This window comes from Peromyscus californicus, unplaced genomic scaffold, assembly GCF_007827085.1.
Source record: "Peromyscus californicus insignis strain IS unplaced genomic scaffold, ASM782708v3 Scaffold_20__1_contigs__length_68692818, whole genome shotgun sequence".
Classification (NCBI taxonomy): Eukaryota; Metazoa; Chordata; class Mammalia; order Rodentia; family Cricetidae; genus Peromyscus; species Peromyscus californicus.
In genome coordinates this window covers 62,567,317-62,638,390 of record NW_026294503.1, presented here as the reverse complement: position 1 = coordinate 62,638,390, position 71,074 = coordinate 62,567,317, and the positions used below count along the sequence as shown (strand labels likewise).

General features: G+C 50.3%; 1 protein-coding gene across 1 annotated transcript; it reads left to right on the top strand.

Annotated features, from left to right (window-relative positions):
* The first annotated feature begins 14,325 nt into the window (after positions 1–14,325).
* On the top strand, positions 14,326–69,707 carry Vdr (vitamin D receptor). The gene is made up of 10 exons (XM_052747502.1): positions 14,326–14,394; positions 34,099–34,175; positions 36,928–37,075; positions 46,426–46,556; positions 53,579–53,763; positions 54,004–54,112; positions 57,518–57,689; positions 64,906–65,057; positions 65,254–65,370; positions 66,538–69,707. Exons 3-10 carry the CDS (start codon positions 36,930–36,932, stop codon positions 66,795–66,797), a joined length of 1,272 nt encoding a protein of 423 aa, XP_052603462.1. The 5' UTR covers positions 14,326–14,394; positions 34,099–34,175; positions 36,928–36,929; the 3' UTR covers positions 66,798–69,707.
* The last annotated feature ends 1,367 nt before the right edge of the window (positions 69,708–71,074 follow it).

Sequence of the window (71,074 nt, the reverse complement as noted above, 5' to 3'; positions counted from 1 at the left end):
TTACGTCAAGTGATCCAAGGCACTTTGGGGTTTTGATTGTTGTTATTCATAGGTGGTTGGTTGGTTGGTTTGGTTTTTCGAGATTTATTTTTAATTATGTGATGTGTGGTGAAGGGGTTAGGTGTGTGCACACATGTGCACAGGTGCCACAGGGGCCAGAGGTGTCAGATCCCCTGAAGCCAGAGTTACCAGTGGTTGTGAGCCACCCGACGTGGGTGCTGAGGACCAAAGTCGAGTCTTCTGTGAGAGCACTCCGTTCTCTCAAATGCTAAGCCACCTCTCTGCTTGCTTGTTGTTGGCTGATGCTGTGAACGTGTCTCTTGTATCTTAAGGCCAGCCTTCAGCTCCTTATGTAGCTGTGGATGACTTTGAACTCTGGGTGGGGCTGTGGTATATGGCTGTGTGCATTGTGTGCCCGAGTCAAAGCCAGAGGAGAACACCAAGTGTTCTGTCTTATCCCTGTCTCTCACTGAACCTCGAGCTAGGCTCGCAGCCAGTAAGTCTCCGTGATCCTCCTGCCTCCACTTCCCACAGTGCTAGGGGTTATGGATGCTTCCTGGGGATGAGATGTCAGTCAGGTCCTTATGCTCGGACTGCAAGCATTCTTACTCACTGAGACATCTTCGAAGCCTCGACCTTGACCCTCTGTCTCTCCCGAGTGCTGCCACAAGCATGTCCCACTATGCCCAGTTTGAATTACTCATTTAGTGTTTCCAGAGCAACCTATCCTATCCTGCTTGATCTTACCTCTTGTTAGTTGGACTGTAGTCAGAGAATGCAATTAGTATGAAAACAATTCCTTAAATATTAAGACGACGTTTATGCCCTAACATGGCCAGTTTTCACGAACATCCTACCAGTGCTCCAAAAAAAAAAAAAAAAGATACCTGTTCTCTTAACTACCAGATGGAACGTTCTGTACGTGGAAGCTTAACTTGTTTGTTAATCGTCTTATCTTCACTTACTTTAAATTTTATTTTTATTCTGTTTTATTTATATGTCTGAGTGAATGGATGTATGCACAAAGACCAGAAGAGGGTGTGGGGACCCCTTGGATCTGGAGTTACGGCGGGTGGGAGCTGCTTGATGTGGGTGCTGGGCCTGAACTATGATCTTCATGATAGAGCAGCAAGCATTCTTGGCCTCTGAGCCATCTCTGAGCCCCCCTCTCTTATTCTTCTGATCGTTCAGTCTCCCTGGCATTGAGTGAAACATTTCTCGGTGGCTGTGGATGTCTCATCTGAAAAGAAAAACAAAAACAAAAACAAAAACCTCATCCTTTTGCTGTCTGTGTTTGGGGCTCTGTCACTGAGGGCACCCCAGCTTAGAATCATTTGAGATCCCTTCATACGTTTGAGGCTCTTCGTCCAGATCTGGGATTTTAGCTCATTCTTCATCTTTCACTGGAATGTTTATTGAGTGACCAATTACTGTGGTCATTGGCGGATTTTGACTTGCTGCCGCCACCTTATCATGTACTTTATCCTGATTTTGTTCCTGCATCTGATGACTGCCCGCAAGCCCGGTCAGTCCACCCCGTCAGGTGACCTTCCCCCACAGCTTCCCCAGTCTCCTCTGTAGCTCGTGGTTTTCCTAGATGTGAACTTTAAAAAGCGGTTCTCCTCCTGACACCCACTGAGCCCCGGGCTTCCCCAGTCCTGGAACCCACCTTAACCGTTGTCTCTTTTGATATGACCTCTCCTTTTAGAACCCACCCCAGCTGGCCTGATTTAGCACAACTCAACCTCCTCATCCTCACCATCGTATCTTTTAATGGCTCACGTTTCCATGTCTGTGTCTTTCTGTTTTACATTCCGGGGTGTTTTGGGCTACGACATCCAGTTTACTCATTTTTTTTCCTCATTATGTCCAAACTGCTACTCAATCTACCCAAAGAATTTTAGGATTCAACACAGTATTTTTTTTCTCTTTCTAGAATTTTATTTTGGTTCTTTCTCAAGTTTTCTTATTTATACTTTATTTTTACCTGATTTGGTTTTGTTGTTGTTGTTGTTTTATTTTCGTTTCTCTTTTATTTCTTTAAACTCATTAAACTTACTTTGTACTATGTCTGGAAATTATAATGTCTGGAGTTCTTGGAGCTATTTCTGCTGTGGTTTGTGTCCATGTGTGTCTTGTGTCTTTGACAGTGAATGATAACTTCTCGGAATTCACCGTGGCCAGTGTTTGAGAGCTGGAATGAAGCTGAGAGTCTTCAGAGGCAAGTTCTGTTGGATCATGCCAATAGCAACATGGAATCACTGTGTATGTATTTATTTCATTTATTCTTTTTTTAAGACAGAGTTTCTCTGTGCCTGCCTGGCTGTCCTGGAACTCACTCTGTAGACCAGGCTGGCCTCGAACACACAGAGATCTGCCTGCCTCTGCCTCCTGAGTGCTGGGATTGAAGGCACAGGGCCACCAGTCCGTCCTTTCATTAATTCTTTTGCAGGGCACTGATAAGAATTGAACTTAGGGCTTCATGCTTGAGAGGCAAGTGTTCTACCACTAAACTATATCCCCAGCCTTCTTTTTTTTTTTAATTTTTTTTTTTTTTTGGTTTTTCGAGACAGGGTTTCTCTGTGTAGCTTTGCGCCTTTCCTGGGTCTCACGTGGTAGCCCAGGCTGGCCTCGAACTCACAGAGATCCGCCTGGCTCTGCCTCCTGAGTGCTGGGATTAAAGGCGTGCGCCACCACCGCCCGGCTTTTTTAAATTTTTTAATTTTTTAATTTTGAGGGAGAGTCTCACTGCATTGCCCATACTGTCCTTGAACTCAGTCTGGCTCTGAGCTTTTGATCCTCAGACCTCAGTTTCAGCAGCTGGGTGACACACCTGTGCCCCTGGGTCTGGCTTCTAGGATCACCTTAAATACATTATCTTGAAGGCTTTAGGATCCGACAGTGTGTGATTCTGACTTGCAAACCCAAAGAAGCACTTTGATTTGGGTTTTGACTACGATTTGAGAGGATGTCATTTCCTACCATTTTGAATGGCCAAAGCCAGTTTCCCCACCTCTGTAGAGGCGCACTGCCCATTCTCCTTATAGACAGTTGTGGGGTGCACTGTGAGGGTCCCTCTTTACACAAGACAGTTCCCATCACCGGGTCCTGTGAAGCCATCAAAACAAGAGCTCAAGAATACTTATGTATTTATTTTATCTATTTACTTGACAGTACTAAGCCCATGGCCTAATGCATGCTTAGGCAAGTGTTTACCACCGAGTTCCACCTCTAGCCTTTTTAATTTATTTATTTAATCTGTTTTGAGATAGGCTCTTGCTAAATTGTCGTCTGGGTTGCTCTTGATAGTCTCGCCTTCCTTTCTCAGTCTCCTAAATACCTGGGACCACAGGCTCATTTCATTTTGAGCTCCACAGAGGTCTGTCTTTAGTGCCAGTTTGGGGATCACCTTAGGGTTTTAGGAGATTATTGTTTTAATCAGGGGGACAGATCGGGGTGTCCCACCCATTCTGCTGTTAGGAATGAACTATCTTTTCACCCTTGACCTGTGTAGTTGTTTATCCCATTTCCTCCCAAACGCTCTGCCCTTCAAGGGGAGGTGCTGTTTGGAAGAAAGAAACACAGCAATAAATCCTTAATTGCTGGGGGATCAAATGTCAATCAATCATCTAATGAAGTAAGATAACAAATGATTACCAGAGAGACTGTTACTCACCACAAAGCAGGAATTGTGTCTCTTACATGAAGAGTTTTGAAAAGGAAATAAAGCAGCTGTAAACCCCAAAGGAGCCTTACTATTGGGCCGGAGTGTACCGGTGTAAGCTGCAGGACATGCGGTATCACTCCAAAGTCTAAGATCCAAGGAATCAGGGGAAAGGTGGTGGCTCAGGTGACAGACGCACTGGAGACCGTCGAGTTCCAGCACCCAACACAGACAAGAGCATTGACTCCGTTCAGTTATCTTTAGAAGGCACAGGGGCTCTTTGTTGTTGTTGTTGTTTTATTTTATTTTTTATTTTTTTTACCTTTCCCCTTTGAGATTCACTTCTATTTCCTACCGAGATCAAGAAAAATCACATGAAGGATTCAGTTGTTGGGGCACATTGTTCTTGGTCAAGCGTCCTATTCAGAGCCTCCATCCCAGCTCTTTTAAAGATTTATTTATTATTTTATGGGCATGAGTGTTTTGCCTGCATGTATGGAAGTGTACCACATAAAGCAGTCATAGAGGCCAGCAGAGGATTCCAGATCCTGGAACTGGGTGAAACTAGTGTTACAGACAGTTATGAACTGCCATCAGGTCCTCTGTAAGAGCAAGAACAGCAGTGCTCTTAACCACTGAGCCACCCCCCTGCACCCCCCACCCCCATCCCAGCTCTTTAAGAAACCCTCAGGCTATGTTTTCCTTCTAGAAACCTGAGCAGCTTGTACAAATGTCACCTCTCTGCACCTGTGGTTTAGGTCCCTCTTCAGGGAAAGGAAGGAGAATATGGTGACTGGGATATCATTTTCCTACCCAGGTAGGTCTGAGTAGGCTCACTGATTATCGACTCTGCGCGGGGCTTGAGCTACCACTTGACTGTCGAGGAGCCTGGTGATGAAAAGGAACAGAGGTACATGAGGTAAACTGAGAGGAGACCAACAGATGTGGAGGATTATGTCTAGATAGAGAAGAGCATGGGGAGAGAGTTTGCAGGTCAAAAGTGCAACAAGTAGGAGTTTTTATTAGCCCATGAAGGACTGCAGACCCCTGATGGTTTGGATCTCTTCATCAAATTCCTACTTAACTTAGTAGCTACCACTCAGAGGCCAGCCGAGGTGGACACCCGTTCTTCTGAGATCAGTAACCCTAATTAAGTGATAGTTGTCCTCAAGAATGTGGGTGAGTTAAAGAAAAGTCCTTGGCAGTGGCCAAGCTAAGAACTGTGAACAGTTCCTCTTCTGCTCTGATGATCCTCAGGAAGCCACCACACCATCTCCTGGGAAGCCTGTCTACCACCTCTGGTTCGGTCTGATCAGGCCCATGGGTTCTAGACTGTTGGCATTGCACTGGGCTCTGGAGCACACAAGGATGTGGGGCTTTGCCCCAAAGGAACTCCTGGTCCCAGTGCACAGTCACTGTCCACTACCTTCTTCCAGTTGCGCCTGTGGGAGGGATCTCAGCTCTTGACACTGCCCCTGGGGACTGGGTCACTATGAACATCAGTTTCCCCATCTGCAGAAGGAGAACAATGAAGAACACAGCGGAGATGGTCTCTCAAGAATGCCACAGGAACTAGGTTTTAAATGAACTTTTCATTGAGCTATGACATGCAAAGAGGAAAGACCACAGATCTGAAGTGAAGAGTGTGGTGAGTTCCCATAAAGTCAATGCATGCAACTAATTGCTCCCCAAGCCCTAGACCGTAGAAGCCCCCTAGTAGCCTGTCCTAGTCATGACCGCCAACCTCCTTCCCAGGTATCTCCTGTTCTAGCTTCTGACCCAGTGAGGCACACCCCATGCTTCCAGCTGGACCTATATAGCAGTTTGAGCTGGCACATGCCACACAAGGCCCCAGAGTCTAAGGATACCATAGTTCTAACCTGCTGGCATCTCTTCTCTGGGGTTAAAGGTCCAAACAGATGTTTCTGGAGTACTTTGGGAATTTGTTAGGCATCCTTCCAAATATTTTGAGCATTTATCTTAAGTCCTTGAGGGCCATAACATAGGATGGAGAGTCCACCCGGGTCTATAACATGGATGTCAGCATCCTGGCTTCCATTAGGATCCACAAATGCTGCCTACGGCACATTATCAGGGACTCCTTTTGAGCCTGGCGGGTCCATTAGTTTGCTGCCTACAGCTGCTTAAAAGATTCAAGCCGGGCGGTGGTGGCACACGCCTTTAATCCCAGCACTCGGGAGGCAGAGCCAGGCGGATCTCTGTGAGTTCGAGGCCAGCCTGGTCTCCAAAGCGAGTTCCAGGAAAGGTGCAAAGCTACACAGAGAAACCCTGTCTCGAAAAACCAAAATAAAAAAAAAAAATTCAATATATCCTCTTGTGGGACTGGGCAATAGAAGTTTAACGGTCTGCACTATGATAGGTCCAGGCTTTGACAAATCAGTCCTGGTATCAAACAGAAGGTCTCAAACAGAAGGTCTCCCACTGCGTGAATAGGGCCATTCTTGGGAAGAAGGCAGCCTAAGCCTTGATGTTAACTGCTAGAGCTTGGCAGCCTCAGAACATACTTTATAAAGTCCTGGTGGTACTTGTAAACTACTTTCCCAAAGCAAGCAGAGCAGTCACTAATAGGTCAGAAAATTTTTCTCCAATTCAACCTTCATCTTCTACATTAGCCTCCCCTTCACCTATGAAAAGCAGAGTACAAATGCCATTGACTCCTTGAAACCAAGAGACAAATTCCCCCAAAGAGCTGAGTCTTTCTAGACAAGGAGGTACAGTTGGGATAAAGCAAAAGCAATTATGACTTACATGATTTACTCTAAAGATCCTAAATGTTCCTGCTTCTGTGCTGGCACAAGCAGCTTTTATTTCTGAGTTAAATTTTCATTCCTGAAACAAACCCTGGGCAGCCAAAGTCTCGGAGGGTCAGTTTGCCCTCTGTAGCTGGAGTTTTCTCCAGTCCCGCCCGGGCCTGCAGCCGCTCAGACCCCCAAGACACACATGGGCAGCACTCTGGACAATTCTTTCCAGCTGGTTCTCTGCGTTGGTTCCTCATGTGTCACAAGGTAGAAGCAACCTGTTGGAGGTGATCAGTAACGGATTCTTTGGGTCAATGCCCCCCCCCGCCAAAACCCTCCATCTGGGTTCCACTGGTTCTTTGCTGATCACAGCTGACTACATCAAGTCAAAGATCTCTAAGTTAGCCTAACTTTAAAGCATATTAGGTAAAAAGAAAAAGTAAACTAGAACTCTGTGCCTGGGGAATATGATGCATTGTTAAGCAGTACTTAATATATCCTCGGTTTTAAGATGAGGTAGTAATGTTGATGATACAACTACAGATTTTTTTTTTAATTATGAAAGATCAGACATTCCAATTCCTTCTCCAGCTCCTTTCCTTTCTTTCCTCCCTCCCTTTATTTCTAATCTTTGAGATAAGAAAGACCAAAGGGCTGGTGAGATGACTCAGGAAGTAATGGTCTTGCCCCACAAGACTGATGACCTGAGTTTGACCCCCATAGCCTATGGTGGAAGAAAGAACTCATTCTGCAAAACATCCCCATGACCTCTACATATGAACTGTGGCACACACCTACCTGCACTCCCATTCACACACCACAGGCACAATTGTAGTAAGTAAAATTAAATTAAAAGATAATTCAAGCATTCAGGAGGCAGAGGCAGGTAGATCTCTGAGTTCGAGGCTAGCCTTATCTACATAGCAAGTTCCATGGCAGCTAGAACTACATGGAGAGACACTGGCTCAAAATAATAAAACAACTGATAATAATAATACTTATTATTATTGCTATTAAAGGAAGCACGTAATCCTAGCACTTGGGAGTTTAAGGTAGAAGATCTTGAGTCTGAGGTCAGTCTGGGCTACATAGTTGTGACTAAAAACAAAGATCAAGGAAATATGCAGCTGAAACTCCAGAGACCATCACGATTTTAAGCAGCTCCACTAACAACTGAAGTTAGCTACTAAGTTAATATTCCACTCATGCACCAGCAGCCCCCTGGAGTCAGCAGCCCTGTGGCTGAGACTGTCTTGTTCTATTGATGGCAAATCAGATGCTCAGAGAGAGTCAGCAATTGCCTCACATCACTCAGCCAATAAGAGAGATGCCACCCAAACCTGCGCCTCCTTGACTCTCCCGACTCTCAATCCTTGGAACCTCAGAAGTGTGTCAGGGAGCTCCCTAGGCATTATAGACACCCCAAATTTAAATTCCTGTGTTTTCCAAAGGTAAGACCATTTCAAACCTGACCGAAAATGGCCCAAACTAGAGACTCCAGCAAGATCATCCTGCGTATGGAAGCTTTAACTTTCAGAGAGAGAATGTCCCAACAGGAAGAGAATGGAAGACAGTGTGTCTAGGTCCCTTTCCCAAAACCAGTGCTGCCCTTGCTCCCAACAGTAGCAGGAAGAGGAGGGGTGGAGGAGAGCAAAACAAAAACAAAAACCCAGACAGCAGCAGGCTCAGCCTGTGAGTTCCTGCTTGGTAGCTCACTAAGAATAAGCTTTGACAGCACATCTAACAGGAGAGAGTGACGGAGCATCTAACGGGAGAGACCGCTCATCCAGCAGGAGGAGGCTTCTGCATCTGGATGTTGCCTCTCTCTTCTGGAAAGCAGTTACCCCCGAGACATGTTCTGTGTGGTCCTCTGGGCACAGGGAGGCAATATTCTGACTTCTTTTTTGAATTGTCTTTGAGTTCTGCTTGCTGGTTTGTTTAAGATGGGGTTCATGTAGTCTAAGCTGGCCCTAAACTCTCTAGGTAGCTGAGTATGGCCTCAAAATCCTAATGTTTCTGCTTCCATGTTCTGAATTCTTGGAATTATAGGTTTGTACCACCAAGTCCAGCTTTAGTTTTTTTTTAATCACTAAAAAAAGAAAATCAAGTTTTAGTGTGTTGATTATGTTAGAGGGCCGTCAATCCGACCTTCTGGCGCTCTTTCCCAAGAGCCAAGAGTCATATCTGTTCCGTGAAATATCTGAGTGCAAACAGTAGATACCAGAAGAGTCAGGACAAGAGTCTCAAGAAGTATCAATCTGAAATAATAACTGATTAGTATATCATTTGAAATAAGAGCTGATATTAGTTGAGGATGAGTCCCACCCAGAGTTATAGCATGATTAGAGATATTAGCTACTGGTAAGAGTTTTAAAATGATTTCTATATGTGGGCACTGTTAGGTCTCAAACCTAATGAACAGCTGAGGTGCCATGTTTAATGTATCAAAGTAGACCTGGTTGCTAGGTTCTCCCTGCATCCCCCAGTCCCTCCCTGTTACAGGGTTCCCCTTGCTGGTACACCTGCCCCCTACCCTGAATTCTCCAGCCCAGGGGCTGGGCTGTTCCCCCAGATAACCTTCCCTATATAATCCAGCCATTTGGTTACCCGGCTCTACTCTCTTTTGGGCCTCCTGGCTGATGCCCCTGGTTCCTGTCTCTCCCTTCTCCCCCGCACATGGCTCAGGGTCGTGTGCTCTCTGGACTCTCCCAGATGTCTGTAACTATGCTCTCCCACATATCTACAACAAATGTTCTTCCTCCACCACACCTGGGAGCAGCCATGGCCTTCCCTTTTTATTTCTTTTTTTTCATTCATCTGATACCAAAATCCAGGACCAGACATATCCTTTCCTTTTTCCTTTCCTTTTTCTTTTTTTTTTTTCATCCAGACACGGCAGTTTCTCTTCTGCCAGTAGGCTTTCACAATACGAAGCATCTTGAGATGACTTCTCGGTTGTAGGACATTTCGACAGCACACAGCATGAGACACCACAGCCATCCTGTCCGCAGTAACTCCAGTTGGAAGGGGAGGCGGGCAGCAGAAACACAAGCTTTAACCATGCTGACGTCTTTGACAGCTGAGAACAATGAAGTGAACGCTCCAGAACGGGGCAGCCGGGATTTGTGGTGTGCTCGTCCCAGGCTAAAGGCCAAAGGCGAAAGAGAAGAGCTGTCAACGGATGCATCTCTCTGGAGTTGGGGCCCCAGGGGAGAGATGTTTAACACATTCCTGGGCTGCTGACGGAATGTCCTTCCTGTTCTGGAGAAACACGGAGGCGTGCCCAGGACCTGAGTCCTGGGGCTTTTGCTCACTGGTAAGAAGGAAAGGAGATAGTTGCCCAACCACCCTCCCTGGAGACTCTTTTACGGATGGGGGGATTTTGGAAGCAGTCAGCTTTCCCTACTGACGTTTCCAGCCGCACTAAGTCAGTAACGCCGCTGTCCCTTGCTTCTAAGAGGCTCGTTCCTAAATGGTAGAGCCTCTCCATCACCAGGCTCTTCCACAAGACATTCTTCCTTAGAGGAACAAACTACAAATTCCCAAGTGGATTGTAAATGAGATTGTTCTCTTCGTCTCCTGCAAGACTGTCCATGATCCTTGCAAAAGCCTCAGACGGTACAGGATGGGAAAGGAGCCTGAGCCTCTGACTTGCTCCAATAGTAGTAACGGTTGGATATGGGGGTTGGAGAAGACTCATCATTGTCTGCTGCATATTTGGACAGGAGCCTAGCAAATACCTGAGAGCTGGGAGAGCTCTGGGCTGCCTCTGCTTGGAGCTGCAGGTGGACGTCTACATCTCTCCATCTGGTCCCCCAGGCTCTTCATCACTATGCCAACCGACACTGTGTGCGGGCCAGTGGATTGGCAACTTGGGCTGGAGGATGTGGGGACAGATGGGAAACAAGGGCCTCCAACCCCCCAAGAATAGAGACATGAGCTGGGCTGCTGGGAATGGAGAAGTGGAGCCAGAAAGATTTAGTTGGCAGTGTCCAGCTCTTTCTAGAGCAGGCAGAGTCTTCTGCTCTCACTCATGATTCCCCAAGACTGTCCTATGCTGGGCAAGACAAGATGTTGGAGGTGCCATAGGCTTCCTGTGGCTGGAAGACCCGGAGCTAGAAAAGGCAGGAGGGTAGTAAGATAATACCTGACTTAAGGCCTCAGAAGCTGGGATTGGGATAGGGAGGGGAATAGGGGAAGGGAGAGGGAGAGAGGGAGAGAGAGGGAGAGAGGGAGAGAGGGGGAGACGGGGGAGAGACGGGGGAGAGACGGGGGAGAGACGGGGGAGAGACGGGGGAGAGACGGGGGAGAGACGGGGGAGAGACGGGGGAGAGACGGGGGAGAGACGGGGGAGAGGGAGAACCTATTCTATTTCAGGGCATCTCTCATTTCACGAGAACTTATCTATGTATTCTGGGTCATGGTGAATATGCACTTTTACCGGATAGCAGTTAAAAACTTGGGAACCATTGTTCTGGAAGGCCCTTTGAATTGTTTCCATTGCTTACAACTTTCTCCATCTGAACACAAACAAGAACAATTCCAGATCCTCTTTGTCCTAAAAGATGGACGAGTGAACCTTTCAGAACTTAATTTTTTTTTTCTTTTTTTCTGAGACAGGGCTTCTCTGTGTAGCTTTGGTGCCTGTTCTGGATCTCACGCTGTAGACCAGGCTGGCCTCGAACTCACAGAGATCCGCCAGGCTCTGTCTCCCGAGTGCTGGGATTAAAGGCGTGCACCACCACTGCCCAGCATCAGAACTTAATTTCTTAAAAGCATCTCCAAGAGGAACTAAGTGAGAAGATGGTCTGGTCCCTCCTGCCTCCATGGCCCCGTGGCTTTGTGGCTCTCGGGCATCTTTCTTTGAGCATCTGCTGAGTGAGAGGTTTGCTGTCAATCTTCCCAGGCCCGTAACAACAACATATTATGGAGTGAGAAGGGGAGAAAGCAAACAGCCAGAGAGGAGGGCTCCACTGAGAGCTCAAGGGACATTCTTTTACCCGAAACCCTCTCTCCCAAGCACAGGCTGTCTGGGAATCGCAAAGAAACAAAGTGATCCACTTGAGTTCTAACATCTTGGCCAGGGGCTCAGAGAGGGCCAGTCAATCTCAGAGACATTACCCAGGATGCAGTAAAGGGGGTTCATAGGCTGAGGACAGGCCATGTCTGCCCCATGCCTTCCACAGGCACCCAAAGCCTAGTAGAGATGCCCAGAGACCAGGCTTTGCCTTATGGGATGCACAAGGTTGCCTCTGGGTCCTGGAGTCTTTCTGGCAGAGTATGTACCTGGCAGGAATCTTTTGTTAGTAGACAAATGGCTGAGTTACAGAGCTCTGATGTAGTGTCTTGTGTGGGGAAATGCATAGATATTCATCCCTGGTAAAACTGAGCAGAGGCTATCTGACCAAGTGATCAATACCACCCTTCCTGGGGACAGCAGAGAATACAAGAAGTGTTATCTTTAGAGACAAGAAAAGGGAAATGCAAGCCTTATGCAGACGTTCTGGTGCATGGTTCCTGCGTCAGCCCAGAGGAGTTTGGATTTTCGAGACAAGGTTTCTCTTCGCAGTCCTGGCTGTCCTGGGACTTACTCTGCAGACTAGACTAGCCTCAAACTCGCAGAGATCCACCTACCTTTGCCTCCTGAGTGCTGGAACTAGAGGTGTGTGCCACCACCACCCAACTAGTCTAGAGGAGTTTAAAGCTATTAGCTCTGAAGTAGAGTTACCAGAGAATGCTGCCTGGCCTCAAGGCTTCCAGGAAGGGAGTATAAGAAAGTAACCTCTATTCCAGGACCTACCCAGGGAGATATGAAATCAGGAGACAATGAGAGGTTCTCGAAGAAAAATCTTGCTTTTTTTTTCCACTGTTATAAGAATAAAACTGGGGTGGAAAAAATTCTTGCGCAATATAAATACCAAATGTCTTGTTATAAGGTAACAAACTGTATGATAGAGTAATACACACTGTGGTGGATCATTGTTACCTGGAGATGGTCACAAAGGTTTGATGGGATGGACAGAGATATGAAGGAGAGAGCAGATGGAGGGCCAAATGAGAGGTGGCGGTCCAGGAACCAGGGGAGGATGGGAAGGACGTAACTCGGGGTGTGATGATGGGGTCAACAACAGTGTGTTAAACGCAGCGATGGCATGTATAACCTTGAAAATTTGCCAAATCTAGAACCTGAGTTCTTCATGGCTGGTTTTTCTAGACTGTGATCCAATAGGTGAAAAGCACATGGATTTTTTTTTTTTTTTTTTGAGGAGCAGTATGAAACATTGGAGGTTCAGAGAAAAGACTAGGTAGGGTTCAAGTGACTGTCATTCTGCAGCTGTAAGAATGTCAACAAGTTTTGCTACTCTGTCTTAAAAGGTTCACGTGAAGATCCAATAAAACATTCCAGAGAATTCTTTCTATACAACATGTTACATATCTAAACTTACAGCCTATTGCTGTGAAAAAAGATCCACAGTGGATCACTATGGAGTATGTAGGCACTCATCTGCCGTCTTGTCTTCCAAAGGCTCACAGGACTTCAGAATGCCCTAAGATGTTGGGTGTTGAGATTTCCTCCTCTGCTTTTCTTTTCATGAGAGTCAGTTTTCCCGTGATGCCCTGGAAAGTGATCCTTTCACTTAGAATAGAGAATCCCTCCACCTGACTGGTAGGGCTTCCAAAGGACCACTTCCTTCGACATAGATTATCCACCCTCGAATTCAAACAACGCATATCTCCGGTTTTCTGCAATTTTAAAGCCTTTCCAGAACGTTCCCATGACAGTCCCTTCGTGAGCTGCTCCACGGCTTGCCCTCAGAGTCCCACTGTCTGGAAGCTGTCCCTTCTGTTTAGCGCCTGTCGGTTTCTTAGGGTCAGTCATCAGGAGCTATAAGGAGCCGGATTTCTCCCTGTCTATCTAACGCACTATTTGAGGTAACTGCGCTAGCTGGGCATTCGTCCTTCACTAATCGGCTGGGTCATGACGGGCAAATCACTAGTCCTCGTCTCCCTGATCCTCCCTGTCCCCTCCGAACCTCCTCAACATTACTTAACTAAATTAGAAGGTCATCTTCCCACTCAAAGGAGGGAGCCCTATCGACCCCATCTCTTCCAGCATCTGGTGCGGTGTGGAGCATGTGGTATGGTAGAGAGTAATTTTTGTCCTTTTATTTTTATTTTTTCATTTTTACAGTGAGTTCTCAGTAGCCTTCCAGTTCTTGGGGTGTACTTTGTGCCTGCTTCATTCCTTCACACCAGAGTCTCTCTGGCAAGGGAGGATCTGGGGTGCAGAGACCCCCAGAAGTCTAGGCAAAGCCAGCTGGAATGGGATCGCAATTAACCAGGAACGTGCTCCGTCGCGGTGGTTAAGCGGAACGCGGGGTGGGAGAGAGGACGCAACTACAACCTCCACTCACGTCCCCCTGTGCTTATCCAACCCGGAGAAGTCCGGCTGAGCGCCCTGCAGCAGAAACTTGGGGGGCTATTTCCCAAGGGCGCACGGAGAACGGCTCCCCGCAGCGCGCCGCGGGGCGTCGGGGTCCGGGGTCAGCTCAGGTGCGGGTGACGCACCTGGCGGAGGCGTCGCAGCAGACTGGGTAGAACCACGGCGGCGGCGGCGGCGGGGGTGGCGGATACCTCACGGCTCACCGCAGGCAGAAACGTGGATCTGCACACACGAAATCATGGAAGACTGCCTCACGGAGGGCAGAAGCCCGCGCCTCGCTGCGGCGGGAGGTCGTGGACCCTTTCCCGAGGCAGGGTCTCCTGGGCGACAGTGTCGTTGGTTGATCCCAAGTCAAGAAGGTTTCAGGGCAGGGGAGGACTGGACCTGGTGGGCGTGGCTAAGGGACAGGGCGGTCCAGGGCGGGGCCTTGCGGGGGCGGGGCCAGGTGCTGAGCCGTCTCTGCTTGTCAAAAGGCAGCAGCCGAGCCTCAAGGGAGCGCCAAGCAGCGTGTCCAGCCTCCGGACCAGGTGAGGATCGGGGAGCGGAGGGAAGGGGGTCCTGGGTGAGGGGTTAGACCCGGGGGCGGGCGTCCGGAGTCTAGGGATCCGAGTGTCCCGGTGCAAGCGCTAGAGAGTCCAAGTCTCGGGAGCAAAGTTGGCGACTGAGATCCGGACTGTGGTGCCATGAGGTTGGGACTCTGAGAGGGCACCCGGGTCTGAGAAAGCTGAAGTTCCGAGCGAGGCTGGCGAGGGGGGACCTCCGCGATGCTCGGGGGGCTCTCAGCGCAGAAGTCCTTCGCTAAGACGGTTCTCAGCGCTGGACAACAAGCGTTTCTTTCCTTGCTCGGACCGGCGCTTCGGCGTGGAGTGGAGGAGTAAGGAAGGGCGTGATTGGCTGTCCAAGGAGCTAAGGTCTCTTGGGGTGGAGTGTGTGCAGCCTGTTTATCACCCTGTAGGGCCCATGTGTGATCACCTGTGATAGTGGAGAGGGATCTTTTAAATGGAGTTTTTCTTTTCTTGACTTTCTAAGACCGCCGGCGCTTTGAGAGCTAGTGTACTGGATTTCTTTTTCAGAAGAGCCTGTCCACAGATGTCCAGAGGGACTCAGGGGCCAGCGTGGATATTGAGGAAGGGGTTCTAAGAAATAGTTTCTGTTTGGGGAGTGAGGGGCCTTGAATCCCGTGATGAGTAGATTCGGAGGGAGGATTTGGAAGAGAACCGCATGTGATCTCCAGGTCCACCGTCCCCACGACCACTATCACCCACCTGAGGCTGTCTGCCTGTGCTGGGGGAGCCTTAGTTCACTGAGCCTAGGTCACACTCCTCTTCCTCCTCCTGCTCCTCCTCCTGCTCCTCCTTGTGGTGAGTGAGTCAGCCTCCTGTCTGGGCTCAGTAGCAGCAGAGGGGCCAGAGCCCAGGCAAGCAGTTGGGCGAGCATTTTCTGAGCATTGCAGAAGTTCTCTTGGACAGAGTTCAGCTCTGCCCCAGTGCCCTGGGGAAGGCCATCTTCTTCATGGACATGGGGCGGGCGGGGTTGGGGGGAGTGAGGGAGTGTCAGCAATGGTTGTTCAGTGGCCATGGAATGATTGCAGATGACCATGAAGAGACTTTGGCTATTGTCTGGAAATGGAGGTATTTGCCAATACCAGCTTACCAGCTACCGGTTCCACGTCTACCTTGTTAGCTACCCATCTAAGGCAGGCATGCAGGGGAACTCAGAAGGTTTGAGGAGCAGAAAATGCAAGGAATGCTTTCCCCAGGCTAGGGAATAAGAGTGGGTTCCAGAGAGGCAGAGAGGGGCTGTCCAGACCCAGAAACCTCAATTCTGTGAGCTAAGGGTATTTCACATTTGGGGGACTGTCTCTATTCCTTCCCCAGCTGAAGACTGGAAAGAACTGTGTGGATCTCTCTGGAACACTTTTCAGTCCTGGCATGCAGCCAGAACAGGAGGGCAGTAAGAGTAGAAGTCTCTGCTGGTTTTGTCTTGGATACTAGAGACCCTTGAGCAGAAACAGGTGACCAGGGCCCCCACACACTAGCCTTTTCTAGCTTATTTGAGAAGAACCCAGGGATGCCAACACTGTGACATTGCCTCGAACTATGAAAAGTAGGAATCCACGTTCTGTGCTCTGGCTGAGTCGTCTTGTGGCTTTAGGTTTGGCTGTTCCTGAGCAGCCATGACTTGGTTCCTGACCAAGACGGAGGAGGGACTGGGAAAGGAGAGAAAGGAGGAGGGACAGGCAGCCCAGCTGATCCCTCACACTTCTCCAGATACAGTCCTGCGACTGTACATTCTGGAGGCCCTGAATATGCCTGTGCCTGGGGATTCTCTACTTGTCTGTAATATGATTTCTCGGTCTTCCTCCACTGTCTACCTCTGAACTGATCTCTTTGAGGGACTGAGTCCCTTAAAAGCCCCCAAAGACCCCTTGGACCTCTGCCTTCAGCACAGATTGCAGGTATCCAAAGCCTAGACCTTCAGTAGAGGAAGGCCCAGGGCAGTGGTTCTCAATCTCCCTGGTGCTGTGACCCTTTAATAGAGTTCCTCACGTTGTGGTGATCCTCAACCATAAAATTATTTCATTGCTACTTCATAACTGTAATCGTGCTACTGTTATGAATTGTAGTATAGATATCTGATATGCAGAATATCCGATATGTGACCCTTATGGGAGTCATGACCCACAGGTTGAGAACCACTGGCCTAGGGTCTGGTGGGCTAGCCCAAGAAGTTACCCAAGACAGGAGAATTCTGTTCACTTTTTCACCCTACATCCTAGGAACTGGCTGAGCTGAGCCTCCGGGCTGCTGCTGTCTGTGCAGACCGGCAAGGCCAGGGTACCTGGGTCACATTCTAATTGGTAGCTGGATAGTGGATTAGAGGGCTCAAGCTTCTGCTTGTCCCTGCTGTGAGTGCATTTGGGATGCAGGTAGAGGAAATAAGGACATGACCAGATTTGATTAAGAGCCTCCTGTGTGTCCCAGCATGGTGCCAGGCTGCCAAGGGTTGTCCTCAAGCAGATCCCAGCAGGCCAGGCTTCAGCCTCCAAAGAGAGCCCCATGAGGAGCAGCAGCCCTGGCACCGTCCCCACGGCTGTCCAGTGCCAAGGCTCCGACCGGCCTGAAGCCCGCCCGGCGGCGGCGGCTGCCCTAGACCACCAGAACATCACTGCTAGTTGTTTCTCTCTGATCTGTCCTTAACCTTCCTTACTGACTGTATGACTTACTATCCAAACTGGGGTGCTCGTGAGTTAAACGGGGTTTTGTGCCTGGCCATGGGGAGACATAAGCCCAGACCTGGGTCAGCTGGACATCTAATCACCCAAACCCAGGAGAGGTCACACAGAGTGATTAAGGGACAAGGTGGGTGGGAGAGACTTAATGCTGAGGTGAGGGTGGGCCCAACACCCCAGCCTGCCCTCTGGTCTAGTCAGACAATTCCAGTCCCTTCCTTAAGGGTAGAACTGCTCCTGGCCACCCTGTCGAAGACCCAGCCCACCACTGAAGTGACATTCTTTCATCCTTCACTCGTGACTGGCCTTGCCTTTGGATTTTCCTGTGCCGCCCTTACCTCAGAACGGGACACAAAGACCTGTGACCTCCTCTTCAGTTTCCCCAGGGGAGCGTGGGGTACAGGGAAGTCAAGACTTGGCCTTGTGCTTCCTCTGCTCCCTTCCTTACAGACTCCTCATTTGTCCTTCTGCCTTCCAGACCTCTGGGGACACTCACATCCCACAAAGAAGTCCCTCTCTAAAGTGAGTACACAACCAGGAAGGGAAAGGCAGTCAGACCTTGTCCGTGTAGATAAAGGGCACAGGTCACTTGGAATCCAGATCCAGGGACAACCAAGATAGCAAGCAGAGCTGGGGAGAAACTGCTGAGCAGGGCATGGAACTGATGCCTGTGGATGCTAGCTAGCATTTGAGTTGTCTGCCTCTGACTGTTGGAGAAATGGTCCAGGGTGGGGACAAACACTTCTTGCTCAACCTAAGCTATAGGCGTTGGTGGCAGCGGCAGCAGCAGCATCCTGTGGTAGTGACATGTGGGAGAGAAACTGCCCTCCCTTCTGAGTCCTTGTGGTCCAGATACTCCGGGTAGCCTCTCTGGAGAGTCCCCAGAGGCTGAGTGTCTGAGTGATTAAGGCGTAGGACACGGGGGAGTGGAGCCTCCCTGACTGTGGAGTGACTGTCTACTCGGGCAAGCAGGAAGTCATTCTTTCTCATTCTCACAAATGAAAAGAGCAAGTAGGACCTCTTTGGAAATCCCACCTGCTTGTGTGTGTGTGTGTGTGTGTGTGTGTGTGTGTGAAGCGGGCGAGACCTCCTCCCAGACTGGCTAGGGGAGAACAGGGTGGTTGGTGAGCAAATGGCAGAGGCTAGAGGCAGAAGCAGAGGGAGCTGTGAGAGTCTGAGTGTGCCCCATGCTTCTGCAAACCTGCCCTGCAGGTCTCGTGCCAAAGAATAGACTAAGCAGTGTTCCCAGAACCAGATGCCACACAAAGTCCTCATTCTGCACAGGGGAGAGTCCTGGTCCTTAACAGGGTGTGGGCAGCTGTACCAGCGGGAAAGTGGAGTTTGGGCAGGACCCAGTACCAGTTCCTGGGAAGCTACCGCCTCTCACTGGCCTTCTGATGCCAAGCCAAAGGTTTGATGTGTTCTGCATGGTGTGGCATTCCAGGCACTGTGGAGCTCTCAAGCCTTTGCTGGTGACAGGTCTAGTGTGTGCCACCTGCTGGCACTGGAGTCATAACTCCAGGAACAGTGGCTCCTGAGCACTGGATACCAGATGCTGTTCCACGTACTTAACAAGCCCCGCCTCCTGGCCCTACCACTCTCTACCTTGTTAAGAAGGAGCAACTCCTGTGCCCACTCTGTACATGGGAAAACTGAGTCTTGGTGAGGTTGCAACATGGAAAGTCAGGACTGATACTTGAGTCTGTAGGATGCTGAAACCACAGGAGTAATCCCCAGGAGCTCTACACCTCTGCATTCCCAGAGCAGTCGCAGACACTTAGTGCTGTGACTTGCGTGTTATAGGCCCGTAATAAATGTTTGTGGGCTGTAGGGTTAGATTTACTAACTAGTTAGAACAAGCTGACCCGAGAGTAAGTTCTCTTTGGCCAAAGGTTGCTCTGGGGATGGTAGTGTCTCAAAAGGTTCTTTTAAACTTCTACGCCGCCTCTGTTGTGGTCTTAGACGTACACCATACTCCAGAGGCATCAAAGAACCTGAGAAATCTAAGGTTGCGCAGAAGTTGCACAGAATCCACAAGACTTAGATGGCCTGGAAGGCAATGAAATCAGAGATCCTCTTTCAACTTCAAACAAATCACCGCGGCATGCTAAGTGAGCAGGTTAAAGGCCACTGTCCCACCAGCCCATCTGAGTTGTCTCTTCTAGCCACCCCCACCCTGCCCTGACTGTCCCTTTTAGACTCCTGATCCTAACTCTCTTCCCTGGAGAAATGGACTCTTGGCTGTTCTGATGGCCTCCAGGCAGGCCCTGTGCTAAGTACCCGAATTCTTTCATTTACACACTTCCCCTTGGTGTTAACATGCTACAATGTCCTCTAGTATGTGGCTAGAGGGTTCGAGGCTGGGCAAGCAGCGGGGAAGAGCGAGCGGGAGAAATAGAGTCAGAGTTTCTAGCTTTGACACTCACTCGTTAGTGACCTAGGGCAAATTTCTTAATCCCTCCAAATTCCCGTTTCCCTGTCTGTAAATTGGGGGTGATCATAGCTCTGATGTGTGACTGCTGAGGATTAGCTGAGCAAAGTCAAGTGCCTGGCACAGAGTACGTAGGGTCTTGAAAGGCTCGCGACGGTCATTTGGCGGACATGGGCTAAGACACCGGGAATTTAACAACAAAAAGAAAGATGATCGTGACTGTTTCCAAACGATAGCACAAAAACCCAGGCATTGTGGAAGGTTCTGTGGGAGCTCAGAAATGGCTGTCCTGGTACTTGGCCAAACGCAGATTTGGTTTCTCATTCTGCCATATGTTAGACAAGGAATCTGGGAGCGTTGCTGAGTGTGCTTCTGAGGGAGCATCCAACGTGATTCCAGTTCTTCAGCTGTTTTTCTGCTTTGTTTTGTCTTTTAATTGTCACACAAGAGTATACAGCATGTTTACAGATGTTATGCAACTATGCTAACCACCCAAGTTAGGAGTAGAGCATTTATAGTAATTAATTAAACTTTTTAAAGTCTGTGTGTGTCTGGGCTGACAAGAAGGCTCAGTGGGTAAAGGCGCTTGCTGTCAGAACTGACAAGCTGACTTCAGTCCCCAGAAGCCACAAGGTGGAAGGAGAGAACTGAGTCCTGCAAGCTGTCCTCTGACCTCCACATCTGTATCGTGGTGCATGCCCACGTGAACACAATAAATGAATAAATGTAAAAAAAAATTAATGTGTGCACATACATGTGAGTGTGTGTCTCTCCTCTGTGTGTGTGTGTGTGTGTGTGTGTGTGTGTGTACGTGTGTATATGTGTGTAGGCAGTCATGTAGGCCGAAGGACAACCTCAGGTATCAACCTCTGGAACACTGTCCACCTCTCACTGGCCTGGAGCACCTCCATCAGGCTAGAGTGCAGAGAGTAAGCCCGGGGGATCTGCCTGTCCGAACCTCCAGGTTTGAGATTACAAACTCCCCGCCTCTCAGGAATCAAACACAAGGGAGATTTGGGTTATCATCTAAGTGTGTTTTTGAAACAATGTGTGGGTTCTGGGTTACATGGCCTTGAGGTTTTCCCACATCACTCTCTATCACACGCCCTTTCACTGGGGCTGTATTTCTGAGCCTCTTCCACACTGACACACATTAGCTAACGCCATGATCAAGTATTCCACACATTGTATGTTCTCCCTCTTGTGGGCGGTCATCTGGGTTGTTTCCAGTTTGGGGCTACTATGAAATGATGATATGTTTGCTTCCTATGTCACCTAGGAATGACATTGCTGGTCCACAGAGAACTCCGTGTTTGGCATTGATATTTTTAAAAAATTGATGTAGAAGAATTCTCCCTTTGGCTGTGGACGGACCATCCTATTCCTCCTCATGTTTTTCAATACTCAATGTCGACTTCATCTCTAAAGTGACAGAGTTGTGCTAGACAAGTTTCTGCAGCTCCTTTTAGCTACCACGGTATTGTCATGGGCCAGAGAGCTGGTTTCTGTGGGTGTGCTTGTCTGAGGCACTGTGGACAGGTGGACCCTGCATTCTGTGACCTCTGTGCCCGACCTCTGGGTGTGGTTGAAGTTTTATCTTTCTGGCTTTCCTCCAGCAGTGGATAAGGGATCTGAGCACCTCTCCCCAGAGCATGATGTTAGTGCTGAGTATATGCTTACATGCTCAGTTAATACCTCCTGAATGGCGCTTTTGTCAAAGGGTTTGGGAGAAGTACGTATTTTCCGTGGACATACGTTTTTAGAAAAGGATACAGAAGATGTGAGCCATGAACATTAATCACAGCACTGAGGGCTAAGGCTCTGGTAGGATTCCTATAGGGCTTCTAGGATACTTAAGGATCCAGGAAAGATCGATTTCTTCATTGGTCCATTGTTCAGGGTCTGACCTTGTCTTTTTAGCCTTCTGACTTGACTTGTCTGGGAAGCAGGAGGTAGCTGGAGGGCTGAGATGGGGGTACAGAGAAGTTGCCGTGGAGGGGTGGGGAGCCAAATGCTTTCGGTGTTGAGCAGCCTGCCTGGGGATGCTAGGGAGAGGGTTTACTAACTGCTCAGCATCCTACTAGCCACACAAACAGTCAGCTGCCAACTTAGCCACCCACCCACCCACCCCACTAAAGAATGTGGCTGGCTGGGCAGTTGCATGGGCCACCCTAGCCGTCAACTCTGTAATTACACCAGCCAGTCTGTGCCTGTCGGCTCCAAGGGCAGACAAGCACCTCTGCCTCCAGCCTCACTCACCTTGGCTGCCAGGCCCAAGCCGGGCTTAACAGCCAGGCCCTGCCTAGCTTCCCCCTATGCTGCCCACACCCCAAACTCTGCCCAGTGTTTCTCCCTACAGCAACCTTTGACCCTTAGGAGGTTACAATATTATATAATAACTGAAAGTCATATTAACCAAAGGTTAGTAAAACTTACCATGTTCCAGGCACTCTATTAAATGTTTCTTTTATGTTTTCTCACTCATGCCTCTCCCTGGTTTATGAAGAGGAAATGGAGGTTCAAAGGGATTAAGGGGTTGGCTCTCCTGCCCAAAGTCATTAAGTTACTGTGAAAGAACCAGGACTTCAGTTAGGGCCTTTCCAGGACCGAGCCGAGCCTCTTCGAGTGGTGACTCTCTCTTCTGCAGTGGAGGTCATTCAGCTCAGTCCCTCCTCCCCTTCTTGTTCACGAGGGCTGGAAACGAGATGGCCAGTGAGGCCTGGCCAGGGTGAGCAGGGCAGCTCCGAACTGGCCGGGAGGCGCCGGAAAACACCTTCAGGGCAGAGTTCTTTGTTCCAAATGGTTCTGAATTTCCGGCCTTGTGCCAGGGATGGGAAGTTACCTCTGCCCAGCCTATTTGGCAAGCACATGCACATCTTGGGTGCCATGATGTTAAGACGTGGAGGAGGGGCTGCCTCAGGTAAAATTCCATCCTAATGAACTCCATTTGAGATCTGGCGCCTTTCTTACAATCCCGTGTGCAGCCTGGGAAACCGGAGGGGAAGGGGGATCATTTACAGTCAGGTATCTCCTGAGGAGGACCCTAGATGTTCTGATCCTGGGAAGAGAGAGAGAGAATCAAATCCATACAGGACCCCCTTGAATACCAAGTGTCTGAATAGTTGAGGGCCAGCCTGGGTGAGGAGATCTTGGACCTGACAGGGCTGTGACTGTGTGTTCAGTTGCCCACTACCCCCATTCTATTGTGAGCCCCAAGAACAGAATCCCATCACCAAAAAGTCCTGACCCACCAATGGGGTCGCAATACATCCCAGAGTCATCCAGGGGCCGCTTATTGCATAGAAATACCTGTGTATTCGGGTAGATTGAGTGTGCTGAAGTAAAAAGGAGATCCCCGGTGAAGGGAGCGTTTGCAAGGTTAAATTATCTTTAAAAGCCAGACTGCAGTTTGGGTGAATCCTCCCCAGTGATTGTACCAACTGGGCACAGTCACCAGCACCAAAATTGATTGAGCAGGTGCTGTGTGCCAGACAGGGAACCAAGCAGTTGGCACGGATTATCCCATGGACTCCTTACAGGCTGAGGAGGTGTGTAGGGTTATTCTTCTCATTTCACAGATGAGGAAACAGAAGCTGAGGGAGTGCAGGCGATTGTGAGTGTAACAGGTCCAGGGGAAGAGCCAGGGCCTGGGCCCAGCTGGGTGAGATGGCTCCAGAGCCCCTCTTCCAGCTGTGTCTTTCTGACCACAGGGCTCTGCTGTCGCTGTGGGCTGGTGCAGGGACCAAAGCCAGAGAGTAAAGCTGAAGGGGTGAGATGAGATGGGGGACTTCAGGCTGCTATAAAGATGGGGCCCACCTCAGGCCAGCAAGAATGCTGTTGGAGCTACAGCCCAGTGTGGCCTCATGATCCAATTAAGTTTTTATTGCAAGCTAGACATGCTAGACATGTAGTATTTTGTTGTTTTAAAAAGTGAAATCCCTCCTCCGTCTCCCAGCCCCTCCTCTCTCTTATTCTCTCCGGTGAATGTGAGGGATGAGGTTGTGTGTGCAAGGGATGGGATTGTGTGTGCAAGGGATGGGATTGTATGCGAGTACGTGTGTAGGCCAGAAATCAGTCTCAATGTTTTTCTCTGTTGTTTCTACATCTTATGTTTGTTTCTTTGGTTTGGTTTGGTGTTTTGTTTTGTTTTGTTTCGAGACAGGGTTTCTCTGTGTATCCCTGGCTGTCCTGGAACTCTCTCTGTAGACCAGGCTGTCCTTAAACTCAGAGATTCCCCCTGCCTCTGCCTCCTGAGTGCTGAGATTAAAGGTGTGCGCCACCACCACCACCACCACCACCACCACCACCACCCCCTACCCCCCACCCCCAGCTCCCTACACCCTTTTTGATAGACATTATCTCTTACTGAACCGGGAGCTCATCAATTGGGCTAGACCAGCTGGTTGACCAGAAAGCCCCAGAGATCCCCGGTTCCTTTCCACCATGCTGGCTTTTACATGGGTGTTGGGAACCCAAACCTGGGTCCTTTGGCATGGCAAACACTTTATATCAGATGGATTCTCTCTGTTTTTAAATACTGATAATGAATTTTTAAGACCTGTACTCTCACTGGGTGGCAGTGGCTGTAGGCAGATCTCTGTGAGTTCGAGGCCAGCCTGGTTTACAGAGTGAGATCTAGGACAGCCAGGGCTACACAAAGAAACCCTGTCTCAGGGAAAAAAAAAAAAAGTCGTGTATTCTCTGTTGGAGATGGGGGTAGGCAACAGAACCCCCCTGAGGCCCTCGGGTCTCTATGGTATCCTCTACTACTTTGTTTTAGCAGGTGAGCACGACATAAAGACAGGGGAGGCCTCTCACTAGAAAGTCTTTACTTTGTCCTTCCACAGAACCACAGTCTGTGGTAAGGGGTCCCGCTAGCGTCCAGCTGGCACCTGAAGCCCTCCTTCCCTCCAGGTCCCCCCCTTTCCTGCCTCCTGTCCTCTCTCCAGTCGGCGGCAATTCTCCCATGAGCAGGAGAGGGCAAGTCATTAAGAGAAATAAGAAGCTCACAAGGCTAGGGTGTGGTTCAGTCGGTAGGGTGCTTGCCGAGCGGGCACAAAGCCCTGGGGTCGACTCACCGACGTGGCATAAGCTGGGTTTGGTGGCCCGCACCTGTAATCCCAACACTTGGGAAACAAAAGTCGGAGGATCAGAAGTTCAAGGTCAACCTTGGCTGTGTAGACTGAGGCCAGGAGGGGCTACATAAGACACATCTCAAACAAACAAACAAAACCACAAGGAGCTAACTGTTAAACAAAGCGTTACTAGGCAAAACAAAACAAGACCAGGAAAGCAGTGGAGCTTTGTTTCGCGAAGCAGGTGCTCAGCACACACTACAAATGACCTCTGTGCCTGTGTGTGGTGCTGGGAATTGAACCTGGGCCTTGGTGATCTACCGTGAGCTACACTCCCAACCCTGCTCTTCACTTGGTTCTCCCAGGCTGGACTTGGTGCTCCTAGGTGCCAGCAGAGAGCTGATCAGGTGTCTCAAATCCTTAAATATGCCTTTCTTAGTTTCTGCCTTCTTCCTGAATTTATTCCTCCTCCTCCTCCTCCTCCTCCTCCTCCTCCTCCTCCTCCTCCTCCCCTTCAATACCTGGGAGAATCACAGTAAAGTCACAGCTAACGTTTCTATGGAGTGTGACAGTTTTTGTAACACATTTGGAAATGTTTTATCTCAGCTGATTCAACAGTCTTGTGAGATGTGTATAGTTTGCTCCAGGCTCATTGGAGGGGTGGTGCTGTTCCTCTTCCCATTCAAAGAGAGCAGGGGCTATGCATGAAGACTTACCACCCCTGGCTCTCACGAGATCTGACCTTCACTTCCCACCTTGGGTCCACAGGTGGTGGCAGGTGGCAGCAGGTGGTGATAGACAGTAGTGACTGAGTGTCTCTCTTCTTCAAAGCCTGGCTCTGGGGCCGCTGGGGGGCGGGGGGGGGGGTGAGTAGGCAGTGGGCCTGTCACTGTGGAAGGACCTAAGAGGATGGTGGCCAGTGGCCAGCTCCCACCCATCCCCACCCCCCCCACCCCCACCCCACCCCACCCCCGCTGCCTGTCACCGTGAGCTATTCTTCCAAAAGCTAGGCAGAAAATAGCTCACTCAAGAGAATTATTTTTGTCTCTGTTAAACTTCAATCCAGGGCTCCTGAAGAACCGGCTACAGAGATGTTTTTCAGGTCAGGAGGAGTTCTGGGACACAAGGGGAAGTGGTGGGTGGAGGGGCCATCACCTCTGCTCCCAGGGGCAGGAAGGGCCATGGCCACTGGCTGCTCAGCTGGCCGCAGCTCCAGCTGACATCGTGAAGCCAGCATGGGTAGGATGACAGGAATGAGTGAGCACCATTGACCATGTCCCCAGCTCTGCAAAGCCTGGTGGCTCCAAGGAATGGCAGGCATGGGGAGGGCCCTAAGCGCAGGAGCCTTTCTAAGCCCTGAAAGCCTTTCACGGAGCCAGGCTCCGAGCTGCCCCTTCACATCCCTTCTCCAGGATATCTGCTTTTCCTGGCAGTTGGAAGACAAGTTGTATAGTACAGGGGGGGTCTAGGGAGGAAGATGGCCATGGGCCACCCTCTGCTTAGGTCCCTGCTTGTAGGCAGCAGGTTGCTGATCAGGAGAGAGAGAAGCCAATCCTCTCAAGCCCCACGGATTAACTCCTCCGCTATCCTGAGGCAGCATTTATTAAAAACTATGCCATGAGTTAAAACTTCTCCATCTCTCTCTGCCAGGGGTAACAAAGGAAAACAAAGAAAAGGATGAGTGCCAGTGGGCAGGAGCTGGGCAATGTGGGCAATGGCTTGGAAAGGCTGACTTTTCCTTCCCCGCTGTGGCCCTGGGGAAGAACCCTCCAATAGCATTTGGCCTGATACGTTGAATTCAAGCATTGTTGTCCGTTAGAGCTTCAAGGGTAAGGCGAGGCTTGTGTGTGGTACCAGTGAGTTTGGACATATGATCTCAATATGGGTTGACTGATGCCTACGCAAAGACAGAGCCACCACCCCTGTCCACGGTGTAAGTTGTTTGTGAGCACTGTATGTTTTTGTACCCAGTCCCCCTCCTTAAAGTGACTCCTGGTAACCAAGAAGTGACTTGTTGGCCAGGAGGGCCAGGGTAGGCTGAGTGGCGTGGCAAAGGCAGATTTGGAGAGCTGGAAACCGGGTGGTATCTGCTCTTTCTGTGCCCAGCAACCATATCTTGCCACCGTAGACAACTTGATGAGTGGAAGAAGGGTTGGTGATGTGAGAGCTGCCTTCCACCCACCCTGGTTAAAACTTTCGTTCTTTCCATCCTCTCCCATGAAAGTTTGGGGTTGTTTTGTTTTGGTGTGTGTGTGTGTGTGTGTGTGTGTGTGTGTGTGTGTGTGTGTGTGTGTGTGTGTGTGTTGGCCTCCTGAGCTGGGCTCTCTCCTCTGCCTCACCCTTGTACCTCAGTGACTAATGGCTCTATGAGAATTCCCCTATGACTCGGGGTCTATACCACATCCCGCGGGGATGAGGCCAGGGGCTCCCCACCACGTTTTGTCCTCTCTTGTGCTGCTTACCCACATCATAGCATGTGACACATTGAATCAAGGGGTCCCGTTTGTCATCCATCCCCTGTGGACTGTAAGCTTCAAGAAGGCCAGAGCTACATCTTGCTCACCATAGGCCTCCCAAATTCTAGTTCCAGCTTTGCTTGGAGTCGGTGTTTAGGGCTAGGCAGAGGTCACCATCAAAGATCAGGTAGCAGCTGGGGAAGTAGCTCAGTGGTAGAAGGCTTGCCTGGCATGCTCAAGGCTGTAGATTCAGTCCTCAGTACAGTCATTAGGTAGAAGCCAGCATCAATGTCCACCACTATGAGACCAAGAAAAAATGCTATTGCCCCCCTGTCCTCTAATGGGTCCCCAGAGGGATCTACACAGATCTACACAGACAGATGACAAAAGCCTGAGAAAATCAAAGGTATGGGGAAGTTTTCTAGGGAGATACCATTCTAATCAAAAACTGGGAAGCAGCTGGTGTTGCTTGGGGTGACCTTTGGTGGCCTCTAAGGCTGAGGTCCTCCCGCTTGGCCTAGGCCTTGAGAAGCTTTACGAACACATGGAGACATCTCTCCTCGCTAAGGACCCAGAAGATACAGGGAACATCTTGTGGTAAATTGGTTCTTCATGGAATGGACCTTGCCAAGCCTGCTTATTTCAGAGAAGCCCAGGGTCCTTCACTGATTCCAATGCAAGCCTCAGAACCTATCCCACCCAGAATGAATGGGAAAGCCAGTGAAGGTTCCACCACAGCCTGGATCAGGTCCTCTTACAGGACCTTCCAGGAGCTGAGGCAGCCAGGGTTGTGGGATGCTACATCTCTCCCTGCCACCTCCCAGCTCCAGCCCCGACACTGCCCACTCCTGTGTTCCTATGGTGGGCAGGAATAGCGTGAAGCCTGCCTGTGTCCTGATAACAGACAGGGGACAACTGGGGGATTGCCATGATTTCAGTCCCTCTATGCGGACAGAGGCATGAAAGGGGACAGGTGCTAGATGATAGGTCAAGGGTTGGTAATTAGTGGCAACTGGGAAGCCACAGGCTTTATCTTCCTTATGGAGGGAGTCTAGACATATAGGCCGGTTTCTCTGCTTACTTGGAGAAAGAGTAAAATGGTCCATTTCCCTCCGCTCCAAGCAGCCAGTGTTTTGCCAGCCATGGTGAATGGACAGACTGGGTAGCCATGTTTGCGGCTCTGCAAATGTGTGACGTCATGAGCAGTACCTGGGATGGAGAGTTTAGGATGGAGCACAGGCTTCCTGCCCTGCCCAGTCTAGAACCTGCAGCTTTTCTCACCCTCCTGGCTGATCTAATACACACAGTTGCGTGGTGATGGCTTCTCAGGGGGTCTCTTTTGCTTATCACAACAACCCAACATTCAAGTAGTGCCATGTCACTATTTGTGGATGAGGACCAGGGAAGGACACTGAGGGACAGGGATTGGGTAGTCATCCAGCTGGACTTAGAGGCCAGACGCAAACAAGACATCTAATGCCAAGGACCACCAATGTCTTAGAGCTCACGGGGCCTGGAGTGTTGACCTGTCACCTGATGCAGGTAGAAGCTGAGTGACTAAGAGAGGACATTGGCCTCAGGAGGAAAAGAAGAAAAAGAAACCTGACCAGGGTCAGCTAGGGCAGGGAGAGGTGGCCTCGGAGCATTCTTTCTGAACTCAAGTGTACCAGCCTCCAGGACTTCTGAAAGTATCCCAGCATTAGATGATTCAACCCAGACAGGGGTGTGGAGGGCACCCAAGGCTGGGCTTGGAGATGCCTGACAGGAAGAGACAGATCATGTCTACTGGGACTTTTCAAACAGCAAAGCTTAGGGCTGGAGCAATGGCTTAGGGATTAAGAGCACTGCCTGTCCTTCCAGAGGACCCGGGTTCAACTCCCAGCACCCACATGGTAACTCATAACTGTCTGTAACTCCAGTAACAGGATAGTTGACATCCTTACACATACATGCAGGCAAAACACCAATACACATTAAATAAAAGTTTAAAAAAAAAGTAAATTAAAATAAAAAATTGAAAAATTCTACTAAAAGAAAAAAAGCAAAGCTCTATTTAGCTATCAGCCATATCAGCAATATCAGGGTTGGATCCTCACAGAAGTCTGAATTGCCCTGTATTCTTGGGGTTGTCCCAATTTTTATGTCTTGGTCTCCAAGTCACTGGGCAAATAATCCCCTTTGTCCCGCCAACTTTTATGTATACCTGATACCCCTGAGTGATGCCCCATCCTAATATCCTAGGAAGGCCCAGCTAGAGTAGCAAAAGATCAGGCCAGGTGTACCCCACGTCCATCTAAATGCCTTCTAGCTATATTGACTCCCACAGCTCATTGGCTATGAAGGCTGAATTCAGGAACTGGATATGTAGGACAGGAGTAAGCCTCATCCATCCTTCTGTTTCTCCCTTATTTTCTGTACAAGAGGGATTGATTTTAAATGGTTGCAACATTCTATCAAGGCTTTTGCAGGGGCCTTCCCACAACTGCCTTCAAAGAACAAACCCATCCCACAGCTCATTTCTCCCCACCCCACAGTCTCTTTGGGAGCTGCTCAGGCTGGCAAGTAGATTTCTTAGGACTCGGCCAGGGTGGTGGGGAGGAAGCGCGCTTTCTTGTGATGTAGCCTCAGATAACTCACTTTCCTTCTGAGAGCCTCGGTTTCCCCAGCTGTCAAACCCAAGAGATTGACTTTATGTCTTACGACAGGACTGGCTCTCCCGTGTGCTCCGCCAGCCGCCATGGCTGCCCACGCTTTCCAGCAATGATGGGGCCTCCCTCCTGTTACCTGGAGAGCAGTAATCAGCCCAGAAATCTTGTTGACAAAGCTGAGGGCAGACTTTCCACTGGAAAAAAAGCAGCTTGCAGGAATAATTGTTGCTGATAAGAAATGGAAATCCATCTGAGCAAGCCATGTGTCTCCTTCCCCATTGCTTAGGGGCTTCTAACTCTGAATTTTGCCCAGCTCTAAGACACTGTTTCTACACCCAAAGGTGACAGAACCATCAACGAAGATTCTTGGAAAATGGGAATTTGTAGCCCAGTTTCTATGGCGTGACTCTCTACTCCCTGATGCTATAGGGTACCAGTCCATGACTTTTACAGGTTCTCAGAGATGTACATTCCCCAAACGGCTGATTAAGAACCACCTCAAAGGGTAAACTCCTTCCTGCCAACTGCCGGGGCCATCAGCCACTGAATTTACTGTTATTCAGTTAGTGGTTAGATGTGTTGGGTAAGCATAATAAATGTGCGTGGTGCTGTAGTGCTGAGGACAGAGACAGTCCTGGTTAGAGCACAGACAGCCACACGCAGCCCTCTCCACCCTTGAAGGCCATGGAGGCAGACACAGCCTTGTGCTTGCTGTCTTCCTTCCTGCCCTGTACAAATCATGAGCATACCTGGGGTCAATTAAACATTAAATGCATCTCTATTTTCCTCTCGTCTACCCTGCTACCCCATTCACATCATAACACTGTAGATCTTTTCATTTTATGACAGTTTGCTAACTGGTGGCAGAAAGGTCTCTCTCATTTGCACAATGATCCCATGTGCCAGCCCCTTCAAACCCTCCCCCCAAAGACCCTGAGAGAATGGCTTACTGGGCTCATCTGAAAGGAGCTGGGCCAGCACAGCAATTGGAAGTCACACAGCTTCTTTGCATACTGAACTTTCCAAGCAGGGATTCGCTCAAAGAGAGTGGATTGCCAGGAGCGATGGTTCTCTATCAGGAAAACTGATCAGAATATTCTAGAAGGGAACTAAGGCGGTTGGGTCAGGTCGTGATAGGTCACCTTTCAACGCCGAGATGTGGAGGGTGGACAGTGAGGTAAGGGGTCGTTTAGATGGGGTCTGCTTGTACAGTACATCTTCTCCCCTCCCTCCTTTTCACTCTGCACACCACCCCCCTCCTGCCCCAGCGTCTTCCGGGAGATAATGCTGCGATTGCTCTGGACAGAGAAAGTGGGTATAGAGTGGGCATGGTGCTGATGGAAGGAAGGAAGCGGGTCACCGTGGCTGGCCCTGATATCACTGTGCCTAACTGACCTGCTAAAATGAAGAAAGGGCGAGTGGAAACTTAGAGGGGTCATGCAGAGCTCATCCTGGGCACAGGAACACGGTAAACTTCAAAAAAAAAGAAAAAAGAAGTGGTCGTATGCACACAAGTCCACGGGCAGAGTCTTTGGCAGCTACATAGGCCTGCTTACCCCAGAGGAGCCCAGTGAGAGGTTCTCTCTGTGGGTGTGGGTGTTAGGAAGAACTCTCTGCTCTGAGGGGAATGACTTGGTTTCCCGTTTTCTTCTAGAAGGAGCGGGAGCTTTGAGCCAGTGTTAACCATTAAAAAGCCAAGTTTTGGTCACTGTGGTTCCCAAGCTGACTGATGGCCCTTCTCCTGAGCACCATTCTCCATTTGAGGGTGCATCAAGGTCGTAGTTCACAGGGCATTAGCATCAGAAGATGAACGTATCACCTCAGGCATGTACGTTGGGGCTTATCTGAGGGAGCAGGGGTCAATTTCAGTGACAGCCTCGTCATGATGGGACTTTCTCAGAGCTGGAGAAGACCTCAGTGGCCAGCCTCTTTCCAGCTCCAGACCATCCATCCCCACACTCACAGCTCAATCACCCTCAGGACCCCAACGAGGATCGTGTGTGTGTGTGTGTGTGTGTGTGTGTGTGTGTGTGTGTGTGTGTATGCTGGACTTAATCCGAGCTCAGGCTCTTTGCTGACGGAAGATGGCACCTGTGGTTTGAACTGGGCAAGTGGGGGTGAAGAGGAGGCAATGGTTGTGACATGGGTGCCGGGCAGGAACTGTGTGATCTCATTTCTTGCTCAGATAAGGTCAGGGCTAGGTCAGGGTCAGGAGTAGGTTGCTCTGGGGACAGCCCCAGCAAAAGCAGTAGGATGTTCTCTGTGCTCAGAACACGATTGCCGGTGGGTGTGTGGAGACGTGAAGTGTTTTTTTCCACTGGTCCCCATTTTAAGCCCGTGTCTTTGACCCATTTTCCTGTCACCTTGCACTTGGACCCAGAAGCTGACGCTAGCATAATTTCTCCTGAATGGACCATCCGGTGGCTGAATGGATGACAGAGGTCTGTGTGCTGGTCAGAATTTCCCGGCTGAGGGGGCTGGTATCCGCATCAGTCTTCCATTATGACCCTGGGTTTTTTTTCTTTTTCTTTTTTTTTTCTGTCTGCATTGCCTCCTGCCTTAAAAGACATGAGAGTTATCCAGGTCTTACCGCTGGGGAAATGACTGAGAGATTTTCCCACAGGGAGTGTGGCCGGGTGAGTGGAGACGCAGCTGAGCTCCACACACCATCAGCTTCCCTCGGTTCCCATCCCTGAGACAGGGATCATGACAGTGACTGACTAATAAGGGTGTGGTGAGACTTAAGTGAGTGAGTACTGTGACATCCTGGAGCAGAGCCCAGGACAGAGCACTAGGTGTCTGCTCTGAGGATGTCACTGGGAATGGGAGGAGTCTGCAGAAGGCACTGTGGGCACTGGAGGCAGCTTGCCCTCATCTGCCCTTGCTCGGTACCGCCCACTGCCTGGCAAGTCACTCAAGATGCTCTGAACTTTGGTTTTGGTATCTGTAGAATGGGTGTGCTCCCTGCCGCGTGGACCACTGTAAGGATTATATGAAATAAAGCATGTATCGCTTAGCAGGCCTAGAGTGTGTTAGATGGTGTCCGGTTTTTGTTTTTTTTTAAGGTCAAGGGTGATGGTCTACCTAGATGACCTCTGACCTCTGAAAGTCTTAGGGGTTGAAGACAGGAAAGCCATGGTCCCTTCTTACCCATTGTCCTCATCCCAGCCTTCCTGAGAAGCAGGAAGGAAGCCTAGCAAGTCCGTATACTGTTGGGCAGTGTGGTCAGCAGGGCCGTGAGCCATGGGAACAGAGGGAACACCTGTCTGGGGGCAAGTGGCCTCTCTTTCCCCAGCAGGCACACTTCCCACCACTCACAGCCCGCAGTGGGCCAGCCTTGCTGGGATCGGATGTCTCAGCTCCACACCCACTTCTTTTCCCATTGTTCCCAAGGACCTGGTGGTACCCAAGGGGTGGCAGAGGGCTTGGGGGCTGGCAATTGTAGGGTTGGGCACAGGTCTTAGAGGCCCCCCTGGGCTGTTCGCTTCCTGTCACAATGGAACAGAGATTTCTGAAGAGCAGCAACAATGGGGGCCTGGACTCTGTCCACTTGGGGTTTGGCGTAGGGGCTTTTTCCAGGGTTCAGGTTCCCATACCGTCACGTCTATGTATTTCCACACTTACCTCCTATTGGTATCAGGGAGGAAGCATGTGTGTGAGCGAGTATATGTGTGTCTGTCTTCTGTCTGTCTGTTGTCTGTCTTGTGGGCAGATGTAGGAAGAGTGAAATTTGCCAGCCCCACTTTGGTAACCAGTCATACCACTAAGATCCAGAGTTTGGACCTGGATCAGACCCACCTCAGACTTTGCATGTCTGGAAAACAGCTAAAAGTGGCCAGAAACATCCGGTTTGAAAGCTGTGCATTGCTGAATTTAACCCCCACAGCACCTTCATATCCACTCCCACTCTCCACAGACAGGTCACAGACGCCTGCCCGTGAAGGCACCCAGGGCCCCAGGCTGCAGTCCCCTCCAGCACTGAGCCACATTCTAGGACGCCCTATGTTCCATTTCCCAGAGTATCCCCCAAATCTGGAGGGGGCTTCAGCAGAGCATCAGGTCTCCCTCAGACAGGGGAACACAAGCAAGAGGAGGCCTTGCAGGAAGAAGCTGTTTGCACCCACCCTGCTCCTCACTGTGGCCCTCATGTCTTCCCACTGTTTCATACTGCTGCCCTTGCCTTGAGGGACAGCAATTCTGACTGTCGCCCGGTTCCCTCCTCTTCATTCCTGCCAGCAACAGCCTTCATGCCTCCATATATATATATATACACACATATCTTGGACCTAACTCCTCTGGCAAGTCTTGTATGGCATACTGGGCTCCTTGAAGGACTGGCTGGGAGATTGGAGATACTTTATATAAAATGTCTTCTCTTGTTCATTTCAGAGTTCTTTTGGTCGGACATACCTGCGAGATTTCCCAGGAGAGCACCCTTGAGATCTACTCACCCCCTGTTCCTTCAGGTAGGTCTGTCTCCAAGCTCCCTAGCCCTCTCCTGTGTTTGAGGGAAAAGGAGGGGTCATTGCAAAGAGGAAGGCAGAGGAAGGGCAGGAATGCGGCCCCAGCCTCTGCACCTGTGAGTCCCATTACAGCAAAATCCATGGCTGAGACTCTCTGGTGTGTGGGGCAGGGTGGGAGCTGGGGCTTCCAGTCAGTGGGGTACTCCCGGTCAGTGGGGTACTCCCGGTCAGTGGGGTACTCCCGGTCAGTGGGGTACTCCCGGTCAGTGGGGTACTCCCGGTCAGTGGGGTGCTCCCGGTCAGTGGGGTACCACTGAGCTTGATCTTTCCGAGATGTGGGTCCCATCTTCTCTTTCTCCCTTCTGCCCACCTTGTTCTCTACCGGTGCCTCCTGGAACTTTTTGCTTCCAGGCCCCTGAGTCTCCCGAGCCTCCTCTCTCCATCTGGATTCGGGTGAAGCACTGACTTTTTAGCAGGACCTAGTAGCCCCAAGCAGAGCTGGGCCATCTCTCTGCTCTCCTGCGAGGACCCTGTCCACGCTGTGTCTCTTGCAGCCAGATCTAGCCTTTCTGTCCAGCCTGGGGCAATGGCTCCTAGCCCCATGCCGGGACACCTCCTGACGTGAGGGCTGTGTCTCACAGGACACCTCCTGACGTGAAGGCAGTGTTTCACAGTGCACTGTGCCATGGGCGGCTACACCTGGCTTCCACCACAGCCTCTTCAGTGAGGTCATGTGATGTGGGACTCACTTTGCTGGACTGAACTGACTAGTATCCCCATCTCCCATTGGAATTCTCTTTTCCCACCAAACCCACAAGGTGCTGGGAGCCTGACTGACCCCAGCTCCGTAACAACATGATGATGAATCGGAGCAGCAGCAGTGTCTCTGACGACCTAGGGTGAAGCCAGTAACATCCTAAACAGTTTCTCCTAATACTCTGTCGTGATCTTGGGCCTTGCCTACATCGTGGATGTCTGCTATGTTCTAGAAATTCGGAGGAGTCACCTTGGACTCAGGATCGTCCCACAGGCGTGTCCAGCCTTTTGACATGGCAACAGGACACTACCTGCCACAAAGTTCATGCTTGAGAGCCACACAATTAAGTTAAAAAGCAAAAGCAAACCAAAAAAAAAAAAATCAAACACACACACACACACACACACACACACACACACACACACACACACGTGTGTGCACGCCTTATAATGTTTTAAGTAAGTTTACAATTTTGTGTTAAGCTACATTTATAGCTATCATTGGCCATATATAGTACATGGGCAACAGGGTGAACCCATCTGCACAGAGATAATGTTGCCAGACATAAGGCACTTTTCCCTTTATTTTTAATTGTTTTGAGATTAATAAATATTTCAGGGGCTGTTGGGATGGCTCAGCACGTAAAGACGCTAGCTGCCAAGCCTGAATCTGATGCAGTCTCTGGGACCCACATGATGGAAAGAGAAGACAAGCCCTCAAGTTGTCCTCTGACCTCCACAAGTATATCACAGCATGTGTGCACCGTACACAACCTCCCCACAGAGCCACACAAAATAAATAAGTAAATGTAATTTAAAAAACGTAAAAAGAGGGTCAGGAGGTAGTGGCGCATGCCTTTAATCCCAGCACTGGGGAGGCAGAGGCAGACAGATCTCTGTGAGTTTGAGGCCAGCCTGGTCTACAGACTGAGTTCCAGGACAGCCAAGTCTACCCAGAGAAACCCTGTCTCAAAACCCGCACCCCCAAATCTGACTAATGAGCTTTGAGATTCCGCGTGCCCAGACCCAGTCTCTCACCTGCTGGACCCGAGTCTGAGGCGGAAGCAGGCACACACTGCGTCATCGCTGTCTCTCTGCTCTCTTGCTCCTGACCCAGGTGACCCACGTGACCCACATGCCTTGGGTCAAAGAGGCCACTCAGGCATGCAAAGGCTCTGAGAGGGTTCACAAGAACTAGGAGATCGAGTCCAAGAACACTTTAGGGAGACCCGAGGTGTCCTGGAGTCAACTCTGAGCCAGACAACAGTTAGAGGCAGCAGGCGAAGCCCATGGCCAAATTGACCTAATGGAAGAGAAAGGTCAGCCATTTCTTGAGAAGGGCGAGCCAGCACCACCACACTTCGTTCCCCGTCTCTCCCTTTTCCTCAAGTGTGAAATCCATGTCTAGATGATAATGCCTACTTATAAAAAAACCATCTCAGAAAACAAAATCAGCTAATTGACGATGACTCACATTATTCGGAAGGACATCCAAAAGCACACAAAGTGCATCAGAAACAAAAATAGAAATGGTACCACTAAGGACATGGAACCCTGAGCTGCCTACTGCAAGGACCAGGCTCTAGAACAGCAAGACCTTGGGTTTACACACCATTGCGGCCCCCGTTTTCTTCTTGGACAGTGGCACTGACCTGTTCACAGCATCTGAGCTGGAGCCTGTGCTGGCGGGGGCAGGGTGCACACATTTGTTGAGCTCACAACCAAAAGTGGACCATCTCTTCTGATGAGGAAGTGGGGTACCGAGAGGCCCACCGCCTCCTGAAAAGGAGCTAGAAGGTATAAGATGTGAATGCAGTGTGATCCTGAGCCTTGTTCTTGTTATTTTGGTGAAGACAGCCATGCGGCCAGGGCTCCAAGGAACTTCCTCTCTGTTCTGTCTCCAGGAAGGGCTCTCATAGGCTGGTGGTTCTGCTTAGGGTGTCAGCCCCATCTGGCACTGACTCTCACCCTGGCTGTGGCCTGCCTGCTGTTCCTACAGGGATGGAGGCGATGGCCGCCAGCACTTCCCTGCCTGACCCTGGTGACTTTGACCGGAATGTGCCTCGGATCTGTGGAGTATGCGGAGACCGAGCCACGGGCTTCCACTTCAATGCTATGACCTGTGAAGGCTGCAAAGGTTTCTTCAGGTGAGTCCCCTCTCCAGAGGGAAGGGAAAGACAGAAGCAAGCCTTTCCCTCAAGAGGACCCCTGTGCTTTCTGTGGAATGCAGTGGCTCTCTCAATTACTACAAGCAGCAGAGGCTTGGGGAGGGTCTTTTTTCTCTTCAGTACCCTCTCAGCTCCACCTGTGTCCTCTGACCCCTCAGAAATCGCTTTCCTGAGGTGGATTTTTCTTTTCACCAGCCCTTGACCTGCTGCACTGAGCCGCATGTCTGCCCTTCAGAGTGAACCCCCTTCTTGCTGAGGATTGCAGCTTCCTCATTTAAAAACCAGGCACGTCTTTGGGGAAGCCCCAGACTTCGGCCTTTCTGCCTGCCTCTTCCTCCAATCTAAACCCTTGCATGGAACAAAAGAGATCCCAACCCTCCATGGGTTACCGAACCTGATCTATGCTAGGCTCTTCACCCATGGCCTGCTTACCCAGGTGAACCAGCGGCCGCCTGCCCGTCAGTCACTGTCAGGAGTTTGCGCTCATCCTGTTAGGTCAGTCAGGGCCAGCGTTTCCTCCAGCACTCTTCCTGTGTGAGCCTGAGATTGTAGGCACACACAGCTTGGGGACAATACTGACAGGGTCCAAGGATGACCTTACCCAAAGCCAGAGTTAGAGGATTAGAAAGGGAAAGATCGGGGGGGGGGGGGGAGGATTTGGGGAGCAGGAAGTTTGAAAAATTAACATTTGGCATATCTTGGAAAGAGAATAGTGGGGAAGTAACTCTTTGGAAAGGAACTAGTGGCTGCAGGTGGGTAGATGGAAGAACAGGGCGTTGTGAGGAAAGGAAATAACAATTGAGTTCAGAGCTGGACGACAAGGTTGGCCTGGCAGTCCCAAGTGGTACGAAGTGGCAAGCTTACCTGGCCCAGGGAGTAAGTGAACCTATGCTGGTCCCTGGTGTGGGACATTCCTCCATCCCAGAGGCTTCTGGCTCACCTGCCCTTTAGTCAGGAGCCACAGGCAAGTGTTTCATGGCCTGGAGCAATTTTGATCTCTGGGCATTAAGGTTTCTGTTGGTGCTAATTGCCTACTTGGCCTGGCACAGGCTGCCCTCTTGGCTTACTAGAAGACTGCTCCCTAATGAACCAGACCAACAATGTCACTGGCTGTAATCTTATAGTCCCATCTGCCAGTCCCCATGGCTACACGAAGCCCACACTGCTGGAGATTGGGCCTTTGGGATCTCAAACCCTTTGTGCCAGGTGCCACCTGGACTCTTCTGCCAGGGCAGCTGGGGCAGTCACCTACAGAGAGATAAAGAAGAGTTTTGGTGCACAATGAGACCAGCCCTGCCATAAAGCTAGTCAGAAGGACATGGACTAAAGTATTGTCCATGCCATGGACTTAATACCCAACCTCACTTAATCATTCTGAGCATCCCTGTGTTTCAACTAACCAACTGTTCACATGTGCTAAGTGTTAATCTGAGATTTAATCAGATGATATGTCAGAAAAGAGCTTTGGAAAGTATAGAGTAGACCAAGCTAGCCTCGAACTCACAGAGATACTCCTGCCTCTGCCTCCAGAGTGCTGGGATTAAAGGCATGCGCCACTGCCGCCCAGCTGTGACATATTACTTTTTGGCCACACAGGCCAATGCTGATGCCCTTGGTGGAATTCTGCCCTAATAAAAGTTCCTGTAGCCATCTCCCAGGACCCCTCCTGGTACGTTTTCTTTGGCTCACTCACTCACCAAATTTGAATGAACACAAAGCCAGGAGCTGCCAGAGTTGGGACTCTCACTAAAGATATACGTCGCTCATCTATAACCACAGTGTTCCGACAGCTCTTGGAGCTGTCTTGTTCATTGATGGAGCCCCTACCCCAAATCACCTTGCTCTCCCTATCTGCCTTCCCCCCCTGGGGCCCAGCTGTGGAAAATGGGGCCCGTAACTGGCTACCGATGGGTCACGAGATAGTGAAGGCTGGTTTCTCACTGGAGGAACCCTAACTCTGATGTGTTTGTGATCCGTGCTCCCAGAGAGACCACTGCGGTTGGTTTTCCTTGGCTCATGGTGACCTGTAAGTAAACTCATACACCATACAGTTTAAACTCAGTATGTATGAGTCCCACATTTGAAAATGTTCCCCAGCCGGGCGGTGGTGGCGCACGCCTTTAATCCCAGCACTCGGGAGGCAGAGCCAGGCGGATCTCTGTGAGTTCGAGGCCAGCCTGGACTACCAAGTGAGTTCCAGGAAAGGCGCAAAGCTACACAGAGAAACCCTGTCTCGAAAAACCAAAAAAGAAAATGTTCCCAGCTGCTAAAATTCACCAGAATCAATCCTTGCCACACCTTGGTTGTCACTTATGGATGGTGCAGAGCTGTGCCAAGCTGAGTCATCTTGGTGCGCGCGCTCTCAGAAAAAGCTGAGCAAGGACACCGAGCTGCCTTCGCTTCTGGCTCTCTCTCTAAACAAGTGTCTTTGTATTTTTGTCATCTCCCCCACCCCGTGCCCCAGCCCCTCCCCCCCGTGGTGTTGAACCTTAGACTTGGAGGGCATGCTAGACAAGTGCTCTACCACTGAGCTCCATCTCCAGCCAGTGTTCTTTTAGCAGACTTACTGCTAAAAGAACTTACTGCTATGTTCTTGTTCTTGTTGTTGTTGAGGGTTTTTTTTAATAGTTATTGGTGGTTTTGTTACTTAAAATGGTTCCTAAGTTTTGTACTAACATGTTGTGTACTGTTAAATTCAAGAAGCCACGGTGTGACTTATGGAGAAACCACGTGTGTGCCATAAGCTTATTCCCCTCCGTGAGCAACGCCGTTTGTTGGTGGCTCATTGCTAATAAACCAACACTGTATTTCAAACAAGAAGACTTTAGAGAGCAAACATCCATAAATCAAGGTGATGAAAAAAGTAGTAACTCAAGGCTCACAGGAACCTGACCCTGTATTTCCCCCAGGAGACAGTTCAGCATTCAGGGCGCCAGTGTCCACAGTGACGTCAGAGGTAGACCACGTGTCCTGCAGTAACCAGAATGGGCTGTGTCTACATCCTTTCTCCTCTCCTCATGCTCCCAGCACCTTCCTCGATTTCTTTGACTCTTCTAAATTTCATTTGGGATTTTTTTTCTCAGTTCAATCCAGTTCAGATAGTTGCTCCAGTACACCATAGTCACATATCTGTTTATACCCCAAGAGGCGGCTAGTACTGTCTCCTTGTCGGAATCCACCTCTTGGGACTACAGAGATGCGTATGACCAAGGGGCAGCTCTTCAGGAGCTTCCTCTAGCCCATCATGGCAGCTATGAGGAAGGCTTTTGCCCTGGCCTCGGCTCACAGTCTGCTTCCCAAGCCCAGGGACTGGTTGTCCTCTTCAACCATTAGTGTTTGGTTTGGTTTCTGACTGCAGAGATAGTAGTTTTGATGAGCCCAGGAGATCCAAGACTCACTGAAGTCCAAGGGTGATGATGAAGTTTGAAGGGTCATGGTTTAGTTGATCTGTAGTCAGGAGTTAGAGTCCAGCGCTGGCCAGTTCCTCCGATAGACTGCTCCATGTCCTATGTGCTTCTTGCTCCTCTGTAGTATGTGAACATCAAATATAATATTTACAGTGTAAATAAAAGATCTGCAAAGCTAAGTTTGTGGATGTCCACAGCTTCTTGACTACATATGAACAAGCAGAGCCCTTATAAGAAAGAACCAGAAGGAGAAAATATATACAGCTACCTCATAGGATAGATATAAAATGGTTAATCTATAGATGGAATTTCTGATCATGAATGGCTCTGTCTAAGGTCTGGTGTAAAAGGAAAGGCATAAAGACAGAGAAGGATGACCCAGGGACTCTCTGATGAAGAGATCAAGGTTGATGAGGAAATTTAAGAGGGGGTGGGAGGTGGGTTTGGGGGGGAGGCTGGGAAGCAGGAGGAGGAAAGAGAGGGATCTTTCATTGGTGTGTAAAATGAATGAAAAAATTTTCTTAATTAAAAAAAAAAAGCAGGGGTCCTGGAAACTAGATTGAAAAACAGTTCATTGTTGCTTTTTTTTTTTTTTTGCCTTCCCTACCCTATCAATGTCTGTTAACTAAAACGTTGAAGGCTGGAGGGTGTAGCTCAGTGGTAGGGTGCTTGCACATCTTGTCTGAGGCCCTCAATTGAACCCTGAGACTGTAATCAAACAAACAAACAGACAGACCGACCCTGTAAAGCCAAGTGCTATCAGTTCCAAGAGAGAAAGAAACAATGTGGAGAAATGTGTTTTCATTTGCTAGCCCCAAGGTCCTCCGTGGCCTTGTTAATTATGGGTCTTCCAGAGTACAGAGGGTGAGAGGCAGGCTAGTGAGAATCCAGGAACAAGAGAAGTGTTCTGCGTTCAGGAAGATGGCTCGTCTGACGTTTATAGTTCTGAGAATTTGTTGCGAAGGAAGCAGAGAAATGGGAAAAATGTCCAGCTGATTCAGACACAAAGTGCTTAAATGAAGTCGAGTGAAGAGAAAAGATGGGAGGCAAGACCTCCTGGGGCCTTCTGTGGGCACAAGTAGACGGCTCACGGGATAGTCATTGCTGATGAAGAGAACTTTGTCCAGGGCAGCTGTCCTTCTACCCGGGCTATAGGGTGTGGAAGAAAGATCGTCAGTGTGGTTGTTAATAGACAGCCCAAGAGTCCTGTGCTTAGAGAGAGGAGGCCAGAACATGGAAGGGAAGGGCAGTAGGATTGTCAGGAAAGGCAGCTGCCAAGATATAAAAAGATGCTTCCATTTCCTTTTGGTTGTTGTTCTTATGTCTGTAGGAACTGGTGTTCTAATCTGAGCTATTTGCATGAATTCACTCTCAGTGTACCCTGGGGCTCCTCTCTGTGCATAGGCAAAATAGAGCTGGAGGACCGAGTGGCCAGGTATTACCCCATGCTCCCAACACATCCAGCTAGGGACCACCAATGACCCAATCTTTTTCATCCCCACGGAGTCCTTCGGACAGCCTCTGCTTCTGCTCCTGGATGCTGGGCAGGCACGTATTTGCTGCTCTATTTTGAAATGAGAGGTAGTAGATTCATGATGAAGAGCTTAGAGTGTTAGAGGGCCAGAAGCTTTGGAATCCAATAGATCTTGATTATATTACATGCCATACTTATAACTAAGGGGCAGTAAGCAAGCTACTCCACTACGCCTCCTGGAATTGCTTGTAGAATAAAGATAATGTGTATTCCTCACAAGTACTAAGGGTATTGGAGATAAATGTGAAATGCTGGTGTGGTAGACTGCTGTGGGATGTCTTTCTGTACGCAGTGAATATGTGTTGCTCTGATTGGTTGATAAATAAAGCTTCATTGGCCTATGGCAGGGCAGGATGGAGCCAGGCGGGAAAATCCAAGAGAGATAGCGAAAGGAGAAAAAAAGACGTCCCACCGTCCAGGGAGCAGCATGTAATGGGATGCAGGTAAAGCCACGGAGCACGTGGTGACATATAGATTAATAAAAATGGGCTGAGTTTAGTTATAAGAGCTAGCTAGCAAGAAAATTGAGCCATAGGCCATGGCCATACAGTTTGTAATTGATATAAGCCTCTGTGTGTTTACTTGGGTCTGAGCAGCTGCAGGACCAGGTGGGACACAGGAATAATAGCTAATGTTGCTCCCTTTTAATGTCTCGCTTTCTGAGGATAGATAACCGTGTCCTCTCCGTCTTTACTATGTTGACTTGGATGTGTGTGAATACGTGTGCTCTTAACTGCTGAGCCATCTCTCCAGCCCCTGGATAGATACTTTTAAAAGTATAACTACACATGTTTTCTAAAAAACCAGTGTGCTGAATGTGGTAACACACACTCGTCACTGTAGCACTTGGGAGATGGAGGCAGGAAGATCAGAAGTTCAAGGCAGACCTCAGCTACAAAGCAAGTTTGAGGCTAGCCTAGGCTACCTGAGACCCTGTCTCAAGGAAAAAAAATCAACAAAACAAAAACTCAAAGAACAACAACAAAAACAACCCCAAAAAACAGATAGTTCAAAAGAATATATAAACAAAATCCAAGTCTCCTACTCAATCCACTTTTTCAGCCCCCATTTTCTTTCTGGGAGAGATTAATGCCACCAGTTCCTTCCACTCTCTTCTGAATTCTTTGTATGAAAGTCTGTGTGTCCACGTGCGCGTGGTCATATGTTAGTGTATGGGCATGCACACGAGTGCACATGTAAATGGATGACACCATCATTCTTCATCTTCATCTGCTAGAGCCCATTCTCCTTTCTGACTGTCCCCCTGACTTCCGATGGTCCTATATTGTGTGGAAGTCCTGTGGCATGGTGAACCTACCCCTATAATGGGCGACAGGTTTGGTTTTTCACACTCCTGATCTACCCATAGGATAAATCCATAGCCTAGGCATTTGGGGGTCCATGCCCTCCAGAAAGCAGCGCTGTGATCCTAACCAATGTTAACCTTCCTTAGAGTTTTTTTTTTTTTTTTTTTTTTTTTTTGGTTTTTCGAGACAGGGTTTCTCTGTGTAGCTTTGCGCCTTTCCTGGAACTCACTTGGTAGCCCAGGCTGGCCTCGAACTCACAGAGATCCGCCTGGCTCTGCCTCCCAAGTGCTGGGATTAAAGGCGTGCGCCACCACCGCCCGGCTTCCTTAGAGTTTTGTAGAGCATCTGCTGAGAACCCACTGGTATTGCTACAAACGTCCATGTCAGATGACATCAACATGTCACCTTTGCTCCAGCTTTGCTGGGCTACATTTGACAAAGAGAACTGGTCTGTATTTAAGGTATACAATGTAGTCTCTCTCTGTCTCTGTCTGTCTGTCTGTCTGTCTCTCTCTCTCTCTCTCTCTCTCTCTCACACACACACACACACACACACACACACACACACACACACACACCCCATACTGTGAGGCGATTACAACAATCAACCTAGATAATGTGTCCCTGTGTCCCTGATCTCACACTGATCTCGCCTATCTAGGACTCCATGCGGCTCCTGTATCCTGCCCAGGCACTGAGTCTCTACAACTCAGCCACAGGCAGAGCTCAGAGGGCACTTGACACCATGCTGCTGGCAGAAGTCACCCACTTGCCAGCCTGAGGCCCTAGCCCCTGGCACTTGATGTTTTTGTGAACTCCTTGTCTCTTTCATGTTTTGACGAATTGGTCTCTGGCATGAGAACCGGCCAATGTCCTCTATAACCCCTGGCTTTCTAGAAACTGCCTCTATATTTAGCCTGGTTGCACCACCCCGGTCCCTTTCCTGAACGAGGGTATAATTGCCAGCCAGCCAGAGAATGACAGGGTTCAGACTCAGAAGCAGCAGAGAGACGCACTGGGCTCCCATGGAATGGGAAGGCTCTTGTTTCTCAAAACCAGACTAGCTCGTAGGCAATTAGCTTTGAAAGGAAGGCAGGGTAGGGTTTGGGTCTTTAGGACAAAGCATGGGGCCAGGGCTGGCCAGTCTGGCTGCACTGACTCCTTGTGGGCAGACACTAGATGACAGTGACATGTGTAAGTGCCTTTAGAAGGTAGGACAGAGAATACATTGGCCTCCAAGCCAGCAGGGCCTATTATTGTCCAGCAAACATCCATATTAAAAAACCCAGACCAAAAGGCTAGCTCTGGATCTGGTTCTGGTTCTGAGAAGGAGCCAGCCGGTGACCATCCAGTGAGCTTTCCTAGAGCTCTCCTAGAGCGTGAAGTCAGAACATTGTCTTCCCAGACACCATTCCTTTCCCCTGGTCCCATATTTAGAGACACCCAGGAAGAGCTGGTTACCACACTTTAAAATAACAATTGTAATTTGAAAGCGTCACAAACGTACAGACCGCCCCTTGCATCTAGAAAACTATGACGACACTCAGGGATCAATGCGAGGCGGCCGGTTCCTTCAGCTTCCTGTCTCTGTGACCTCCCTGTTCTGGTGAACTGTCATGTGGAACTGCAAGCTGAAATAAACGCTTTCTCTCTGAAGATGCTTTTGTCACAGTGTTCTACCACAGTGACAGGAAAAGAAACTGGGATAGCCCCTCAGTCATAGGTCATAGGCAAGACCCGAGAGCCTGAGGAAGTGCAGGCAGGCAGGCCTCTGAGGGGCTCGGGATCCTCCACCTGGTGTCTGGAAGCTCTCTGCCCCACCGGAGACTGGTTGAGGCTTTGCCATGCCACTGTGAAGGACACACATAGGAGTGCTTCTTGGTACCCATGGTGCACATGGAGGGTTTACCGCAAGGACTCCTAAGCTGGACAAGACGTCGGGTGCCAAAGGGAGCAGCCCCGCTAAGACCCGGGACAAAATGTCTAGTTGTGAACAAAAAGGAAATGAAAATTTGCTCTGAATTAGAAACATCTAGTCTTCGGGTAGGGTTTAGAGAATCGTGGGCATTTGTGGTAACAGGTGAAGCCTCAAGAACCACAGTGGGAAGGAGAGGAAGGAGGAAGGGAGGGGCACATGGCTCATATCCTAGAATAGACCCATGTGGCAGTGATGATCTCATTCCTGGGTAACCCCGACGGCTCCCAAATTGCTTTTGTATTTTGCTGTCCCCTAGAGAAAAACTGCCCCTGCAGTAGAGGTAGAAAGGCAAAAGCTGACAGCTTCTTGTCCCCACAAGGGTGGACACTGGCCCGCCACTCAGTGTCTTCCTGAGCATTTACAGGAGAGACGGGGTGGCCTAAATTTAGGGCTACACCACCCCTAACAGCCTGGCACTGCCTACTGCCATTACAACCCTAGCTCTGCTGTTGCCCCTGTGGATATGAAGTGTCATCGATGGAGGGTACCAGAGCCAAAGTCCAAAGCCAACTGCGGCCCTTCATCCTGGGCCCCTCTGGGCTTGAGCTGTGCTCAGGGGCCAGCTGTCTGGGTCTGTGTGGTTGAGGGCTCAACTTTATTGGGCACTTTGAGTTTCTAGGGTTGAAAGCAGTCTGAGGAGCTAGAAGCTGAGCCTCAGATCCCCACGACTCTCAGATCTGAAGCCTTAGTTTCTTACTGGATAGTTCTTAACCTCAGTGACCCTCCTCTATTGAGTGAGGCAGTCATACCAATGGTCTTTGGAGTGGACCCGAGGGTCTGTGACTGTTTGTGGTGGCTGTGGAGCCCCACTCTGGTGTCTTTTCCCCACCCGTGTGTCAACTCAGTCTGGTTGTCTGAGGACTGTGGTTATCTTAATCCCCATGTTCCGATGAATGTGAACTGCTAGTCTTCGGTTGGTATACCTAGCTCAGGGCAGGGCTCAGGGTCACTGAGCGTGGCCCAAGGGAATGGAAAATGGACATCTGAGGGCCTCGTGGCCAGGTCTCCATAGTTACAGCCCCCCCCCCCCCCCAATGGCTGCTCTTAGGCAGGACTAAGGGGCCGGGTCAGTGGCTCAGTGCCGAGTTGCGCTCTCTCGGCAGGCGGAGCATGAAGCGGAAGGCCCTGTTCACCTGCCCCTTCAACGGAGACTGCCGAATCACCAAGGACAACCGTCGCCACTGCCAGGCCTGCCGGCTCAAACGCTGTGTGGACATCGGCATGATGAAGGAGTGTGAGTGCCCAGGGGACAGGAGGGAGAGGGGGCTAGGCTGCGGTCACAAACGGTCACTGTCATCCAGGTTTCTCCACCGAGGTACCTGCTCTGTAGCCCTAAGGATCCTGGACCCGGGCCGAGGGTGTGGGTAAAGCAATGCAGTTGAATATATCGAGGAGTTGTGCTTAAAGAGAGAACCCATATAATCCAGCAGACGCTGGGGAAGGCTCATCGGGGCCTCCTGGGCTGGAGCACGGGCACTGGGTCCTCACAGAAGCCCCTTGCTCCCTTTGCACAATGCTGTCAGCATTTACACCCAGACCCCAAACCCTGGCTCTAGGACAGAGCCCATGTCTTTGCCAAGCTGTGGACCTGCAGACACCCTGTGAAGCCCTCTGGGCTATGGGGATGTGAGGAAAGAGGAAGAGGGGGGAAAACCAGGAAGACACGTCAGGAGCGGACGAAAGTCACAGAACAGGACTCTGGATGAGAGCGTCTTTCATGAGGGAAAGGAAATGAATGCACTGTTGCTGAAAGCGAAGGCCGAGAGTCACCTTGGCGCTCCTTCTAGGGCCTTCACTAAGGCTCCTCAGTCCTGATCCCAGCTCCCAGCCAACACTGCAGCCCTGGAAGGAGTTTGCAGACCTCGGTTGCTGCTCACACCACAGGAACATGCAGGTCTGGACATGCCATAGCTGCTGCCTCCTCGGTGCCCCACCCCACCTCCTGTGTTTATACTGGAGAGTGAGAGGCAGAGGCCCAAGGCTGCCTAGGTGTTCTCAAACATTCTTAATGGGGCCTGGTCTGGGCCTTGTGCTCAAGTGAGCACACAGAGGTACCCTGCCTCTGTGGCACAGGATACCTCTTTGGAGAAGGTCCCTTAGTGTCCTAAGGTTTCTGCCATCCAAGAAGGACTCTGGGTTCCATTGTTGGGGTTCAGTAAGATGAAGATCCTCTCAGACCCAGAAAGGACAAAAAACAGATCTGAGATCCTAAAGCAAGCTGGTGGTGATCTGGGACTACAACTCAACTCAGGTTCCTTTCTAGAACCCCCAGGAACCCCACAAGGAGCATACCAGCCCTCTAGTGCTAAATCAACCCCCGCCCCCATACATGCTATCACATGATGGTGCCAGCCATCCAGAAGTGGATGACCTCCTCCAAAGCAGCTTTGGAGCTCCATCTTTGGGTCCTCAGTGGCGTTTCCCATGTCTCATCTTACCTTCATTCTGATGCTCCCAGCAGGGAGCTTCACTGAGCTGAGGGATGGGAAGGGGGAGCAGCCAGAGCCCCAGCTAGAATGGAACCATCTCTCGCTGCTCAGGAGGGAAGCTTGTCTCCAAGAGATGCAATTCCTGGCTTGGGTTACCCAGCTTTGCAAAACCAGGCATGAAGTCCCTGGCTTTGAACCCTCCAGAGCCAACCCCCTGCAGTGGCTTTGGTCCCCCAGGCCTTGCCTCTCCTCTCAGAGACAGTCAAGTCTCTCGCTATTTTCAAACTACTAGAAAGAGACTAGGAACTGCTCAGTCTCCCTTCTAGCCAGCACAGGGAGCTGGCCCTTTACAGGGAAGCAGGGGAAGGGGTCGCTTATGGAAAGGGGACAAAGGCCGGAACCAGTGTTTATCAACAACCTGCTGGCCACCAAATACTACATCAAGAACACACATTTTCTTCTTAAATTCTCCCACCAGCCCCTAAGCACATGACTACTACTTGTTTAGCAGCTAAGAAAAGTCAAGAGAATTAACCTGCTGTACCTCTGAGCTAACATGGTATCCGCATCTCTTCTGCCCCAGGTCTGGCCTATGGGCTCCCTCTAGGGAAACTCCTTAGGCCTTCCCTGTGAGTCAGAGCTTGTTCCATTCCCCACGCTCTGCCTGGAGCCCTAAGGAATAGACTAAAGAGAGCATTGTTCCTCTAAAGATTCCTTTCCTCTGTTTTCAAGTCCAGACGGTTCACGTTTGAAGTTTGTTTCTTTTTTTTTTTTTGGTTTTTCGAGACAGGGTTTCTCTGTGTAGCTTTGCGCCTTTCCTGGGACTCACTTGGTAGCCCAGGCTGGCCTCGAACTCACAGAGATCCGCCTGGCTCTGCCTCCCGAGTGCTGGGATTAAAGGCATGCGCCACCACCACCCGGCTGAAGTTTGTTTCTTATTCCTGTTGTTTTTGAGGTAGGGTCTTGCTAGGCAAGCTCAGGCTGGCCTCAACCCTCTGCTTCAGGGTCCTGACTACAGAGTTGAGTTCGTGCATCTTGCTACATCTGTGCTGAACAGAACCACCCCCTTGTGATAACTTTAATGTTTTCATAGATATACATATCTTTCCTCCCCAGTTTCCTTACGTTTGCACGGTACCATACCTGGAACATAGGACATGCTCCGTAAATATGTGACATGAATGAACATCAGCTCCCCACATGCTTCATCTAAGATCTAAAAGATCTTAGAGATCTATAGAGATCAGTAAGCTCAGCCTAAATCTGATATTGTTTGAGTCATTCGTTTGTGGGGAAAAGTTATGTCCTCTCCCTTGGTGTTCTGAGGTCATTAGTGACATCTTCACGTTTTGAAACTGTTCATGTTTGCAGATCTTGACTTTCCAACTCGGGTCTAGGCTTTGCTGGAAAGGAAACATATTTTACATGCAAATAACTTATGCTGAGCTATTTCATGTCCCCCAAGGGATTTGCAAGGAAGTGGAGAAAGGGACTCCAAGGCTGTACAGGCTTACCAAAGCCAACTACTGGCGTTCAATCTCATCCATTGCAGAGTTCACCAGAGCCCAGTTACTAGGTCACTGGCTTTGCTTCCAAAGCGCATCTTCCGACCAGTAGTAGCAGCATCTAAGTATCAAATCACTGAAAAAATTATTTTTAAAATATCAAGAGGTTAATAAGCCCTTTAAGCTAATTATTTCACAAATCACAACAGTGTGTGTGAATATGTGAATGAGGTATAGTTGTCCATAGTCAGTGTTGCTTCGTGGAAGCTCCAGACCGGAACCAGCGAGTCTCAGATTTCACCAGTCCTCCCTGAGCAGAGAGGCTGTGGCTGCTAGTCAGTGCCAGCAGTCGGGAAGAGAGGTGTTCAAGGTCAACTCTGAACTTTAAATTATTTGTTTATTTATTTGAGTTGGGGCATGCGTCATCACACACGTGTGGAGGCCAGAGGCCAACTTGTGGGAGTCAGTTCTCTTTCCACAGTGTGGGTCCCCAGTATTGCGCTCAAGTCACCATCAGGGTTGGCAATCCAGCACTTTACCCACTGTGGTTTTTCCCCTGAACCATGCCGCTGGTCTCCGAAGTCAATTTTGTCTTCAAATAGATCACTGACAAACTTTGTTCCTGTGGTTGTTCGCACTCTTTAGCTTTCCTGAGGACAGTTTGTGTCAGGACTCCACGTCGAAGAGACAGAGTCCTCCTGAGCAATTACAGCTCGATATAATCAGAGACAGATGGAATTGTGGTATGACTATTCATTCCAGAACCAGACTGCCCAAGTCTGAATGCTGGCTCTACTATTGCTAGCTGTGTTACCCTGAATAAGCTACATAACCTCTCTGGACCTGTTTCCTCTCCTGCAAAATGGGGATAATGATGATACTTACCTTAAAAGATTGTTATAGTGAGCCAATGTGCAGAAGGTCCTTTTTTTTTTTTCCCCCCCAAGACAGGGTTTCTCTCTGTGACAGCTCTGGCTGTCCTGGAACTTGCTTTATGGACCAGGCCAGCCTCGAACTCACAGAGATCCTACTGCCTCTGCTTCCCAAATGCTGGGATAAAAGGCATGCACCACCACCACCAGGCCCAAAGGGTACCTATAATAATGCTTGTTACATTAAAAAGCCAAATAAGTCACACATTATTCTTATCTTCTTGTAATGCCAAACTTCACCAGAAATTCTAGGTCCCAAAAGATCAGAAGTAAGGCCAGATGTGGTGACACTCACCCAGCACTTGGGAGGCAGAAGCAGATGGATCTCTGAGTTTGAGACCAGCCTGGTCTACATAGTAAGTTCTAGGACAGCCAGAGATATATAACCAGACCTTGTCAAGAAAAAAAAAAAAAAGGCACTTGGGGCTAGAACCATGGCTCAGGGCTCGGTAGATAAGAGTCCTGGATAAGAGTACTGATTGCTCTTCCAGAGGATCTAAGTTTCATTCCCAGCACCCACATGGCAGCTCACAGCCATCTGTAACTCCAGTTCCAGGGGATCTGATGCCCTCTTCTGGCCTCTACAGGCACCAGACATACATATGGTACACGATGCAGGCAAAACCCTCCCCAAATTAAAATAAAATAAAAATGAGAAAGAGAAAGAAAGCCATATCTCTAGAAGCAAGCACCAATAAACAGAGAACCCATAACTTAGCAGAGGTGTCGACAGAAGCCATGTCAATCACAAAGGCCCTGAAGTGTACAGCTCTGGAGTTCTCCCGGAACCTGCAGAGTTTGGAGGCATCATCTGAGAAAAGCTTATGGTTGTTCGGGTGGTCCTGTACAGATCAGTCTGTCTTGGAAGCGTTTCAGTCACAATTATTTAAATCAAAGAGGTCGGCTTTGATGGTTACTCAGTGAACCTGTGTGCTATGAGAGCTAAGCCTGACGCTACATAGAGCAGACAGTCTGGTGCGGTTCTCTCGGTGCCCGTGAGAATGACTCACCCAGTAGACGTGCTCTGTGCGGATGTCCTTGATCGTCGGTGTCACCCTACACGGCAAAGCTCCATGGCAGGAATCCCTCCACTAACCTGTGCAAAGTGACACAGGAACTGTAAGCCATGACCCCTGTCCTTAGGCATCCTAGGCTCTAAGAAAGGAGGCCTTGGAGTTCTTAAATTTCTCTGTCAATATTGATTAAAACCTGCACCAGCCGTGAGTCTCAAAGGGCGGGAGACTCAGGTACCAATGCGTGTAGAAAGCACTAACTGTGCAGGAGGCGCAAAGAACAAGAGCTCAGAGCAGATCAGAGCAATCAGGGAAGGCTTCATGGGAAAGAGGGCCAAAAGCTGGCCACCGAGGAAAGACCATGTGTAGCTGTTGGGTGGAGAAGACCGGGGGACAGGCATCCAGCGCAAGTGTAAGCAGGTCGCATTTACAGCTCAGCAATGCCAACATGCCTGCAACAGAAGCTGTGTCCAAGGATGCTGAGGAAGGGGGCTGGAAAGAGTTAAGCCAGATCGTGAAAGGCTTTGACTTCCATTTGGTCCTGGCAAGCAGGAAAGATACAGAAGTTTCTACGTAGGAGAATAACATCACAGAATCCTGGGAGGGCTACCAACATCTGCCAGGGTGATCGGCATGCCTGTGGACGCCCACAGTGGGGCAGGAAGAACCCCGCCTCCTGAGCGCCTCTCTCTCACCCTGCCCACCCTTCACATGGGCCGGAGGGATGGGACACCTGACCATGGTGCCGCAGGCCGTGACCTTCGGCCCTTCCTTTCCTTGGGATGCTCCTAGCTCCTTTTCCCCATCCCCGCCTGACCTCCTAGGGGCTGAGCAGACACCCTTCCGTGGGAGGAGGGTTGGCAGCTCTTTGGGCAAATGAGTCAGCCACCTGGGCGTGGCTTCCTTCCAACACTGTTCTTTGGGCTGTGTACGTTGGTTGTGGAAAAGAAGGCACCATCTCTCTCAAAGACTTCCCTTTCCTGCTGTGCCTGTGTTTTGGTTCCTGCCTACCACAGGCACTTCTTCAGCACCCACTGACTTCTCTCAGCCTCTTCTCTCAGCCTCCAGGACGGGCTGAGCTCAATGGGCTTTGCTTGAAGCCCAGAACCCATTTACTCTCTGGTTCTGGTTCCTTCCCCCTGCTCTTGTGAAACTCCACACTCCCGTGGGCAGATGCCCTGGCAGCTGGAGCACAGAGCAAGTAGGTACAGGCCGAGGGCCCTAGTACCCACTCCTAACATCAGACTCTGCAAGCCCTGGCCAGGCGGTCTGTTCGCCTGGCTGCTGTGCCAGGCACCCCTGTTCCCACCCGTCCTTGCAGGCAGCTGCCCCAGCACAGGGTGGCAGGCACCGTGGTAGAAGCCCCTGTACCAGCATCCAGGTGACAAAGGATCTCCTGTGGTCAGTTACCTACTGCCAACTGGAAGGAGTGCCCAGACCCGGGCTGTGAGGCTCCAGTCTTCAGGATTCCAAGAGGGTTCAAAACATTCCTTGAGCACAAGTTCCAAGCATACCCAAACTGAAGGACAGGGATGGTGTGTGTGGAGAAGCAAAGGAACAAAGACTTTTCATGGTGTTTAGAGTTGAGCAGATGGCTGAGCTCCACGTCAGGAAATGAGAATGTGGAAATGGCCTCTTCAAGGGGTTCTCCTAGCATTTCCTAGCTTCCAGAGCAGGAAAGGCCCACACAGTCCTGGACCATGAGGCATGGGCAAGGACTAACACGTGGCTTTGTGCCAGGCACACATCCAGTTCTCAAAACAGGTAGTTTTTGGAGGGTGTTTTCTCCTATTCTTCCTTCTCTTCCTCCCTTACCTTCCTCTCAATAGAGACCTTGGGAGAGACCATATGCTCTAAACTGCTCGCTTTTTATGAGCAAGATAAAAAGCCCAGAAAGTCTGCCTTTTTCCCAAGGTCCCACAATTTGTCCTTGAGAATGTAGACTTCCGGTTGCCAGACAAACCTCTGCTCCTCCCACGTGCACCTGCCTTTTCTACTGTAGAAAACCCAGTTTCCACACCGGGTGGTGGTGGCACACGCCTTTGATCCCAGCACTCGGGAGGCAGAGGCAGGTGGATCTTTGCGAGTTCGAGGCCAGCCTGGGCTACAGAGTGAGTTCCAGGACAGGCTCCAAAACTACACAGAGAAACCCTGTCTCAACACAAAATAAAACAAAACAAACAAAACAAAAACACAAAAAAAACAAAACAGTTTCCTCCATGTCATGGATTGGAGCTACTAGCATGGCAGCTGTGTCCCATGGAGCCCCAGTGTCAGGAGCCAACCAGCCCCTCCCATATCAGTCCTTTAGTTGGGGAGGAAGGGTTCCTGGAGGAGTTTTGGGCCATCCCTCGGACTCCCTCTCTTGCCCCTACAGTCATCCTGACAGATGAGGAGGTGCAGCGCAAACGGGAGATGATCATGAGGAGAAAGGAAGAAGAAGCTTTGAAGGACAGTCTGAGGCCCAAGCTATCTGAGGAACAGCAGCGCATCATAGCTATCCTGCTGGATGCCCACCACAAGACCTACGACCCCACCTACGCTGACTTCAGGGATTTCCGGGTACGTCTGCTGGCCCAGGGCTTGTGCCAGGGTAGTGGAGAATCAGATACACCCTGGGCATGGGGAGCAGGGATGGAGGGTCAGGGAGCTGGGAAGGGGTGGCGGCTGCGGGGGGTAGGGGTGGGGGTGTGGGGCTGTGAGAGCCCTTCCCCTTACAGACCTTCCCTGAAGCCTTTGCTCTCAGAGGCAGGAGAATGGCCCCCAAATAGCGACCTCTGAGAACCCGTCTTTACCTTCCAGCCCCCGATTCGTGCGAATGGAAGTGAAGGGAGCTATTGCGCAAGGCCCACACTCAGCTTCTCCGGGGATTCCTCCTCCTCCAGCTCCGATCTCTATACCACCTCACTGGGTAAGGAGCCCTTCTCCCAGGCAACTGGGGGAAAGCATCCACTCCTCTCGCCCTTAGGCTATGGGGGAAGGGACAGAAACCTTCCATTTGCACACTGTGTGTGTTACGGGGTGGGGTGGGGTGGGGGGGGATACAGCCCTTCTTTCACAGAAAGAGGGCTGGCTTGTGCAAGAGGCATGCTGGGAAGAGACCAAGCTGGGGTTCTGGCTGTATCGATGGGCCCTCTGGGTCCAGGCTCAGCCTCTGAGCCGGGCTCTATCCTTGACTCCCTCCCTGGAGTGACCTGGAGGTCACTATTCGATGTTTGGGTCCTGGACTCTTGGGAAGGTGAAATGGATGTGGGAAGATGACCTGTGATGCGGGCAGGGCCTTACGGCCGAGCGCTGGGGGAGCCAAGCACTGTGGCCTCAGACAGCCTCCACCTTCCACGCCTGGGAGTCTGGGATGCTGCACTTACCTGCTTTGGGCCCTCTTAGACATTCATCTTCATCCTCCTGCCTCATCCATCCTACCTCATGCTGCCCTGTCCTTTCTCCCTCTATCTCTCACCCAGTTCTGGTGTCCTCTTCTCAGGACCCAGAAGAAGGCGGGGATGGAACACACACACACACACACACACACACACACCACCACCACCACCCCCACACCCCGCCCACCATGCATGCTCTGGATAACTATAGCCCCAGACACTAGACCTCCAGACTCCGTGGCACACCTGTGCGCGGGTGAAATGGAGTGCTCGTGCCAAGTGGACTGAGATAACAGGACAGAGAGAAACGAAGGGAGAGAGGTGGCCAGACACGAAAGAAGAGCACTGGGCGTGGCTTGTGACCGGCACTCCCCCTCTCCCCTCATTGGGACAACCCCCCCCACCTCCTACCCCCCACCCCCACAATGCTCATTCCATCCGATGACATGGCTATTGTCCCAGTTAGGGACAAATAGTACTTTAGTTTTTCATGATCATTTACGTCCTTTAGGTCATTTTCTCATTTTATTTTGAGACAGGGTCTTACTATGTAACATTGGCTGTCCTAGAGCTTGCTATGTAGGACAGGCTGGCCTGGAACTCATAGAAAATCACCTGCCTCGGCCTCCTGGGTGCTGGTGATTTTAAGCTTTTCATAAATTCGTTGGTCCGAGGTCCTTACACCCCACCAATGGTGTGTTCAGTATCGCATGTTTACGAACTCAGAAAGGTGAAATGATGTTATTTAAAAATTACTACACAAAAGTTATACACGCTCACCATGGATATTTAGAAAATGCAGATCAATACATTTTGTTGCAGAATATAATCTTCAATCCTATTGCTCAAAGGAAATTACTGTGAACACCTTGACACGTCTCTCCGATTCCCTTCCGAAATGCAATTGTGCTGCGTAGCCTGACGACTTGCTCCCTTGACTTAGCAGTACATTGTGGAGGCTGGAGAGTGACTCAAGTCAGAGCACTTGTTGCTCTTGCAGAGAAACCAAGTTTGGTTTCCAGCATCCACATGGTGCTCACGGCTGCACCTAACTCCAGTGTCAGGGACTCCAGTGCCCTTTTCTGATGTCTACAAGAGCCAGGCATTCATGGGGTACACAGGTGTACAGGCAGGCAAAACACCCATACAAGTTAAATAGAGTAAATACATCTAAAGATCTCTAAATATTATGTTGCATTAAATCTCCACATTATTCAATCTGTATCAAGACGATGGTTTGGGGACCACAGAGATGGCTCGGTGGGTAAAGCACTTGCTGTGCCCGACAACCTGAGTTCACCCCCTGGAACTTATACACAGATGGAAGGCGACAGCTCCACAAAAGTGTCCTCTAACCTCCATGTGCATGCTGCGGCACACACGCGTGCACACACACCACCACCACCACCACCACCACCACCATCACTACCACCACCACCACCACCACTACCACCACCTCCTCCACCACCATCACCACCACCACCACCACCACCATCACCACCATCACCACCACCACCACCACCACCACCACCATCACCACCACCACCACCACCACCATCACTACCACCACCACCATCACCACCACCACCATCACCACCATCACCACCACCACCACCACCACCACCACCACCACCACCACCTCCTCCACCACCATCACCACCACCACCACCACCATCACCACCATCACCACCACCACCACCACCATCACCACCACCATTACCACCATCACCACCATCACCACCACCACCACCACCACCACCACCACCACCACCACCATCACCATCACCACCACCACCACCACCACCACCATCACCATCACCACCACCACTACCATCACCATCACCACCACCATCACCATCACCACCACCATTACCACCATCACCACCATCACCACCATCACCACCACCACCACCATCACCACCATCACCACCATCACTACCATCACCCAGGAATGATAACATTTTTAAAAACTTAAGACTTAAATTTTTAAAGACTGAATAGTGTTCTGAACTATAATAACATACCAAAATCCCCTACTGTTGGATATCTAGATTGGTTCCTAGATTTCTAGTTTTACTCCTGGGTAAATATTTATACTTATTCCAATTTCTCTCTCTCTCTCTCTCTCTCTCTCTCTCTCTCTCTCTCTCTCTCTCTCTGGGGGAGGGGGCACACCCTTAATCACTGCACTTGGGTGCTAGAGGCAGAAGCAGATCTTTATGAGTTCCAGGACAGCCTGGTCTACCTAGTGAGTTCCAGGACAGCCAAGAATACATAGTGAGACCCTGTCTCAAAATACACAACAAAATCAAAGTTTCCGACTGTCCATCCTCTCGTCTCCGCCTCTTGGAGCAGGTGTTACGGGTGCACATGAGCACACTCAGCAACTGGAGCCTTTTCACCCCTTTTTCAAATAGCTTTTTAGGTGACCTGCAGAGTCACACATCTCCGGCAGCACCCGTCGATGCGTAAGAGTTTCCCCGGTGCTTCAGTCCTTACAAATACCAGCACCGACTGTATATTTGTCTCCAGTATATAGCTGGAAAATGTAAATATTCTTTACCGTGTGGTTCCTTGATCGGAACAGAATCGTGCTTTTTGTCCCATGGGTTGAGGAAGTGAGCGTTTGCCCCTGAGTTGAGGGGTCCCAACGGTTTTAATTGAATTGTTGGGAAGACTGTATGCTTTGCAAAAATGATAGCTCAGAAGGACTTTTTCCCAGAGTGCCTCTGGCTTCTTGGATTTCGGGTCTCAAAGAGCTAAAATAAGAGATGGAGAGAGACCCAGAGAGAACCTGGGGAGGTAGAACAGCCCTGGGGAAGGCAGTCACTATGGGGTCCTCAGCTGACTCTGCCTCCGGCGCACACGAGGTCCTCACGGGAGGGGCTGGCCGACGTGTCCTTAACTAATTCCCTCTTGTTCATCGTCTTCCCCAGACATGATGGAACCGTCCAGCTTTTCCAACCTGGATCTGAATGAAGAAGACCCTGATGATGCTTCTGTGAGTCTGGACCTGTCCCAGCTCTCCATGTTGCCCCACCTGGCAGACCTTGTCAGCTACAGCATCCAGAAGGTCATAGGCTTTGCCAAGATGATCCCAGGATTCAGGTAAGAAACTCTTGTGATGTGTGGGAAACTGCAGGAATCCTGTGTGGAGCTAGATGATACTTGGCGATCTACCGCTTCCCCCGACGACAGCCTCAGGCCCATCCCGGAGCGCCCACACCGGGACCTCTGGACCAGGCCAGGACTGTACTTCAGCACATGGAGCTGCCCAGCATTATGTCGAGAGACAGTTGTAAGAGCAACTCTACTGCTCACTTTCTGGATGATGGAATGACATCCCACCAGGGTTTCGTGGCCAGCCAGGTTAGGGTGTCAGAACCAGGCCGAGGAGCTGTTCCCATGTTCCCTGCCGATGGTTCCCACTAGAGTCCTCACATCATCCCTTTAGATTCAGCCTCCAAGGTCCCGGCATATCCAGTTCCAAGGCCAGGATGAACTGACAGTGAGGAGAACGTATAGGATGTCTGGACGTGTGAAAGAAAGCAGGAATCCTAGAAAACTGGAGGCGGGTTCCCTGGCATCCATAACTTGGCCATTCCTCACCCAAATCTGTATCAAAATGCCATCTCCTGATCGCACTAAGCCCTCCTTACCAAAACAGGTGGAGATAAAGAGTTCTAGCAGAGTAAGCATTCATACAGATCTTGCTCGCTCATGTCTAAATTTGCTTTAATAATAATGACACGTGGAGCTGGGGAGAGAACTCAGTGGTTAAGAGCACACTCACACAGCATGAAGAACAGTGATCAGGTCCTTAGTACCCACGTAAGAAATCCAGGCCAGGACTGGAGAGCTGGCTCAGCAGTTAAGAGCACTGGCTGCTCTTCCATTGGACCCAAGTTCCGTTCCCAGCACCCACATGGTAGCCCACAGCTATGTGTACCTCCAGTTTCAGGGCATCTAATACCCTCTTCTGGCCTCCACAAGAACTGCATGCATGTGGTATGCAAAACACCCATACATATAAAATAAAAATAAAGGTTAAAAAAAACCAGGCTAATGTGATAGCCCTGTAACCCCAGCATTCGGAGGCAGAGGGATCCCTGGGGCAAGTTGGCTACCTGGACTTGCCCTCCACACATATGCTTACACATATGTCTATACACATTTGAACACACACACACACACACCCCTTGTGTGAGTATACTTATATGTATGCCACTTATATCTGAATTAAATATTCTTAAAACAATACAGTATTTAAAAAAAAATCCAGTTTATTTTTAGCCAGGTGGTGGTGGTGCACACCTTTAATCCCAGCGCTTGGGAGGCAGAAGCAGGCAGATCTCTGTGAGTTCGAGGCCAGCCTGGTCTACAGAGTGAGTTCCAGGACAGGCAGGACTGTTACACAGAGAAACTCTGTCTCGAAAACCAGGAAAAAAAATACAGTATTGTCACTTTTAATATATATATATATATATATATATATATGTGTGTGTGTGTGTGTGTGTGTGTGTGTGTGTATATATATGTATATATGTGTGTATATATATATTGAAATATGGTTCAATCCATATTTATGTATATTCAATCTCTTTATTGTTTCCAAAAGTTCATTGGGTATATTTCCATAAAACCTGTATGTAATGTGGTCAAGAAATAGGAAGAAGTCAGTCAACACAAAGCAATAGCTGAGGCCAGACTGCCTCCAGATGCTGAAAAACTAGGGTCCAGTGCCTCCAGATGCTGAAACTAGGGTCCAGTGCCGAGTTCTGGGGGCTGCAAGTGACTTGACGTCGGGTGCCTTTAGATAGAGGTTGACATGAGGTGTTTTCCGTGGTTTTGTCAACCTTTCGCTGTGAGGGAAAGCAATCCGTTATTGTCTAAGTCACCACACCATCCTCCCAACACCGGCAGTTCCCAGAGCTCACGCAGCAGCTCCCAGCTGGTTTTGGCCAGCAGACAGCTGCTTATGTGTTGCCTGATACCTCCCACCAGCACAGACGGAATCTGTGTGACTAACATGTAGAAGAGAAACACCACAAGCAGCCGTGCTGAGACTCCCCCCACCGCCACCCCACCCCCTGCACTGCACGTTCAGCCGTGGCGACAGGGCCACAGGCCTGTCAGCCGGGTGGCCACACCGAGTCTCCTGGGTGGAATGAGGCCTGGCTCACCCCGAGAGCTTGGCCGTGGAACCAGCAACACATTGTGTCTAGCACAAGTTCCAACTCCTTCAATCATGCCGCATGCTGCTGTTTGCAAACTCCGTGCCTTCCGAAGTCTTGTTTCGTGTAAACAACTAGAAACCAAACAAAAGACTGCAAGGTGCTGAAGTCCTTCTGGCTGGCAGCAGCTGGCTTCCACCTGATTCTTTTTTTTTTTGGTTTTTCGAGACAGGGTTTCTCTGTGTAGCTTTGCGCCTTTCCTGGAACTCACTCGGTAGCCCAGGCTGGCCTCGAACTCACAGAGATCCACCTGGCTCTGCCTCCCGAGTGCTGGGATTAAAGGCGTGCGCCACCACCGCCCGGCCCACCTGATTCTGAGGCGCACACTCCTCTATTAGCGTGTCTTTCCTCAGTGTAGTGGGGGGGCAGGTTGGACAGGTGGCCCCTGAGGCGCCCCTCTAGATGCTCAAGTTTGGTGTCTGGAGGAGGCAGAGGCAGGAAAACCATCATTCCTCCAGACCACCCAACAATCCCCTCTCCTGAGTACCTCAGCCTCTGTCCCCAAGCCCCATATCTTTAGTTCTTACTATTTACTCTCTCCTCCATTTTTTTCTCTCCAAGGCTGAGACAATCTACACCTTCCTTTCCTTTGGGACCCCATTTCCTCGCAGGGTTCCCTAGCCTAGCCCTGTAGTCATGGCTAAAGTGAGATACCACACAGGAGCAGACACGGGAGCCACCCAGGTATCGCTGCAAAATGGGCTACGTTGGTGCCGAACCCCCTCGGGTCGGCTTCTCATTCTTCGGCATGGCCTGAGAGGTCTCAGCCGATTGTTTTATAAGAAAAACGGGCCAGGCCTTAGCCGGAGCTCTGGAAGTACACTAATGTGGATACCCTGACCAGACAGAAGGGGTGCCGCACCTGGGCCAGCCCGGCAGCTCTCTGGGTCTGTGGTTTCCACACTAAGGGGTTGTGTTTTTCTGAGAACAGTAGCTGCGGCCTTGGCAGCTTTGATCTTGCTGCCCGAAGGCGAGGGAGACAGGTGGAGAAGGCGGGAGGAGACGTCTGTGTGGGTGAGGGGACTGGGGTTGGGATGAGACTCCGGCATGGGCATGGGACCAACCTAGGGCAAGACTTCCTGGGCTGTTCTGGGCGTGCACAGCACGGTAGTGTTCCCTTGGCTCTGCTTCCTTCTATCTCCCCTCCCTCGTCTGCCCCAGCTCACCCACAAGCCTCTCTCTTTGTGCTGTGCATGGAGGAGGTAGGGTCAGGAACAGATTCTAAACAGCCAGGAGCGGCCGTGGATACAAAGACTGAGCATGCCCAGGGTGCTGTACCAGTGAAGGAGGGTATAAGGCTCCAGGTGCTCACGCCCAGCTCCATGAGCTAAATGCCTACAGCCTCACAGCCACCTCCATTTCCAGGGTGGCCTCCAGTCACGGGCCCTAGAGGCTCCCCTCACCCTCTCCTGCACGTCATGTATAAACCAGCAGCTCTCTTGTATAAACTCTGAGGGATGGAAGTGGATTTGGACACCATGTCTGGCCTCCAGGGACTCGGGGTCTGATGGAAGAGATAGGCATGTCAACAATGGCTGCCGAGAGATAAGAGCTCTACTGGAAACCTGCTGGAGGTACCACACCGTGGGAAGACCGGCAGGGAGGGGCTGTCCAGACAGCAGCACAGTTCCAAGGCACACCTCAGGTGCCCAGAAGTGGCCACAGATGTGAATAGTGACTGCTGGTAGGCTGGGAGAGACCACACTTGGCTAGGCCCTGGGCTGGTACTTGCTTTAGCAGAACAAGCCCCTTTCCCAGTTTCCTGGGAACCATGCTTAGAAAGTCCCTGCATTTCCCAGCTGAGGGTAAAGTGGGGTCTTTGTAGGTTTCCCTCACAGCAGTCATGTTTCTAGATCACAAGAAACACGGCTTCTATTGAAATGTGTCTTTCAAAGCAGCAGGCATGACTGCTCACTTCTAGACACGTATTCTGAGTAGAGTAAAGACCATCCTCACGGTCACACGGGATAGCAGGCATGAGAAGTGACCAAGATGCCTTGTATGTTGCTGTGATGCAACATTACACAGCCTACTAAGAGCTAAAAGATGTTTTTTTAATTTTTATTTGCTATTATACTTTTCCTGTAGTTCCCAAAAATTTAATGGCGAGCCAGAACTCAAATGGAAGCAGAGTCAGCATTTGTTCGTTTTTGACACTGCGTCTCACTTTGAAGCACAGAGTGGTCTGGAACTTATTATGTAGCCCAGGCTGGACTCAAAGTCAGGATAATCTCCCCTGCTTCAGCCTTCCGAATCTTAGTACAGACATGGATCACTACGCCTGGTTAGGTTTTGCTTTTTTAATGTGCATTACGTATTTGTACTCAGAAGCATTTAGATACCATATTTAACCTTTTGTCGAAGATAAAAAAGGTAAAAGAAGGACACGGTAGTTCTCTTTAAAAGCAAATCCAGGACTGGTGAGATGGCTCCGCAGATAAAATGCCTCATGCACAAGCCTGATGCCCTGAGTTCAGATTTCCCAGAATCCACTGTGAAGGAAGAGAAAACTGATTCTCCAAAATGGTTCCCTGACCTTCACGAGTATGCCATAGCACACATGCCATAGCACACCCACCACACACAATAATAATAATAACAATCAATAAAATGTTAAAATAAAACAATTCAATCAGCTATAGTTAGGAGTTCTCACAGCTAGTAGAGAAGTCTGGTTCTATGTGCCATCAGAACACGCACAGGTATATGGTTCTATTGGTTGTAACTCAATAGACGAAGAGGCTATTGATGCAGGAGCTAACAGTCTCACAGCTGGATCCAGAGGCTGTGAGCTTGACTCTTGGAGAAATCGGCCATGTCACAACCATCCATCAAGCATGCTGGAGTGGAGCTGGCCATGCAGTCTCCAATGGGAGCCTTCCAACTGGAGTACCTGTAGAGTTTCTCAGTCCTGACCCTTGGCTAGCTGCCTAACCCTGGAAGCCTTCCACTCCCCATCATGTATCGTCTGTTTCCTGCGCTTACATACTAAAGCACTGTAGAAAGCATTTTAGCCTGTCTGCAGAAGACTCCTACAGAGGAACAGAAAGAAGGAAAAGCCAGAAGCAAGCTGGCCTATCAACTGCATTTCCCTGCCACTGCTCAGACAAGCCCAGCTCTTGACTCAGAAGGCTGCAATGGTTGGCTTCTTGTCACACCGACATGTTTATTGATCCTCTTGTACTCAGGAGTCAGTAATCATTCTGTGGGAAACAATAACGCAATTAAGAGATGGTGTTGGCTCTCAAGTGACTTATAAACAAAACACAGAGCTGGGAGTGGTAATCTCAGCTCTCAGGAGGCAGAGAGAACTCCAGCCAGCCTGGGCTCCGTAGAACCCCAGAGTCCAGGACACAAAGCAAGCAGAGGCCGAGGCAAGCCCAGGGAGGGAAGGGGGAAAGGTGAGCACCATCAACACGCACTGGTGACAGAGAAAGGACCAACTCGGGCGATCGGGCCAGACAGCTGGGAGTGGGGACTCCACGGAAGATCACACTTGGTTTTGAGAGCAGCATACTTGGTGATGTAACATTAAAAGAAGGTGTTTCTGAACCTGGTGAGATGGTTCAGAAGGTAAAGGCTCTTGCTGTCAATCCACGGGACCCACACGGTAGACAGAGAGAAGAGGCTTTCCCAAGTTGTCCCTAGACCTCCACCCATGCCCTGTGGCTCATGCACCCACATACACCCCCCCCATATGCACACAAGACAAATTAATGTCATAGAAAAATTAAAAGAAAGGGTTGTCCCTGGCTGAAACTGTACATCCTCAAAGACATGATGTGTAGGAGTGCGTCGCAATTGAATGCAGAGCGGCGCCGCCGTGTTGCAAGAATGGAGGGGTGGTGGCGTTTGTAATGGGAAAGAGGCCCAGGAAGACCAAGCAGAGCCAAATTGTGGAGTCTGGGCTTGATCTTGGAGTGTTTGATCCTAGGGAGGATCTCGGGCACAAGAATGGCATTGCCCGGTATCAGCAATAGGAAAGGTGAATGAGAGACTCGAGACTCTGGGACTCCAGTAGGAGGCTGTTGCACAAACCATGGAGAGGGCCATTGTCTTAGTGTTCTGTTGCTGTGAAGAGACTTCATGACCAAGGCAATTCTTGCATTTAATTGGGGACTTGCTTACAGTTTCATAGGGTTAGTCCATAATCATCATGGCAGGAAGCAGGCAGGCATGGCGCTGGAGCAGTAATTGAGAGCTTTACATCCTGATCCACAGGCAGCAGGCAGAGAGAGAATCACTGGGCCTGATTTGGGCTCTTTAAACCTCAAAGCCCACCCCCAGTGACACACTTCCTCCAACATGACCACATTTACTCCAGCAAGGCCAACCCCCCTTAATCCTTCCCAAACAGCTCCACTCTCTAGTAACTAAGCATTCAAATATATGAGCCTATGAGGGTCGTTTCCGGTCACACCTCCACAGCTGTGGAGATTTCTCAGCAGATCAACTACCTGCTGCACAAGCACGAGGACCTGAGTTCGGATCCCCCACATGCACATAAAAGCCAGATGTGGCAGTATGCATCTGTAACCCCAGTGCTAGGGCACGGAGGCAAGTAGATCCCTAGGGCTCACTAGCCAGGCAGTCAATCTGGAGCAGCAAGCTCCAGGTTCAGCAAGTGACCTGGTCTCCAAACAGAGCATTCAGTAGAAGACATTGGCCACCAACCTCTGGCCTCCACACATACACCAAAGACAAAAGCGATGGCGCTCTAAGCCAGAGCGGTCCTCGTGGGAGCAGGAAGGAAGTCAAGGACTTGAGCGCTGTCCTGGAGACAGAGGTGGCTAAGCGGGCTACTGAGGAGGAACGGACACCTGAAGAGTTGACGGTGACTCTCATTACACCTTCTGCAAGCCTCTGTTGCACACCCCAGCACATGGAGCTTTCCTTGGCTGCCCCTTCTTCCCGCCCATAGTAGCTCCTGCCACCAGTCATTGAGCTACTGGGAAAGCCTTGGTGTCTTCTCCCTGGGACACACTCTTTTACCTTCCAGGATATCCCTGTCCAAACACTACACGGGTGCCTGTGACTTGAAGATTTTTTTACTGGTTACCTGACCTCTCCCTCCCTGCCTTCCCCACCAGGGATCTCACCTCCGACGACCAGATTGTACTGCTCAAGTCAAGTGCCATCGAGGTCATCATGTTACGCTCCAATCAGTCTTTCACCATGGATGACATGTCCTGGGACTGTGGCAGCCAGGACTACAAGTATGATGTCGGCGATGTCACCAAAGGTGCGGTTGGACTCCTCCTCTGTTTGCTCCAGCTCCCAGACTCTGGCTCTGTAGCCTGTGGGCCCTTGGGGTTGTGACCAGGCATGGGGAAGGGAACTGGGTAACAGCAGGGAGAGAAGTGGGGGGGATGATGCCCGGTAGCGGACTCAGCCAGGGCGGGTGATTCCACTCTCATGCTGTCTATTCTCTCTCACAGCTGGGCACACCCTGGAGCTGATTGAGCCCCTCATAAAGTTCCAGGTGGGGCTGAAGAAGCTGAACTTACATGAGGAGGAACACGTCCTGCTCATGGCCATCTGCATCGTCTCCCCAGGTATGGAGCCTCGTAGGGAGGGACGGAGAGACCTGGGACCTGGTGGGGACTCTTAAGTGATAAAGGCCTGCTCTGAGCCAGCAGGGTAGTCTGAGGGAGAGGTGAACATGAAAGGCAAATAAGGAAGTGCTCACTCTGCTGGCTTTGCATAGCCCGTATGGCACGTGGAGGGGTCCCTCAACACATGCAGCTTTGTCCCGTGGAGGCCAGGGCGATTCATAGGACTTTGAGGAACCAGATGAACAGGGTTCCACAGGCCACGCATAGGCCTTGGGTGTTGCCAATACTCAGGCTCTGTTCTTGTGTGAACTGTGATGAACTTTCCTGTCACCTGAGGTTCCTCAGAGGCTGGGCACAAACCCTGTGGAACCATGGATGCTTCTGCCTGGGTTGATTTTTGGAGGCTGTGGGCTGTGATCCAAGGGGGTGGGGGAAGAGACTAAGGAGGCCGTTGTGGTCTTAGAGATGGCGGTAAAGCCTAAAGGATACAGTCCTGACTCAGCCTGGATCACGTGTACACGGGGAACAAACTAGTGGTCTGTGCCCAGGAATGCCTTCCCAGGCTGAAGGTCCAAGAGATAGACACAGACTTCACTCCTGGTGCCAAGCTGGCATGTACTCACTCACTCACACACTCGGTAATGATTTACGAGCACTTACTATGGCCAGGCACTGGGCAAGGCACAGGGAGTCTCAGCAAACAGCATAGACTTTCCTCTCATGAAGGTCGGGGGGAAGCGAATGCTAGGTTCTACTCATTCGCAATATGATGAGAGTTTTGAATACGAAGATGGTGTGATACTACAAGAGAGATCCTGAGGTAGATCTGGAGCCAGGAGAAGGGGGGTATCAGGGACAGCCCCCTTCTTTGGGAAGGGCTTTGAGTCTGTTCCCTGAGATCAGGCAGGCAGGCAAAGAGGGGAGAGCTGACTTCCGGGCGGAGGGAAGATCTGTGGGCCAGTATGGGGGATCTGAACATCAAAGACTGAACCTAGAGACAGAAGGAGTGAGGTGAGGTGGGGACAGGACCAGAGGACGTGGTCCCCGATGCGGTGGGATGTCATGGGGGGATGCTGACATGGGTATCTGTGTGGATGGATGTTGTGAAACTGAGCAGCAAGGAACTCAGCTGAGCACCCGTGTCTCCCTCCGTTCCCTGTGACACAGACCGACCTGGGGTACAGGACGCCAAGTTGGTTGAAGCCATTCAGGACCGCCTATCCAACACGCTGCAGACCTACATCCGCTGCCGCCACCCACCCCCAGGCAGCCACCAGCTGTATGCCAAGATGATCCAGAAGTTGGCTGACCTGCGAAGCCTCAACGAGGAGCACTCCAAACAGTACCGCTCCCTCTCCTTCCAGCCCGAGAATAGCATGAAGCTCACGCCCCTTGTGCTAGAGGTGTTTGGCAATGAGATCTCCTGACCAGGGTGGCCTGCAGTGGAGCCTGGGTGGGGCCGCTCCTCCGGGGCCCCGTGCCCAGGCTCTGGGCTGGTGGCAACCCAGCAGTGCCTCCTGCCCCTTCTGGAGTTCCTCTGTCATCGCCCATGTCTGTCTGGCCTGTCCTCGTCCCTGCCCAGCCTGTCTCTCTTTCCTGCAGACCACAGGCTGTCCCTGTCCCTTGAGCCTTCAGATATGAGAGACTGCTATTCATTTGCCAAAGAGACTCAAGTGTGGGTAGAGGGCAGAGGCTGCAGGCAGAGCCCTACCTAGGGATGCTCCCACCACAAGAGGCTGCTGCTTGTGTCAAGGGAGGCAGGCAGGAGAAATGTGCCCGTGCCTCGGGGACAGGTACCTGTACCTCCCCTGGCTCCAGTCCCACCTGCCCAGAGCCTAGTGGGAAATCCTCTACCCCCTCCAAAAAGGATACACAACCTACCCACAATCCCCATGTATGCCATCTCATCCTGCCGACAGTGTGTTCTATTCTCTCCCAGGGCAGTAGGTCACTGTGGGGCCTCCTTCCTCTGCCATTATACTCATGGACTCATTCACTGCCAAGATGACCAAATACACTACCACACTAAGCAACGAGGACTCGCCTAGCCCCATAGTTCCCACTTTTGAGGTTTTGCATGGGAATTCCCTGGGGTTGGTACTTCTGGTACAGTGGGCTTCTTCCCTATTCCCAGAACCACTGACCTGGAAAACACTGGAGGAAAGGCCCCAGGGGATGGAACATGGGGCCCAAGTATGGAAGAACAGAGCCAGCCTCCCAGCAGGACAGTGAGCAGAGACCCCTCTGTCCTTGGTCCCTCGGCCTGGAGATAGTGGGACCTCTCCTCTCACCTACCGGTGTGCCAGAACCAAATGTCCCCAACTTTCAGGAAATCCCCAGCCCTGTCTTCACCTCTGACCCTGACAGTGCCTTACCTAGGAAAGCGTCTCTTTCTCTGGCTTCCCAGGGTCTTACCCTCTTGTCACCAAGAATGTCCCAGAAGTCATCTCAGCTTCCCCATCCCCCCATTGGGAGCAACAGTGTCTCCCCTCGCGGACGTAGGGGAGCTGCCTTTTCTCCACCCAGGAGAATGGGAAAACCAAGAGCTGCCCAGGCGGGCCTCCAAGCCTGCTTTTCAGATGGAAAGCCAGACCGGGGCACCCCACACCTCAGGGGATAGGTGGAGGGGGTGGTCAGAATGTGTGGGGGGCAGTGATACGGTGCCAGTTCCCTCCTGACTCCCTCACCCCACCACCCCAAAGTCAAGGTAGGCCCGTGACATGGACAGGGGATGGGCTGGGTATGTCTCTTCAAACTCTACTTCTTCCTCTATAGCAGCCCAGCCCAGGAGTTTGGAACCCTGATCTCGCTCACCCCAAGTACACCCCTTTCTGATCATGGGTTGTAGGTGTGTGGGACCCATACACAAAAGATTTTCACGGGGGGACTCATGGAAGGTCCTTCAAGTAAATGCTTGATTTGGGGAACACGGCCATATTGAAAGCACCCATAGAGTGCTAAGGTCAGTGGGAACATGAGCCCCAGATGTATCCTTCTTCCTACATTTTTTTTTTTCCCTGAAAACCCTGGGACAAAACAGGTTTAACATTGCAAGAACCGTTAGTGTCCACCCGGCCCCGTGTTTCCCAGAATTCAAGTGGAAACTATCTGGGGCCACATTCCCATATTGTAGAACGGCATACAGAAGGCTTCCTTTTTTAAATTTATGAAATCAGGGTTGTTTTCAGAATTAGACCCCACCTATACTGTGTCCTAACATTGAAATGGTAGCACCTGAATCAGAGCAATTGATGAGTGTGTGTGTGTGTGTGTGTGTGTGTGTGTGTGTGTGTGTGTGTGAAAATACTGAACGCTGATGATTATTGTTACTGCACAAAAAACAAAAACCAGAGAGACCTTCGATGTTAGCTGCAGACACTTTGATCCAGCTCACTGTTCAACGGGAGGGAAAGTGAAAATCACTAAGCTCTCCTCCAACCGCTTTAGAATGAGAACCGGCCATTAGAGGAGAGGGTGGTTTACTGGGGCTCTTAGAATTAGAAACACCCCCAGGCCTGGGGAAACTTTGAACTCATGGCCCTGGGCTGTTTTATACTGAGCCTGTTTCCACTGTTCTGGTAGTTGACCCAGGATTTGAGGAAGCCCTGGGTTTTAGAGCAAACCTACTCCAGGACTCCCCCCCCCCCCTCCCCGGGGTAATAAACCCACCCACCCTCCGAAGGAGGAGGGCAGGCATCAGCCTCCCTGGGTGAAGCCTGGCTTTTGGCCTCCACCTCAGCCCTGTGTGCTACTGTTGTGTCAATAACATGGGTCGGCCTTTGGAAAGCCTCCCCTCTGCCCTCTTCCCTTCCTGCCCTCCCCAGGAGACTCCACGGGCCTCCAGAGAAGGCCGGTTACTCAGCCCAAGGGCCCACGTCACTGAGGCAGTGCCCAAAGGGACGTCTAGGAGCTGGGAGGAAAACAAAGCGGGGGCCGGCGGGGTTTGGAAGCGTCTGGTTTGTTCATTCTGAACACACAAAAGGTAGGCACTGGGAGAGCTCACACTTCTGAGAGAGATCATTAGACACGAAGGGAAATGAACAGACATCGAGATGGACAATCAGCAAGATTTCCCGAGATGGGAGAATCTTCCTGCTGCCGACGGGGAAGGAAGTAGGGGAGTCCAAGCCAGGCCAACAGTGATGGTTGAGATAACTGACAGATCTGCTGGAAGTTAGACATCTAAAGAGCCTCCAAAGAGATTTCCAGAGAGGGAAAAAGGTTTCCCAAGAGCTTGTCAAAGCGACCAATGAAAACGCTTTGCCGGTGGTAACAAAAGCAACTCAAACTTCCTTTGTGACACTGACCGCTGTAAATAAACGCCTCATGAAAACCAACTTGCTTGATCTTTGTAAGGACCCCACGAAAAATGTGCCATTGCTGTCCCCACATGGCCGAGGGGATTAGTTGCCTGAAGCGACACTGGTGGTGAGTGAGAGGTGGGCTTCGGACCTGCGCAGCTGTCTCTGGAAACCTTCAATTAATTGCAATGTTCTACCGCCCCCTACAGAGTCAAGCGGTGTGACAAATGGTGGGCGGTCTTGCTACCACCCTAGGGAGGGTTTCCACTCAGAGCTGGGGAAACTGGAGGTCCTGGGTCACAGGGTGCCCTACCCCCAAGAAGCATGTGACCTAATATGTGGGCCTCAGTCAGGTGTGGCGCTTCCCAAAGAACATCACGAAGGAAACCAAGGGACCACTGGTAACGGTAGGCCTTGCATTGGAGACTCTGTTAGGCCAGCCTCGGAGTGTTACAATTACCCCTGCGCATAAATATGACTCCTGAAGGGTCCAGAGGAGTCAGACAGACAGAGCAAACAAGAATTCCCAACCAAGGACTCGGCACTGAGAATTGCACTCAGAATCTTGCCCCACACACGTATTGTTTTTTTCTTTTAAGTTGGTTCAGAAACCTGGGGCATGATTTACTTTAATTTGTAGAAACATCTGAAAAGATTTCAAGCCACAAGCTAAGATAGACAGACGGACGTCCCAGTGGAATGAGATGAGAGGGACCTGAGACTGGACTGGAGGGCTTTGTCATGAAAAATGGGTTGACTTAGAGAAAGCAAACCCATGGCTGCCCAAATCAGGCCTGTCTGTGAGAGGATGAACCTGAGGAACAGCTCCACGAACCCTTAGTGTTCTCAGAGATGATCCAGAAGAGCACACAATCCAGAAACCATTACCATCAGGCCGAAGTGCTGAGTTTTCACATGCCTAGCTTTGTTCTCTACCTCACTGTTGAACCACTTAATTTTTTATCTAACTTAATTTATTTATTTCCTGGTTTTTCAAGACAGGTTTTCTCTGATTGCCCTTGTCCAAGACCAAATTGGCCTTGAACTCAGAGATCGGCCTGCCCCTGCCTCCTGAGTGCTGGGATTAAAAGCGTGTGTCACTAAGCCCTGCTGAACCATTTCAAATCAAACCAAAGGCCAGGCGAGGTGGTGCATAGCTTTAAACCTAACACTTGGGAGGCAGAGACAGGTGGATCTCTGTAGGTTCAAGGTCAGCCTGGATGTTCCAGTTCCAGGATGGCAATGGGTATATAGAGAGACCCTTCCTCAAAAAACAAAACAAAACAGAATAAAACAAACAAGCAATTTCTACTAGGTATTACATACATACATACATACATACATACATACATACATAAGCACCTCTCATAACTCTGTGAGAAAAAAAAATCAAACCAAACTCA

Coding starts and splice junctions, on each gene's coding strand:
- Vdr (XM_052747502.1), top strand. CDS start 36,930: ATGGAGGCGATGGCCGCCAGCACTTCCCTGCCTGACCCTGGTGACTTT. Junction 53,764..54,003: donor CTGACTTCAGGGATTTCCGG/GTACGTCTGCTG, acceptor TTTACCTTCCAG/CCCCCGATTCGTGCGAATGG. Junction 65,058..65,253: donor TGTCGGCGATGTCACCAAAG/GTGCGGTTGGAC, acceptor TCTCTCTCACAG/CTGGGCACACCCTGGAGCTG.